Below are 72089 nucleotides of genomic sequence, written 5' to 3'. Positions count from 1 at the left end.
TTGAATCAATTCTGACTTTTTCAGACCACAAATGTAATTTTTATGACAAAGATACTGGAATTCTTTGCTATCTACATGTCCAGATCATATTTTAAAGATAAAGAACTGAGATAAATAGGGGTAAGTTACCTTCTCAGGGTAACACAGCTAATGTCTAAAACTAGGCTGGAATTCAGCAAGATGAATCTTCCTGGCTTCAGGCCCAGCACTCTGTCCTCTGTGCTGCATATCTTCCCTGTACAAATATTATCTCATTTGATCTTCATAGCAATTTTCAAAGGTTTATGTTATTATTATTATTCCCATTTTACAGATGAGGAAACTGAGGCAGACAGGTTAAATGACTTGCTCAGAGTTACATAGCCCGGAAGTGACTGAGATTAAATTTCATATCAGCTCTCAATCCACTATTCTCCCTTTGAAATAACAAGCATACTTCACTCTTTTTCAAGAAAATGTCTTCCAAGCCTAGGTAACTATATTTAGTCTGTCAAGTCATTCTTTCAGGTAACAATGGTATTCAGAAAAAAAAGTGCCTCATTCTACTAAGACCCTAACCAATAGTATAAGTGCTTTTTCATAAGATAGCCTTCATACATGTGCATGTAGCAAAAAATATCTTATGCATATTTCACATTTTATAACACAGAATATTTTTAAAAAATGTGCCCAAGAATAAAAACTTAATAAAACTAATAATTGTTATAACTTCACTAAGAACATTATGTTTTTAAAACTGCCTTTTCTCAATTCATGCATTAAGGTGAAGAATACCAGTATCACTGATAGAGTTGCATGCTAAAATTCAGGTTTATTCACCATTATTTTTATACCATCCCTATTTCAACCCACTTACTATAAGAAAAACTATGAGTGATGAAAAGCATTTAACACTGAAAATTTCAGCCTCAGTGGTGTTTCTGCACAAAGCATTCACACAATAGATCCATTTTATTGATTATTTGATATGGATGAACAAGCCAAACAATATGTATGGAAGAAACTAGGCATTGACCCACACTTAACACCATACACCAAGATAAGGTCAAAATGGGTTCATGACCTAGGCATAAAGAACGAAATTATAAATAAATTAGAAGAGCATAGGATAGTTTACCTCTCAGACCTGTGGAAGGAATTTATGACCAAAGAAGAACTATAGATCATTACTGATCACACAACAGAAAATTTTGATTATATCTAATAGAAAAGTTTTTGTACAAACAAAGCTAATGCAGACAAGATTAGAAGGGAAGCAATAAACTGGGAAAACATTTTTACAAAGGTTCTGATAAAGGCCTTGTTTCCAAAATATATAGAGAATTGACTCTAATCTATAAGAAATCAAGACATTTTCCAATTGATAAATGGTCAAAGCATATGAACAGACAATTCTCAGATGAAAAAATTGAAACTATTTCTAGCCATATGAAAAGATGCTCCAAGTCATTATTAATCAGAGAAATGCAAATTAAGACAATTCTGAGATACTACTACACACCTGTCAGATTGGCTAAGATGACAGGAAACAATAATGACAAATGTGGGAGGGAGTGTGGGAAAACAGGGACACTGATACATTGTTGGTGGAATTGTGAACACATCCAGCCATTCTGGAGAGCAATTTGGAACTATGCTCAAAAAGTTATCAAACTGTGCATGCCCTTTGATCCAGCAGTGTTTCTAGCTTATATTCCAAAGAGATCTTAAAGGAGGGAAGGGACCTGTATGTGCCAAAATGTTTGTGGCAGCCCTGTTTGTAGTGGCCAGAAACTGGAAACTGACTGGATGCCCATCAATTGGAGAATGGCTGAAGAAACTGTGCTATATGAATGTTATGGAATATTATTGTTCGGTAAGAAATGACCAGTGGGATGATTTCAGAAAGGCCTGGAGAGACTTACACAAACCGATAATGAGTGAAATGAGCAGGACCAGGAGATCATTATATACTTCAACAACAACACTGTATGATGATCAATTTTGATGGACCTGGCCATCTTCAGTAATGAGAGGAACCAAATCAGTTCCAATGGAGCAGTAATGAACTGAACCAGCTACACCCAGTGAAAGAACTCTAGGAGATGACTATGAACCACTACATAGAATTCCCAATCCCTCTATTTTTGTCCGCCTGCATTTTTGATTTCCTTCACAGGCTAATAGTACACTATTTCAAAGTTTGATTCTTTTTGTACAGCAAAATAACTGTTAGGACATATATGCTTTAACATACTTAACATGTATTGGTCAACCTGCCATTGGGGGAGGGGTTGGGGAGAAGGAGGGGAAAAATTGGAACAAACGGTTTGGCAATTGTCAATGCTATAAAATTACCCATGCATATAACTTGTAAATAAAAAGATATATATATGTATATATATTTATATATGTATATATAAAGCTCTAGAATTTGATAAATACACACACACACACAAAGAATGAATTACAACTGACTCTCTTTCTCTCCCCCCCCCCACAAAATGCCCAAGTCATTGCTTAATTGATAGATACCCTATACATTTCTAATTCTTTTCTACTACAAAAAGAGCTATAAAACCTTTTTGAATATCATTAAAGTTTGTTTTACTTAGGACAAAAAAAAAAGAATTTAGGGAACATTGTTTCCTCTAAAGCCTTCCCCAAACTCTCAAGAATTTGTACATTTGAACTCAGAAGACAAAGAACTGGAACACAAGAGCAGAGGTATTCATTAACAGAAGCTATATTGTCAGATCCAAAAGATTGCCATGGCTACTAGAGAAGAGAATTGAGTGAATTATGTGAAAAGACCTGACAAGAGCTTGGCAATGCTTAAACTAGAAACACTAATCTTTCCTGAATACTCCAACATCCCCATTAGAAAGTAATATTGATGCAAAGACAATAGTTGTTCCCATTCACCTCAGAAATTTTATGAGACCTAAAAGCCCTCCAAGAATGGATAAATATAGAAATGAAAGAACATCTCAAGTCTCATTCAACTTATTAATTATACTACTTGAACTATAAAATAATGTCAATTTTAAGGGCCTCTTAAGCAGATATTGCATCTTTACCTGATACCTGCTTTGTATAGGCTGGCTACAAGCTCTAGATCTCCTAGTCATTCCTAGGCATGAATTTCTTAAATTCTTCAGTTATAGATGACTCTTCTGGTATCTATCTTTTTGACAAATGTATTCTTCAGTCTTCTCCCTCTGGGCAGTTGGTATCTGATTGAGCAACTCTATATTTTAGAAGATAGCTGCCAATGCTGGAAATATTCATTTCTCAGGATTACTTGTTGATAATCAATACTCAATGAAGGAATTAGGGTTAGATTGAAAAAGACAGGAAGGAAATTGAAGAAGACAGTCTGGTATCATGGTGAACCAGGAATTGACTGAGTACAGGGTTTACTAGGACTGAGTCCTAGTAATAGGTAAACTTCTTAGGGGGTGGAGGGAAATGATGTACCTAATGCATAATATAAATTATTATTGAATATAGCTTTATTCTTACATGCAAAAATGAGTTGGCTATGCAGAAGGATAATAACAGAACATGTTAATATTTACTTTTCCCCTCCTTTAATGACTGTTTTATTTCTGACCACTTTCTCCTTTTATGTACCTTTTCCCTTATAATCTTTTCTCTGTTCAAGAGATCACAAATCCCATTCAGCCAAGAATGATAACTAGTAAAACAATATGACTTATTTGTATGTTTTGTCCACTTGATAGAATGTTAGTTTCTTGAGGGCAGGGATACAATTTAATTTCTTGGGGGTCAATATCCATAGCATTTATCAAGACCCAACATATAGTAAGTAGTAAATTATTAATAAATACTTGTTGAGTGAATGAATGATTGATTGGTGCCATTTCAGAGATTTCTGCTACGTTATGTATTATATTATGTGATCTCCAAAATACCTTCTAATGATCAAATTTTGTGATTCTATGAAATGGAATTTCAGAGAAGTTAAATAACCTGCCCATACCTAGGAAGTAATAAAAGTAATACTTTATCCTAGATCATAGAATTATACCATGAGAGGACTAAAGAAGTCCCTTAAAATGATCTAGAGTAGGGTTTCTTAAACATTTTTCAGGGATGATTCTGAGAAGATGACAGAATAGGTCAGAAAATTCCAAACTCTTTAGATTTCCCCTACAAACAAAACAAAATCGCACCTCAGGGTGAACAAAGACTGGTGAAAAAAATAAGACATGGGGCCGAACAGGGGTACACCTGGGACAATCCAAGACTATCAGAAAAAAGACCCCAGGACTGAGTCAGTGTTAATTGTAAACACCTTTAAATAAGCTTTGGGGAGCCATAATGCTAGCTGGTTTCAAGCGAGCCTCAGCCAGAACCACAGAAACTTTCAGTTCCTGGACAGGGAAATAGAGTCAGGAATCTGAGACCAGGAAGACTGATGGAACCTCTGTTGATTAGGTATGCCAGGCCCTGATGTGCTACAGAGTCATGTCCCTGGGCCGGAAGGAATCAGCATACTAGCAGTACAGAAGCACGGGTTGTAGGGACATTCTGTGGGCACTTGCAGGAAAGGAGACCTTTTGATTTGGAGTGCCATATCAGAGGGTAGAACTGAAGTAAAGTGAGAGGCACCACCCCCATTTTCCCAGGATTAGAGGGGCTTATATTAATAAATTCTCATTTGAAAAATAAATGAATAGGCAAAGATGAAAGAATGGAATCACAGAAGCTTATTATGGGAATAAGGAAAATGGGGATTTACCTTCTGAGGAGGTCATTGAAGTAAAAAAAACCTTTCCAACCCCAGAAAGTAACATTAAATGGCTACCTGCATAGAAAGAATTCATAGGAGAACTCAAAAAAAGACTTTCAAAATCAAATGAGAGAGATTGAGGAAAAACTAAAAACAACAACAAAAAGAATGACCCCAGAAAAACAAAAAGTCAAACAGCTAGCAAAGGAGATCCAAAGTTTTAACAAAGAAAATAAATCTTTGAAAATTAAAATTGGACAAGGGAAAGCCAATGAAGATATGAAACCAAGAAATAACAAAACAAAATATAAAGAATGAAAAATTAGAAGAGAATGTGAAACATAAGAAAAACAACATATCTGGAGACATTCCAAGTAAAGAAAACATCAGAATATTTGGAGTACTTGAAAGCTGTGACCCAAATAAGAACTTTAAGAAATAATCAAAGAAAATTGTCCTGAAGTGATAGTGATGAGGTTCTTGGTAACTGGCTGAGTGCAGTTGTTAGAGAGACTGGAGTGTTAATGGAATACTCAAAAACATCAGCAAAACTAGGAAAAAGCATCTAATATTATATGACATTTTTATACCTCTTATCTCATCACCTCAATAAAAATTGAAGGAAAATGTCTTCTATTTCTTCTTGGAATTGATTTTTAAAAAAAATTTTAGCATCTATTTTTTGATTACTTTACAGTTGCTGTTGTTTCTATTTACAAATTCAATTTTGTTTTCTTAATTCATTTTACTATTAGTCATGTCAGTCTTTCCAGACAACTCTGTATTCATTGTTTCTTACTATGTAATTCCATCACATTCATATCTCACTTTTTGTTTAGTATATGATGCCTACATTATCAATAGGAAGGTATTTAAGAGATTCTATTAATTAATGCACTAGAGGAGATTCAAGTTACATTAGAGGTTAGATTGTATGCTCTTTGAATTCCATAAAACTGAGGATATTCTGTAATTTTTCAAAGTGGAGACCTAGAAAATTGAAATTACTGATACTCATACAACTAAAGAGTGACCAAAGAAACATTTGAACCTAAGTCATAGGATAATAAAATGTGAGAGATGTAAGGAACCTTGAAAATAATCTCATTTCCCACTACATTTTGTTTAATCACTTTAAATTTTTTATTGCCAGTATGTTTTATATCACTTTAATTTCTTGTTGCATCTGTATCTCTTCTACTCATTGCGCTTTCTCTTGAAATAAAGGGACAATCCCAGATATTTCATTTTCCTCTTGACTCTGTTTCTTATCATCAGGATTTTGTCACAATGCCTTAACTTTACTCTCCTTCTGGACCTTTCCTCAGTACCAGTGGATACCTTGGCCTGTGACATAATTCTGCCCCTCCATCCTATTCCTATTGGTAAGTGCTTACTGGAATTTTAATTTTTGGAAAAGATCAAGCTTGGTTAGGTTTCATTTTTCTTAAAATTGTATTTCTGACTCTCAGAACTTTGCCATCATCCTCCCTCTCCCCAGCCCCCATATAAATATACCTCTTTGCTCTTTTGGTTCAATTTCTTGTTTTGTTTTCTCCTGTGAACACTGAATTTGTTTTTCTTTGATTACCTTATCTGATCAAAGTTTCTCAGTATTCCACTCTTCCTTTGCCTTGGGATACCAAATTCTGTTCTTTATCTACGTTGTGACAAATGTAGTATCCTGCAATCTTAAAATGATTAATTTAAAAATCTTTAATCATTTTTCTCCAATCTTTTAAATTTCCAAACCCTTAATATCTACTAACCTAACCTCCTATTAACAGCCTAAAGCTGGAGTTAGTTTTGCTTACTGGAACAGAGAGTTTGGCATTTTCAATTGTTATATCATCCCAGCATACTTAATTCTTTGACTATAGTTTTTTTAAGCAGTCTTTCTAGCTAGCTGCATTTTCCCCTTATACAGACAACAATAAACACAATGGAAAGCAAAGATTTTCCTGTATTTTACTAAGAAACAAAAATACAGATAAAACAGATATATTTGCTAGCTTCCTTATCTTTTACTGAAAGTCTAATCTCAAAGCTTTTAATTTATCATAATTAGAAGTCCACTTTTCATGTCAATTTTGGGATCCACTTGATTGTTATATATTTTAACATAAATTAAGAGTTCTATATTTTACTCACCCTCTCCAGTCCTGAATAGAAGTTCCAGGTGAATAAGAATTTCTTCAAAGGGATGTCAGTTTAACAATACGTTATTTTTTTATTATAGCTTTTTATTTACAAGATATATGCATAGGTAATTTTTCAGCATTGACAGTTGCAAATCCTTTTGTTCCAACTTTTTCCCTCCTTTCCCCACCCCTTCCCCAAGATGGCAGGTTGACCAATACACGTTAAATATGTTAAAGTATAAGTTAAATACAATATATGTATACAGTCCAAACAGTTATTTTACTGTACAAAAAGAGTTGGACTTTGAAATAGTGTACAATTAACCTGTGATGGAAATCAAAAATGCAGGCAGACAAAAATAGAGACAGACAAGCATAGGGAATTCTAAATAGTGGTTCATAGTCATCTCTAAGAGTTCTTTCTCTGGGTGTAGCTAGTTCAGTTCATTACTGCTCTATTGGAACTGATTTGGTTCATCTCATTATTGAAGAGGGCCATGTGCATCAACAATACATTATTCTTCTAGTCACATGTCAGTTTTGCCAAGGGAGAATCCTTTGGAATTTTACTATTTACTGGAACCTATTGCTTCCATCAGGACAGTAATCCTTCCCCAACTGTCAAAGTGGAGATAAAATATTCCTGCAGGGTGTGGAAAAATCTTTCCCAGCAGTGTGAGAATAAACCTTACTTTATCTTGAAAGAGGATTAAGATAGAACGTTTGATCTGGGGTGAAGAGGAGGGTAGTCATCAACAAAGAATTCCCTCAGTGAAAGATTAACCAGTATAGTGGAGGGAGTTTTTCTAAAAGGTTGTTTTACAGGGGGTTAGAGTCCTAACTAGACCTGGTTTAGTTTTCTGAAAACTGTGATGGGTAGAATCTGAAATGATTTAGAAAACAACTTTGAGCTTTTGCGTATATTGGTTTATTCAGTAATGCATGTTAATTGCATAACACAAGGGTATTACTCAGCTTGTCACTGAACCTGAAAATAGAGAGATAAGTTTTTTCACTTTAAAAGATAACAATAAGCAGAACTTACAATTAGATAATCTGATTTTTAATTGAAGAAAAGACAAGAACCTTTCTGATTTTGGATTTCAGGGAATTGATTTCAATTCCCTGAAATCAGAGAAAGAGGTATAAGATACTTATACCTCCTACTCCCTAACAAAGGTGTATAGAACCAACAATTGACTATCCAGTTCAGACAAGACATCTAGATTGCTTGAGATGAGAAAATTCCTAGCATCAATTTTTGGATCTGATGGTTAGCATAACCTATTTCCTTAGTTAAGGAACTCTGAGCAATAGGTAGAGGTGGTCCAGTTTGCCAGTCATGTAGAGGTAGGTTTAAATAATGCAGTAACATTTTCTCACAATTCCAATAATTGAATAACATTTTCTCATAAGATAGAAATTGAACTAGACTTACAATTGAATAGAAAAAAAAATCTGAGCTAGATCTAGAATTGATTTATAAATTATAGTCAGTGTGTTTCAATCAATACCCACAATTCCTCAATAAAAAGCACTTGAATCAGGTATTCTGATAACTAGTTCTCTATCCATCATGTCACAAGGTTAAAAAGAGAACAAGTTGCCTTCATATGACATTAGAGAAGACTCCTTGCCACTCTTCTCTACAGAATTGAGGTTATTGTCTAAGATGCAGGCACTAAAGTTCAAGAAAATATCTCATAATCATAGAGTGAATCCTGATTTTCTAGTGATGAGCATCTCCAAGGCTCTTTTCATGTCCTTGTTCCTTAAGCTGTAGATGAAAGGGTTCAACATGGGAGTGACTACAGTGTACATCACCGTTGCTGCTGTGTCTTGTTGGGCTGTGTGGGTGGATGTGGGGCTGAAGTACACTCCAATGATTGTCCCATAGAAGAGACAAATGACAGTGAGGTGGGATCCACAGGTGGAGAAAACTTTCTGCTTCCCACTCACAGAGGAGATCTTCATTACAGCCATGAAAATGTGAGCATAAGAGATGAGTATTCCAATGAAGGGTAGAAATGTTGTTAGTGCTCCCATTGTGTAGACCATCAAGTCATTGATGAAGGTGTCTGAGCAGGCTAACTTCAACAAGGAATTGAGATCACAGAAAAACTGAGGAATTTCCTTGTGGCCACAGAAGGAGAGTTGAGTCAACAATATGGTGTGTACCAGGGCATTACTGTAGGACCAAGACCAAGAAATTAGTACTAGAATGGCACAGACCTTTTGAGTCATGACTGTGCTGTAGTGTAGTGGGTTACAAATAGCCACATAGCGGTCGTAAGCCATGCTAGCAAGGAGAAGGCTATTGTTCCCCCCAAACCAAATGAAGAAAAATGCTTGTGTCAGGCACCCAGCATAAGGTATTGTTCTGTTTCTGCATATGTGATTATTCAGCACCTTGGGAATGGTAGTGGAGGTAAAGCAGATGTCCACTAGGGACAAATTACTGAGAAAGAAGTACATGGGGGTGTGGAGATGGGAATCAGAGCTAGTAGCCAGCATGATGAGCAAGTTCCCTAGCCCTGTGATCAGGTACATAAGGAGGAACAAGAAGAACAAGAGCCTCTGTTGTTCTGGCTGGTTTGAAAGATCCAGGAGGATGAACTCTGAGACTTCAGACTGATTTCCCTCTTCCATGCATCTGTTTGGAAGCAAATATAGAAAGAATGAACTAAGAATTCATTCATTCATTCATTCATTCATTAACTCACTCATTTATTTATTTATTTTATTGAACTGAGAATTTAAAACAATGCATTGAAGATTGATTTGAAAGTTTTTCATGAATAAAATTGGTAAAAACAGAATTAGAAGAGAAGAGTGGGAAACTGAAATGTCACTGAAATATTTGAAATCTAAAATAAATAAGAAATTTTTAGCAATAAACACATATACAGAGACATACACACACACACGCGCGCACACATATATAAAATACAAGGACTATACTTCAAGAGATATATTATAAGGTATAAACAAAAATTTCAGGAGTATTATAAATCATCAATAACACATGAAAACATATTCAAGTCAATAAAAAGAATAGAAATGCAAATGGAATGACCTCTGACACCTTGAAAATGGTCAGAGATGAGAGCAAAAACAGACATGGTCAATGCTGGAGAGACTATGGAAAAAAAGACTTGAGGAAGCATTGTTATTAGGTTTGTGAAGTGATCCAAATCTGTTTGTTTTTGATTAGAAATCCTTCAAGAAAAAGGCTAAACAGGGGTGAGGCTATGAAGAACTTTAAATGTCAAACAGAGGAATTTATATATGTTGCTGACTACAGTAGGAAGACATTGAATTACATTGGATAGGGGATAGGAGAATAGTCAGATTTATACTTCATAAAAATCACATTGGTGGGAATATAGCATACACCATCAGCCTTGGTTTTATGTATGGCATTAACTCGTTTTTCTTTATCTAAAGTCAATATTCAGTTTGGAGGGGTGAATTCTGAAGTGACTGTGGTACTAAGACAAATGGTATTTCTCACTCTCTCTCCATATTCATACATGTAGATATGTAGACATATTTTTACATATACATGTATTTTCAAAAACATGTTTGTTTTGAATATACATTTTATGAAGTTTTACATGGGCACACAAAATGCCAGTTAAAGCTCTGCTGCACTTTCAAAAGGTAAGTGAGCAGAGTGCATAATTTGATAGTTCCAAGATGGAAAATCTTCAGTTATAGGAAGAATGCTTTAGGTTCATATAGTTTGAGGAGGTAGAAATGAGGTATTTTTCTAAAAAAGACCCAAAATGATTAATTGGGAACCCATTCATTACCTCATATTTTTAAAAGATTTGCTCAGAAGATGGAAACAAAGGTAGGGAATGGAGACTGAGTATAAATATATGTCTTGGTTCATTTTTTAATCCTGAATGCTGGCATTTAGAATGAGTAACTACAACCAACAATGAAAGGATTTTTCAAAGTGTTTTTTGAAGAAGAAACCAAAAGAAGCCTGCTCTGGGTAAATAGATGAAAATGAAAGATAAAGAGAAGGAAGAGCTAATGAAATTTTATATGACTTTTTACTTTTCTGATAAATTGCATGACCATTAGACAAGGAATTGGTCCTGTAGGTTAGAATAAACATTACTAAAATAGAACTAAAAGTCAAGAAAATGAGGGGATGATAAGGGAGAATTTGGCTTCCTTTAGTTCATTCCCTTGTGATGTGATCTGGATGAACTATACACCAGGATTCCTAAATTCCTAGAGGATATAATTATTGAGGCACTAGTACTGATGTTTGCAAGATTATGGAGAATGGGAGATATACCTTGGGACTGGATAAAGAAAAATGTTCTGCTAGACAAATAAAAGTAGAAGGTAAATTTTGAACAATTACAGATTTTGATCTTAATTTTGACTCCTCACCAAATTCTTAAACATGACTGCCAAGATGGTTAAAAAACATTCTGGAAGAGCAGTAGTGATCATTTCAAAAATCAGTTTAACTTCATATACAGCTCAGATCAAACTAAGCATTCAAAAAGTCTCTCTTGCTAGTAGACACCAAGGAAAGTTGTTGCCTAGATGATTGTACAGTATCACAGTCTAGTTTTGATTGGGATGAGCTCCTAAATGCTGGAGATGTCAAAGTGGAAGTTACTCATCAAAATTTATCTTTTTAGGGTTCTCCTTTTCAGAGTTTCTTGAATCCTAATTCTGTCATTATCATGTATTCTTTGAAGTGTTATGTAGTGGACAAAATTGATAATGGTGTCATCAGTGACTATATATAAGCCATTGATGAAAATGTTGAGCAGACAATAAACAAGGACAGAGAACTTATCATCAGGTGTGTTGCAGAAAGAATTTCTTCTAAAGGATATATTAGACTGTGTGATCTCTTTGGGGTGCTCCCTCTCTGAGCAGTCATATTTATACTTCATAAAAATCACATTGGTGGGAATATAGCATACCCCATCAGCCTTGGTTTATGCATGGCATTAACTTGTTTTTCTTTATCTAAAGTCAATATTCAGTTTGGAGGGGAAAGGACCTAGATTTCTTAGAATTACTTTTATGGACACTGGAGGAGAGTTTCCTGCCCTAGAAATAAGTATCATTATTATCACAGCTGACTCCAATATAATATCTAAATGCTAGCTTTTTTTTTTTTTACTAATTTTAAAAATGTAGAAAGTCACACTAAGAGATCAAGTGATTTTCTCTCTAAAATATAACTTCTTAACATTTCTTGTAGTTGGACTTTTTTTTTTTTTAAGCAGTAAGGAGAATGGATATGCATCCTTCTGGGAATAAGGCATTCAAATAGATCAAATATTGGAAGGAAATGCTAAATTTTAATTAGAGGTTAGTGAAAATAAAGATGTAATTTTTTTCCTATTCAAGTTTAGAACTCCTTTCAAATCTATCCATGTATCCCTGGGTTAAAATTCCTGCTATAAATACCTCCCAAATTTGTTCTCCGTTTTCCATTTACACACAGAGCTCATATTCTGGTGAAGACTCTCATTATTTCTCCCCTAGACTATTGCAATAGCTTTCTTTCTAATCTTTCTGCCTCTATCTTTTCCCTCTCCAATTCATTCTCCAAAAAAGCTGCCAAATTATCATTCCTTAAAAATCCATGGATTCATATCACTTTCCTTGTGAAAATTAATGGCTTCCTATTTCTAGTAGGTTCCCTCATTCTTGGGGAAGTTATATGGGAGAAGACTCTAAGGACAGATTTGAATGAATGGTATTCTGATTCCAGGCATAGTGTTCTATCCACTGCACCACCAGTTATCTCTGTAAAAGTGCATAGACCATGGTACAATGTCTACAATAATTCTCTGATTTCCTTCCAAATATAGCTCAAGCCACTTTTCCCTTCAATTTCTCATAGATCAACAAGAATTCTAGTCTCTTCTGAGCACTGATCATTCATTTTGGATTTATTTTATATATACATTTATATATACTTGTTTTCTCTTTGTTCTGAATACAGATTCCTTGAGAATAGGGATCCTTTGCTAAGTGAAATGAGCAGAACCAGGAGATCATTATATACCTCAACAATGATACTGTTTGAGGATGTATTCTGATGGAAGTGGATCTCTTTGATAAAGAAAGCTAATTCAGTTTCAATTAATCAAATCTGGACAGAAGCAGCTACACCCAAAGAAAGAATACTGGGAAATGAATATAAACTGCTTGCATTTTTGTTTTTCTTCCCGGGTTATTTCTACCTTCTGAATCCAATTATCCCTGTGCAACAAGAGAACTGTTCGGTTCTGCACACATATATTGTATCTAGGATATACTGTAACCTATTTAACATGTAAAGGACTGCTTGCCATCTGGGGGAGGGGGTGGAGAGAGGAAGGGAAAAAACCAGAACAGAAGTGAGTGCAAGGGATAATGCTGTAAAAAATTACCCTGGCATGGGTTCTGTCAATAAAAAAGTTATTTTAAAAAAAGAGAATAGGGATCTTTTGATATCTGTCTTCATATCCCCATCACTCACCACACAAGGTGCTTCTAAATAAATGCAGATTGATTCTATATTTCCTTCCATTTTGATCATTCTATATCCTATGTCCTAAGGTTCCCTCTAGTATTTGGGTGGCTCAGTTGATAAAGGGCTAGGTCTGGAGGCAGGAATATCTGACTTTTAATCTGGCCTCAAACATTTCCTGGCTGGGTGATGCTAGGCAAGTCACTTCACCTGTATTTGTCTCAGTTACTTCAATTGTAAAAAAATGATGAAAATATCATCACCTTGCCCATCAATTGGAGAATGGTTGGGTAAATTGTGGTATATGAATGTTATGGAATATTATTGTTCTGTAAGAAATGACCAGCAGGATGAATACAGAGAGGACTGGTGAGACTTACATGAACTGATGCTAAGTGAAATGAGCAGAACCAGGACATCATATACTTCAACAACGATTCTGTATGAGGATGTATTCTGTTGGAAGTGGATTTCTTCGACAAAGAGAAGATCTAACTCAGTTTCAATTGATCAAGGATGGACAGAAGCAGTTACACCCAAAGAAAGAACACTGGGAAATGAATATAAACTGCTTGCATTTTTGTTTTTCTTCCCAGGTTATTTATACCTTCTGAATCCAATTCTCCCTGTGCAACAAGAGAACTGTTCGGTTCTGCACACATATATTGTATCTAGGATATACTGTAACCTATTTAACATGTATAAGACTGCTTGCCATCTGGGGGAGGGGGTGGAGGGAGGGATGGGAAAAACCGGAACAGAAATGAGTGCAAGGGAAATTGTTGTAAAAAATTACCCTGGCATGTTGTAAAAAATTATCTGTCAATAAAAAGTTATTTAGAAAAAAAGAAAAGAAAATGTCATCACTTACCTGGAAGGGTTGTTTTGAAGAGCAAAGAAAATACTATTTTCAAAGGGCTAACCCAGTACCTGGCACATAGCAGGTGTCTCTTTGCCTCATAGTATGCCTCTCTGGTGTTCTATGTTTTACATTCTCTTTAATCCTGAACATTTTATTTTATCTAGAAATCTTGATTTCTTTTCATTCTAATTTTTTCTAAGTCATTGCCAGTCTGACATTCTATGTTCCATGGGTCTTTCAGCTTTCCAATTCTTCTATGTTCTCAAGTTCCTTTCAGAATTAAGTTTCTATAATTTCCAGACCCAGTTACTATTTTGAGTGAGATTCTTCCCTTGAAATAAACAGAAAGTGACTTCTATAGAATTATTTGGTCTGGAGCTTTTGTTCTGTTCCTGAGAGATTCAGCTATCTTCCCTTACCTGGTCTCCTCACAGCTGAGAGTTTCAGTCAGGGAGCTAGCTCAAGCTGGGAATTCTTGCAGATGAGTTTTTAATGAGGTCGTGTGCAGGAGAACAGGATCTTGCTCTGTGTTTGAGGAAGAGTATATGTGGAGTGTCATAGATGCTTTTTCAGGAAGTCCCTAGACTCTAGGATCTAATTCCCAGAACTCCTTGTTAGAGACAAACCCGAAGTAATTGTCCATTCTCTAGTCCAGCCCCTTTGTGCTGGAGCTCGTTTGAGAGAAGAAGTTATTCCAACTTCAATTTATTTCCATAGCAATGATGTTTTAGAATTATTGAAATCTCATTGTATTTCAAGGTCTTTTCTAGGGAAGAAACTTTAGATTTCAGAGGATAGAACATAATCGCAAACAAATAATATTTGGTAGTTACCCTTCCATTTTAGTGCTTCCTTTTGTAATTCCTTTCATTTTCTGTGCAGTATTGATATCCATTCCTTTATCAGCTCTAAGCAAGTATTGTCAGTCAGTGTTGCCTGTTCTTTTTTGATCCCATAAGTCATGATTTTTGTTTCTATGTTAAATTTCCAGAAGGTGTCAATAGTTCCTTTTTCTGGGGACTAGATCTCTATCTTTAGGTCCATGGCCATCTTTCTGGGTTTACAATACTGCTCCTACTAATGAGTGACTCCTGAGTTCGAACACACAAGTTCTTTAGTGATCAATGAGGTCCAGGGGAAAATGATGTCCTCTCACATCTTATAAATGTCCTCTTTCCCCTGTTTTGTTTTAGTTCAAATGAAGTTTTAAGTTTGTTATCTGCTTTGTGATCTGTAATTTAAAAGTTTTACACCAAACATGAAGAGTGAGTTAATAGCCCATCTGCAGAATTCTGTTTTTGTCTTATAAACAGATGGATTTCTAGTTGTGGTTTTGCTTGCATTGTGCTGTTTTGTTTTTATTCATCCACATCATATAATCATCAAAGTAGACCTTTTGTGTGATTCTTGGGAAAAACCACAATGAGTACTGAAATATTCAATGTTCAATTTCTTTTTTTCACTCTCATAGTTTTTTTCTATAACAAATGGGTTGATATTGACACCGAAGGGACAAAAGCATAGATGGATAATCCAGCAAAATTTTCATATGAATCAGCTAAGTGGCATCAGATCATATCCATATTTATGGTATTCTTCACATTAAACCACTTCTAGAAAAATGAAAGTTTTGTTTAATAATGTCCTTGGTAAAGCAATAAAAATGATAAATTTTTATTAAGTTTTAATCCTTGATTACTCATTTAAAAATATTCTGTGTGCTAAAATGGGAAATATTCATAAAGTATTTTTTTGCTGGGAAAAATATAAATTATTTTATTCTGCAGTAATTTTTTAATATATAATCATATCAAAAACATTTCCATATTAGCAGTAATGTGAAAGAACAATCAGAACAAAAAGGAAAAAATGCAAGAAAGAAAAAGCAAACAAATAAAAAAACTTGAAAATTGTTTCATAAAATATTTTTGCTATATGTACAAATTTGAGAGCTCTTGGGAAAAAAATCACTTTTGATATTGGTTCAGCTATGAACAGGATGAGGCTCTTTCCCCATAGATGCCTTTGTTAATTGAAAGAATGATTTAACACACCAGGTATAGTTACCTAGACATGGGTATTTGGTAGACATAGTAGACATTCTCTTGAAAAGAATGAAGTATAGTTGTCACTTCAAGCTAGGGAGAGCAATGGATTGAGGGTGGGGCCTGGAGTCAGGAACATTTGATTTCAAGTCTGGTCTCAGTCACTTTCTGACTATGTGACCTTGAACAAACCATTTAATCTGTCCCTTTCAGTTTTCTCATCTGTAAATTGAGGTTACTAATAGCACATACTTCTTAAGGTTGTAGTGAAGATCAAGTGAAACTATATTTGCAAAGAAAACAGCTATGTGACACAGTGGATAGAATGCTACATCAGAAGTCAGGAAGATGAGATCCTGGGTAGGTCACTTAACTCTATTTTCCTTACTACCTTATCTGTAAAATATGATCAGGAACAATAAATGACAAAACATTTCAGTACTTTTGTCAAGAAGACTCCAAATGGTGTCAGAAATGTCAGACATGAATGAAACAACCAAACAACATTTGTAAGGAGTTTAGTAACATGTTTGGCAAGTATATAGGAGATATTATGTAAATGTTGGCTATTATTATTATTATTATTATTATAGTATTAGTTGACAAGATAAATTTAAAACTTTTATGTGAAAATTAGACTTTTCAAAACTTTTATCTGCTCTTGTGTCCTTGAGAGACTCCCTAATACTTAAATGATATTTCCAGTGAGATTGGTAGTGGTATTAGAAAGAAGATATTTTGATAATGTTTAATAAAATGTGTTAACATTTGGAAGATTTTGAACCAATATTTTCTAACTAACCAAATGCCTATAATTACAGAGTCTTCCATTCAAACTGGAAGATAGACCAATGAATAATTTAACAGAATATGGAAAACAGAATATATGGAAAATATTCAGATTTCACAGAAAACTAACTTTTTTTTTTCCCTGAGGCAATTGTGCCCAGGGTCACACAGCTAGAAAACGTTAAGTTCCGAGCCCAGATTTGAACTTAGGTCCTCCTGACTTCAGGGCTGGGGCTACTGCTCTATCCACTGTGTCACCTAGCTGCCCCTGAAAACTAACTTTTAAGAAACTATTACCTCTTGAGTTTTGATGTAGAAAAGAAGAATATTTATGATTATTTGATAATTCTATGAAAGCACTCAATTTTCCAACTACATATCTGTATGAAGTTGGATTTTTTTTCATAAATATTCAGTTTTGCTGTACTGTAACATATCATATAATAATAATACAATAATATAATAATAACAACCACATAATAAATAGAAGAAATGGGATAAGTGGAGCCATACTAAATAAAAAGAGAAAGAAATATAATAAAAACATTAGTTTGTAATTGTATGTTAAATATTTTAGAAATACATAAATACTACAATAAATAGTGGAGATATCCATTGGCTACTGTTGCTTAGTCTGCACTCTGGTTCCCATGGACTGGAGTGGGAAAGTTGACTTTTAGGAGCAAAATGGAAGCCTTGGTAGTATCTTCTGAGTGTAAGGGGATATAATTGTTTTGGTCTGTGTAGGTTATACATGTTTATATGAGTCTATTTAGATGTAGTTCACATGGAGGCAAGAACACACATCTCTAGCATTTTCCCCATCCACTGTTCCCAAAGGAGATTTAGATTCCTCTTAAGAAGGGAATTAAGAGGTTGAAGCCAGAATATGTTCACTTTTCATTCCAGAGACAAGGTAGATTTATGTCTATCACATTTCTTGTATATTGTTAATCTATAGGAAGTAACTTCCAGGTTCAAACTAAACTTTTAATTACTGTTCCTTAATGGGGAATCAGTGTCCCTACATGTCAATTAATTTCCAGAATCTTGATCCCTTTAATAGACCTGAAGAGAGGTTCATGTGTCTTTTTTTTTCTTTCAATGTTGTAAACCAAAAGAACCCAGATATCCTTTTCTCCTTAACTTGGGCCATAGTTTTGTTCAGTATAAATGCTACCCTTATAGCGGATAAGTTTAAAATCAGTCCAGCAGTCTGTACCATATATGGCTTTTGTCATTCTCATTTCCTGCCTGTCTCTTCTCATTACAAAAATGTGTTCTATTAAATGTCAATGTTTGCTGTAAGGGTGCATCTACAAAGTTTTATTGTATTTAGGCAAATGGAAGCAGTGTTGGTTATGAGGAAGTCATGAGACACAAAAAAGACATAAAATAAATAAATTGCTCTTTCTAACTCTATTCCTTCAGAGGATTCTCTGCCATGTCTGATAGTCTGTATCTACTCTGGTGTTAGAAGTAACCCAGAATTATAAACTTGCCTTCTTTTTGGTATGTTGATGATAAAAATCTCTAGGTTTTCATAATTTTTTTCTTTTTTCTGAAAGTATTAACTATACAGTCATGAACCTATTGTTTATTCCTTTTTGGAATAATATGTTTGTTAAATAGATTAATTTTGATTGCTAAATTTAATGCTCTACTGAGCTTCTCATAACTATAGCCATTCCAGAAAAACATGTATCTAACTCTGAATTTGGTAAACTGCCCTTTTTAACCTTTCTTTGAGATATGTAGAAAAGGCAAAAAAAGTGTTTGTCATCATTTCACTTGTGCATAAATTAGATTTAAATGAGGCAAAGTTATAGGAAATAAGAGTCAGAGTTATCAAAGTCCAGTGGTGATAAAAAGTCAAGACAACTGGTGATGGCCCAGATTGCAGTGGATTACCTTGATGTTTTTTATGTCTAATCAAGCTTTAAGTATTTCACAGTACCTACTTCAAAATTTTCATGGCTGTTGGAACAAATTCTTTTCATTTTTCCATTCAGTTGGAGTAATTTTTACCAGGCTGGGTACACACCCAACTATCGCACCAGTCAGTTTAAAACCACTCAATTAACTTAGCCCTGATTTAGACTGGAAGTGTTTGCTGAACATGCTACAGATTCTTGAAGTCACAGAGACATCTTAATGAATTACATGGAAACCAAAAGTGAAAAGTAGCCTTGAAAAGAGCTTGGCAGCATTCATACCAGAAGTACTAATCTTCCCTTAAAAATCTTTATACTCGTCTAGAAGGTAATGTTGATACAAAGACAATTTTTTTTCTTTCCACTTTAGGAGAACATTTCTCAGAAATCACTTGCTGATGATCTGTACTCAGTGAAGGAATTAGGTATAAGTAGAGGAAGATAAAAGAAAATGTGTTTGAAAAAGATAATTTTCAACATTTATCTTCACAAAACCTTATGTTGCAAAATTTTCTCCTTCTCCCTTCAGTTCTTCCCCAACAAGCAAGCAATCTATTATAAGTTAAACATGTGCAATTCTTTTATACGTATTTCTTTGTCATGCCACACAAGAAAAATCATATCAAAATGAAAAAACACAAGAAAGAATAAATAACAAGCAAACAACAACAAAAATATGAAAACAACTATGCTTTGATCCACATTCAGTCTCCATAGTTCTCTCTCTGGATATGGATAGCATTTTCCATCACATCTAATTGAAATTGTCTTGAATCAATTCTTTGTTGAAAAGTGTCAAGTCTATCTCAGTTGATCATTATATAATTTTGTTGTTACTGTGAATAACATCCTTTTGGTTCTACTTGCTTTGCCATCATATTCCCCCAACCTTAAGCAGATATACCCCATTACTCTTTTGGCTCCACATTCTTCATGTGAACACCGCCATTGTTCTTCTATGATTCTCTTATCTGATCCCCATCTGTTTTAATTCCACTTCACCCTCTACCTTGGGATACCAAATCTTGTTCTTCATCTACATTATGACAAAGTCCCAGGAGTTCTCCCTTGCAATCTTAAAATGATTAATCCCCAAACTTTTTATTGTCCAATCTCCCTAATCTCCAAACCTTCAAAATCTACTAAGATGTTTGTAGTAGCTCAGGTGTTTTCTCTTTTTAACCTGATATTCCATTGAAATCCTAAAATGTGACTTAGTCTTGCTTATGGGGACAGAGATGTTTAGCATCAGTGTTTCAAGTATGAAACTTCATTAATCTTTTACAGCATACTTTACTCTTTGGCTGCAATTTTTCATCAGTCTTTCTGATTGGCTGCATTTTCTCCTAATTTCAGTGTTTTATCTCTTATTCATACTTTTTAGTCCTGCATAGGAAGTTCTAGGCCAATAAGAATTTCCCTAAAGGGTTGTCAATTTAATAACACATTATTCTTCTAGCATCATGCCAAACTTTTTTCAAGGCAGAATCCTTTGGTTTTTTATGGTTACTGCAATCTGCACTCTATTGAGGGGAGTAATTCCTCCCAAACCTTCAGAGTTGGAATAAACTTTTCTCTGTAGTATGTAGGAAAATCTTAGCCAATAGTGTGGAAATAAATCCTACTTTAAATGGGAAGAATATTGAGATCAAGGTGAGTTTCACCTGGAGGCAGTCTTCATCAAAGAATTCCCTCAGTGAAAGATTAACCAAGGTAATTTAGGGAGTTTTTCTAAAAGACTGATAATCAGAGGGTCAGAGTCCTAACTCAACCAGACTTCACTTGCCAAAAGCTATGATGATTGGAATCTGAAATGTCTGATGTTTCACTTACTGATTAATTGGTTTTTTAAGTCATGCATACTAATAAGCTTTCCTCAGCTTTGTCACTGGACTTGAATATATTGAATCTTCAATATGAAAATTGGATATTATGCCTTAAATATAACAAGTATATTATAAAATAGAGCATAATAAAACAATCTGATTTCTAACTGAAGGAAAGATGAGAATCTTTCTCAATTGGGAGGGGGAAAATAAACAGGTACAATTTCCAGAAATCTGAGAAAGAGGTGTCTTACTCCTTCCAAATATTTATATTCAGTCAAAGGAATATAAGAAACAAAAAGTGATTGACCCAGCATGTGGCTAATTTTAAAATAAGACAAATGAGTTGTGTGAGATGTGTAGTAGTAAGAAAATTTCTTCCATTAATTTTGGATCTGGCTTGGTTTGTGCTCAGCATAACAAATGTCCTTGGGTAAGGGTCTCTGTAGTAGGTAGAGTTGGTCCCATTTCCCAGCCATATAGTATTAAGTTTAAACAATGTAATAAAAAATTTCCCACAAATGAATAAAATTTCTTACAAGACAGAAATTGGACTAGATCCACAATTGATTAGAATGGGATCTGAGCTAGATCCAAAATTCAGTCATAAGTGAAATCAGTATGGTTCACTCAATTCCCACAATTCCCTGGGTACAAAAGCACTAGCACTAGAATCAGAAATCCTGATAACTAGTCTAGTTCTCTACCCATGTCAGAAGGTCAAGACGGAAACAGATTGAGTTCATGTGACACTAAGGAAGACTCCTTGCCAACTTTCTCCCATAGCACTGGGGTTGTGCTCTGAGACAGGCACTAAAGCTCAGAAAGATAGCTCATAGTCATAGAATTAATCCTGGTTTCCTGGTAAGGAGCATCCTCAAAGCTCCTTTCATGTCCTTGTTCCTTAGGCTGTAGATGAAAGGGTTCAGCATGGGGGTGACCACAGTGTACATCACAGCTGCTGCTGTATCTTGTTGGGCTGTGTGGGTGGATGTGGGACTGAAGTACACTCCAATGATTGTCCCATAGAAGAGACAGACCACAGTGAGATGGGATCCACAAGTGGAGAAAACTTTCTGCTTCCCACTCACAGAGGAGATCTTCAATACAGCTAAGAAAATGTAACCATAGGAAACTAATATTCCAATGAAGGATAGAAATATTGTCAGTGCTCCCATCGTATTGACTATCAAATCATTAATGAAGGTGTCTGAGCAGGTCAACTTTAGAAGGGCACTGAGGTCACAGAAGAAATGAGGAATTTCATTGTGGCCACAGAAGGAGAGTCGTGTCAGTGAGATGGTCTGTGTCAGGGCATTAGTAAAGGACCAAAACCAAGATACTATTACCATTAGGGCACAGATCCTTGGTGTCATGACTGTGCTGTAGTGTAGTGGGTTACAAATAGCCACATAGCGGTCATAAGCCATGGTGGCCAGGAGGACGCTATCAATCTCTGTGAACCAAATGAAGAAGAATACTTGTGTGAGGCACCCAGCATAAGTGATTGTTTTGTTTTTGGATATGTGATTATTTAACATCTTGGGAATGGTGGTAGAGGTAAAACAGATGTCAACCAGAGACAAGTTGCCAAGGAAGAAGTACATAGGGGTGTGGAGGCGGGGATCAGAGCTAGTAGCCAGTATGATAAGCAGGTTCCCCAGACCTGTGATTAAGTACATAAGTAGGAACAGGAAGAAAAGGAATCTTTGTTGTTCTGGCTCATCTGAAAGGCCCAGGAGGATAAACTCTGAGACTCCAGACTGATTTCCCTCTTCCATATTTCTGGAAGCAAATATAGAAAAAACAAAACAAGAATTTACAACTTATTCAAGATTGATTTGAAAATTTTTACTGAATAAAAGCAGTAAAAACAGAATTAAAAGAAAAACAGGAGGGTGGGAAACTCTGAAGAGTTAATTCTTGTAGTCTGAGATCCAAAATAAAGAAAAAATTGAGAACAATAATACAAGCATCATCCTCCAATTGATGCATCATAAAATATAAAGAAAAAGTTTTTAGAAGTATTATAAGCCTCAGTGATTACATGAAAATATGCTCCAAATCAATAAAAGAAATAGAAATGCAAATGAACAAATGAACCCTGATAATTGGCAAAGATGAGAAAAACCAAGCATATTCAGTACTGAAGAGGTCATGGGAAAATAGGTATGAGGAAACATTGTAAGTAGGATTGTGAAGTGATCCAAACCTGTTTATTTTTATTTTTTTCATTTTGGCATCTTGCAAGAAAATAGGGTAAGAAAGGTAGAGGCTATGAAGAGCTTTAAATGCCAAACAGATGGGTTTACATATATTGCTAGGTACTATTAGAAGCCAGTGGGGCGATATCTTGGTCAGCTACATAATTCACAAAAATAACATTAGTAAGAATACAGCACCCATCAGCAGCTTTCATTTGTCTATGAAATTAACTAATCCTTTTTCTTTATCAAAAATCAATATTAATCTGGAGGGATGAGTTCAAAAGTTACTGTGGTATAAATACAAAATATATACATACATATGCATGTATGTGTACACACACACATATATATATTATATACATATAATATATATATATGCACACACAAACACTTTTCAAAAAATTGTTTTGAAGGCTCATTTTCTGAAGTTTGCCATGAGCACAGAAAATGCTAGTCAATTTCTGAAAAGTTCAATGAGCAGAATGCATGCTCTGAAACTTATCAGATGGAAAATTTTCAATTTTAGGAATGAAATTCTTAAGGTTCAAATAGTACTGATTAGGAAGGAATAAGGTATTTTTTGAAAGAAAGCAAAAATGGCTCATTGGGAACTTATAAACCACCTCAGATATTTAAAAGACCAACTCAGATGATGGAAACAGGAGTATGAAATGGAGATTGAATATAAATGTATGCCTGGGTTCCATAGGCATTTTGTCAGCAATGCTGGAGTTTAGAATGAGTTGATTATAGTGAAATCAACCAATAATAAAAACAACTTTTCTAGGTCTTGTTTGGAGAACAAATCAAAAAGATGGATGAATAGAATGATGAAAATGAAGACTAGAGAGAAGGAAGGACTAATGAAATTTTACATAACTTTTTCTTTTTCTGACAAATTGCATGTGAATAGATAATTTATGAACATTCTGGAAGAGGAACAGATAAAACTACTTTTAAAACTTTTGATCATATTAATAGTCAGATGGCTCACGTCACAGCTGCAAATTCAGTGCATTTAGGTATTAATAAAGCATTCAAAAAGTCTCTCTTGCTATCATTGTGGACACTAAGAAGAGTTGTTGGCTAGATTTGAACATCACAGTACAACATCACAGTCTAATTCTGGATGCAGTGAGTTCCCAAACACTGAAGATGTCAAAATGGAATTGTCTTAGTAAAGCTTATCTTTTTATATTTCATTTTTTGAATCCTTATCCTGTCATTAACATATATATGTATATGTGTGTATGTGTGTGTGTGTCTTTTTATCCCCTAAATTGATGTGCCATCTTTGACTGCATCTAAAGCATTGATAAAAATATTGAGGAGACAATAAATAAGGACAAAAAACTTTTTGTCAGGTATATTGTACAGAGGATTCTTCCTAAGGGGTGGATTAGAGTGTATGATCTCTTTGGGATTCTGCCACTCTGAACTTCTAACAGTGGTCTTTATATCAGAAGGGAAAGACCTGAATTTCTTAGAATTAATGATTACTTGGATGGACTTTGGAGGAGAGATTCCTGTCTTAGAAAGGGGCTAATTTATGACTTTTAATATCCCTCACATATATGAAAAACTTTAATAATATCATCATTATCATTATAATTGCTCTAATATAATATGTAAATGTTAGTAAGAGACATCGCATCCTGAGGTTCTGTGAGATGTTTATGTGTATTTTATTTCATTTGGTTCTTACAACAACTCTATGATTAGTACAACTGTATAACTATAGCTATTGTAATTCCCAATTAACTAATGAAAAATACTAAGAGAGTAAGTGATTTTTGTCTCTAAAATAAGGGTTTAAACAGTTCTTGTATCTTGGATTTTTATTTATTTATTTTTAACAATGAGCTGAATTCTATGGATCTTTTCCAGAATAGCTTTTAAGTAAATCAAATAACTGAAGAAAATGCTAAATATCAGATAGAGGTTAGTGAAAACAAAGAAAATTTTTTTTCCCATTCAAGTTTACATTTCCCTTCAAATATATTCATGGATCTCTTGATTAGAAACCATTGCTGATACTATTTCCTAAATTTCCTAAATTTCTTTTCTCCATTCACATACAGAGCTTCTATCCTGATTCAGATTCCTATCACTTCGCTCCTGGACTATTGTAATAGCTTTCTTATTAGTGGCTTTGCCTCTAATCTTTCTACTTCCCAATACATTCTTCAAAAAGAGGTTAAATTATTACTCCTAAAATGTCCATTTTACTATTCTTCTTAAAAATAATCAAATTGCCACTAGGATTATACAATCCTATATGGGTGAGGAGTCTAGGGCCAGATTTAAACACGTGGTCCAGCTTCTTGGGCCAATGCCTTGTCCACTGCACTGCTAATTGCCTGTGCAAAAGTAGCCATGGCTATAGGGTCATTAATTCCCTGAGATCTGAATTCACTTTTAGAAGTTCAATGTCCAGTGTCTTATTCATTATACTATTTCAACTATAATCAGTTGCAATGATGGCACTCTTTCATTGTTTCTCCCAAGGTCATAGATCTGAGACAATTATTGGATGAGCTGGAGATGTATCGGGGAAAGAGAACAAAGCAGGAATAATCCTAATGGAAAACTAGAATAGGATAATTTCCTTTTGTCTGTTCAGATATCTTCTCTTCTAAGAAGTAGAAAGTGGAAAGTGAAAAGAACATTAGCGTATCATTCTGCAAATTTGGGTTCTAGCACCATATCTTCTAGGTTGTGTGACCCAGATCCATTCATTTATACACCTGATATTTGAGATGCTTTAACAAGCTTGTCTCTAAGGTCCTTTCCAAGTTTGGTAATCTGCTATGTAAATTCCTTTCCACCTTTGATATTCCAGATCTAGAATATTTTTGTTCTAAACTTCTTTCAATCTCATTAGAGATCAGTATTCTCTGTACTTTATGCCCTTCTCTTTTTTTTTTTCTCTAATTGGTGGCTCTTTTGGGTCTCCCATTTTCTATACTCAAGTCTCTTAGTCCATGCTCTCAGATACTTCTTGTCTCTATTCTTTTGTCTAAAATCTCTCTCCCCCATCCCTGGATCTAAATCCTTTCAGCTTCTGATACCAACCTATAATATAATGTTTCACCTCATTTCTCCAATACAAGTAAATTTCTGATAGGCTAAATTCCATATTCTTGGTCTACATAGGGCCAAGCGAGAGCCAGTTCCTCTAGGTCCAGAATCCTTACAATTCTAAGTGGGGAAGGTATGAACTATTGAACTATTCATTATCATTTTCCTCCTATGCTAATCCTCCTTTCTTTTATGAGCACTAGAGAGAGATAAGTTGAACTTGGCATTGTAGTCCTTTTATTTTATTTTATTTTATTTATTTTTTTGCAGAGGCAATTGGGGTTAAATGACATGCCTAGAGTCATACAGCTAGGAAGCATTAAATATCTGAGATCAAATTTGAACTCAGGTCTTCCTGACTTCAAAGCTGGTGCTCTATCCACTGTGCCACCCAGCTGCCCCCATTTTAGTTCTTTTAGAAAGAAAGCATCACATTCCTTGATAAAGGAAATTAACAGCAAAGCACACAAATTTTTTCACATTGCAGTGTCATATTTATTGATCTCATTGCTCTTCCTGACATATCATTTTCCATCTCCTTTCTTTGGGGGCTGCTAATTCATGCAGAGCTGCTAGAGTGCTGGGTCTGGAGGAAGGAAGACTCATCTTCCTGTGTTCAAATCTGGCCTTAGACACTTAATATCTATGTGATCCTAAGAAAGTCACTGAACTTTGATTTCCTCAGGTTCCTTATCTGAAAAATGAGCTGCAGGAGGAAATGCCTTCCAGCATCTCTACCAAGAAAATCTAAAATAGGGTCATGAACAAATAGATGTGACTGAAAAACAACAAAATAACAAACATCCTTCTTTGTGTCTCTACATTGTCTGTACCTCCTACTTAGAATGCTCTACTTCCTCCCTTATTCCTCTTGGAATCCTTGATTTCCTTACAAACTCAGCTTAAGCCATGTTTTACCTGCAGCCTTCTTTAGTGTTCCCATCAACAAACATTCTAGTTTCTCCCAGATACTGGGTTTATATAATTATATATATATAATTCTGTCTTCTGAATCAGAATAGAAACTCCTTGAGGTTAGAGACTTTTTGATGTTTGTTTTTTTATTTCAATTACTCAGCACACAGAATTTGGCACCCCTTAATTTTGTAATAAATGTTGACTGATTCTAAGTTGTCTTTCATTTTGAACATTCTGTGTTCTATATCCTAAGTTCCCTTTTACTATCTGAGTGGCCCAGTGGATAGATGGCTAGGCCTGCAGATAAGAAGATTTGACATAAAATCTGGACACTTCCTGGCTGGGTGATACTGGGCAAGTCACTTTGCCTCTTCTCTTGTCTGTTTCAGTTACTCCAGTTGTAAAAAGAGGAAAATAAAAGCACTTACCTTTTATGTGGCTCAAAGAAGATACTGTTTGTAAAGTGCTAGTTCAGTGTCTGGCACGTTGTAGCTATTATACAAATTATTATTGCCTTATACCCTTCACCTTACTCTTCCATTTGAAAATTTATGCCCTAGCCTTTTCAAAATCTGACATTTTGTCTCTGGATCATAAGGTCTTTATAAATTTGAACATATTATGTTCTAAGGCCCTTTCTAGCCCTATGCTTCTCTGATGTTATAGGTTTTAAATTCTCTTTGATCTTGAATATGTTATATTCCTTAGAATAGAAATCTTAATGTATTTTCATTTTTTTGTTTCTAAGTCCTTTCCAGTTTGGCACTCTATGTTCTACAAGCCTTTTCAGTTCTATTAATTTATTTTCTCAATTCTCTTTTAGGATTAAATTTCTATAATTTTGTGAGACTCAGTCACAATTCTACTGTGTGTGAGATTTCTCCCTGGAAATAAAGAGAAAGTGCCTTCTACAGATTTTCCTACTTGGTTGTTTAGTCTGAAGTTTTTGTTCCATTCCTGAGAGATTCAGCTACCTTACCTTGCCTGGTCTCCTCACAGCTGAGAGTTTAAATCAAGGATTTAGCTCAAGTAGTAGATTTTGGAGGAGGTACTATTCATGAGAACAGGACCCACCTCTGTGTCCAAGGAAGGGTGTATGAGGAGTATTGTAGATGCTTTTCCAGGAAGTCCCTAGACTCTAGGCTCTAATTCTCAGAGCTCCTTGTTAGAGTGAAATCCCAAGTAATTGTCCATTTTCTAGGCCAGCCCCTTAGTGCTGGAGTTTGTTTGAGGGAAGTTGGCCCAAATTCAATTTGTTTTCCCAACACTGCTGTTAGAAATATTGATATTTCTCTGTGTTTCTAGGTCTTTCCTAGGGAAGAAACATTAAATTTCAGAGGACAGAAGATAATCACTGGATAAAGAATATTCAATGGTTAGGTATCCTTCCATCTTGGTGCTTCTCATTGTAACTCCTTTCATTTTCTGTGCAGTGTTGATTTTCTTTTGGTTCATTCCTTTAGCAACTCTAAGCAGGTGTGGCCAGTGCTCTATTGATCTCATCAATAATAATTCTTGTTCTTCTGATAATTTTCCAGAGGGTGGCATTAGTTTCTTTTCCCCAAGGGACTAGATCTCCATCTCTAGAGTCTTTGACAGTTTGTCTGGGTTTACCAGACTCCTACCAATAAATGTCTATTCTTTTGTATTCCAGTTCAAATGCATCAATTCTTCAGGGATGGAGTAGAGTTTAGGGCAAACAAGGTCCCATAGCATGTTACAAGTATTTTCTCTCCCCAGTTTTGTTTTGGTTTCCAGATACTTTAATGTTGGATATCTGTTTTGTTATTTGTAATTTAAAAGTTTCACTACAAACATGAAGACTGAGCTAATAGCCCATCTGCAGAAATCTGTTTTTGTCTTATAAAAAGTTGAATTTCCATTTATATTGCATAGTATTGTTTGCATGGTGTTGTTTTGCTTGTGTTCATCCACATGAGATGATCAAAAAATTCACCTATTATGTGTATTCAGTGTTAAATGTCTTCTTTTACTGTCATACTTTTTTCCTATAGCAAATGGGTTGAAACTGACAATGATACCACAAAAGTAAAGGCGCATAAACCTGCTTTGTGCTACCAAGATTCATCACAGAGTTACCACATCATATCAGTGTTCATGATATTCTTCGCCTTAATGAAGTTCTAGAAAAAAAAAGCTAGTGTTGTTTAATGGTGTTTTGGGTAAAGCAATACACATTATTGATTTTTAAAATCTTGATCCTTGGGTACACATTTTAAAAAATATTCTGCTAGACAAAATGAGAAGTATGCATGCACAAGGATGAGATATCACTTTTTAAATTATAGCTTTTTATTAACAAAACATATGCAAGGATAATTTTTCAACATTGGCCCTTGCAAAAATTTCTGTTCTAATTTCCCCCCTTCTTCCCTCTATCCCCTGCTTTAGATGACAGTCCCATACATGGTTAAACATGTTAAAGTTTATGTTAAATACAATATATGTATACATATGCGTACAGTTGGATGAGATATCACTTAAGAAAAATCACTTGTGCTTTTGATTGAGGTGTAAGCAGAATGAAGCACTTTTTCAGTGAATGACTCTTAACTGAAAGAATGGATTTCTCAATATAAAGACTTGACTGTAAGTAGAAACTTTAAGTTCTTCCTTATCAAATTTTCGCCACTGATTTCCCTTTTTACTTTCATCAGTGCCAATAGTCTTGTTCCTTAACACTTTATGAATCTAGAAGTGCTATTTTTCTTTCATGGATAGTTTTAAAATAGAATTTTCTTCATTCATTTTTTTTTTACACAGACTTAGTTTCCTGCCATACCCCTAAATAGCCTGTTGACTATTCTCTCTCCTTCTTCTTCCATGACTTTCTCGACACAAATTGATGCTTAAATTGATCTTCTTGAAGCACTGAGTTCCTAAAGTCTGACTATGTTTCACCCTTCTAATTTCTTTTTGCTCCTTCTTCCAATATGGAAGGGTAACCATCACACATTCTTTGCCCTGTGATTATCCTCTCTTTTCTAGCTTATGAAATCTAATGTTTCTTCCCTGAGGGATACACACACACACACACACACACACACACACACACACACACGAATATTATGGTTGTGTAAGAAACAATGAATACAGATGCCTGGAAAGACTTATCTGACTAATCTAAAGCAAAATGGATTGAGAAAACAATACTAAAATTGGTACAATGGTATAAATGGAAAGAATAAGAAAGTCAAAATAATCAATCCTTCCATATCAGTGCTTCCTTTTGTAGTTCCTTTCATTGTCTGAGCAGTATGGATTTTCTTTTGGTCCATTCCTTTAATAGTTCTAAGCAAATGTGGCCAATCAGTGTTGCTGGTCCCCTTTTGATTCTTTGAGTCATGAAGCTTGTATTCCTTATAATTTTTTCAAAGTATAGCAATAGTTCCTTTTCCTCAGGGGTCTAGATCTCCATCTGGGAGATGTCCCTGTCAGTCTGTCTGGGTTTACAATACCAAATTGTGCCAATGAATGTCACTTTTCTTATATTAACAATTCCTGTGGTTCCTAAGTTCAAATGTACTACTTTTTTTTTTTTTGTAATGAGTAGGGAAAACAATAACCATAGCATCTTGCAAGCATCTCTCTCCCCTCAGTCTATTTTGGTTTAGGGAACTGCTATGTGATCTGTAAGCAAATGCTTCACCATAAACATGAAGACTGAATTAATAGCTCAATTGCAAAATTCTACTTTTGTCTTATAAACAGATGAATTTCCTGCTATGCTGTTTTTCTTGCATGGTATTGTTTTGTTTGTATTCATCCACATGTAATTGTCATAAAGTTTTTCTATTATGTGAATTTTTGATAAAAACAGCACTACTATTGAAATATTCAATGTTAAATGCATTTTTTCCACTCTCAGATTTGTTAAATCCTGTAACAAATGGATTTATACTGGTACTGATGGTAGAAAAACAAAGATGGATAAACCTGCTAAGTGTTAGCAAGATTCAAGGCAGAGTCACCACACTGTATCAGTGTCACAGTATTTTTAATCAATATAATTCTAGAAAAAGACAGTTTAACAATGTCCTTGGTGAAACCATAAAAATATTAATTTTATTAAGTCTTGACCTTGAGTATGCATTTTTAAAATATTCTGTGTGATAAATGAGAAGTATGCATAGAGCACTTTTGCTACATGCACAAGTATGTCTTGGAAAAAAATCACTTGTAACATTGGTTGATGTATGATCAGAATGAGGTACTTTCTCCTTGGATGACTTTGTTACCTAGAAGAATTAACTTGACAGATCAAGTTTGGTGACCTTGGCTTGGGTATGTGGTAGACATTTTATTGAAATGAATTAAGTATATCTGTCACTAGAACTGGTCTTAGAGTCAGGAAGATTTGATTACAAATTTGACCTCAGTCACTTTCTGGGTATGTGACACTGAGGATGCCATTTAACCTGTCTGCTTCAGTTTCCTCATCTGTAAAATCATCAAATAATGTTCTTGCTATGTACAATGTTCCCTTGGTTCTACTCACTTTACTTAGCATCAGTTTATGTAAGTCTCTCCAGGCCTTTCTGAAATCATTCTACATATATATATATATACATACATACATATATATATACACACAGATATATATATACACAACACACATACATACATATATATATGTATGTATATATATACACACACATATATATATATTTTACAAAATAATAACATTCCATAACATTCGTATACCATAACTTATTCAGCCATTCTCCAATTGATGGGCATTGATTTAGTTTCTGGTTCCTTACCACCACAAAAAGGATTGTTACAAAAATTTTTGTACATTTGGATCCCTTTCCCTTTTTGGTGATCTCTTTAGGATACAGAACCAGTAGAGACACTGATGGATCAAAGGCTATGCATAGTTTGATAGTCTTTTGGGCACAGTTCCAAATTGTATTCTAGAATTGTTGGATCAGTTCACAACTCTTCCAACAATGTGTTAGTGTCCCAGGTTTCCCACAATGCCTCCAACATTTATTCCCATCTTTTCCTGTCATCTTGGGTAATCTGTGGTACCTCAGAATTGTCTTAATTTGCATTTCTTTGCTCTTTAGTGATTTAGAGCATTTTTATATGACTAGAAATGTTTTTAATTTCTTTATCTGAAAAGTGTTTGTTCATATCCTTTGACCATTTATGAATTGAAGAATGGCTTGTATTCTTATAAATTTGAGTCTATTATCTATATATTTTAGAAATGAGATCTTTACTAAGACAGTTTTCAACATTCATCCTTGAAAAATGTTGACTTGCATATTTTTCTTCCTCCCTCTCCCCCACCTCTCCACTAGACAGAAAGTAATCCAATATGTGTTAAACATGTGCAGTTCTTCTATATATGTGATATCAGAAATTCCAGTTTCTGATGGTGTTGTGATGTTATAAATTTGACATTTTGATAGTCTACTGAAATGAGGAAGATCTGGATAACTCCTTAAACAAATATTTTCTAGATGATCAAATTCATGTCATTACAGTATCTTGAATTTAAAGTGCAAAACACAATGAATAATGTAACAGAATATGCAAAGTTCATTAACATTTTCACATTTCATATAAAAATTAACTTTCAAGAAATTATAACTTCTTGAGTTTTAGTGATCAAAGAAGAATATCCACAATTACCTGAGAATTCTATGAAAACACTCAATTTCCCAACTATATACCCATATGAGGCTGAATTTTCTTCATATATAGTCAGTTTTGTTATAATACAACATATTCAAAGTCACCTATGTTAAAAAAACTATAGAGTTGATGAAAGAAATAAGGTTCATAAAGCCATACTAAAAACTTAATTAGTGTCACATAATAATAGATAGCAATTTAATAAAAGCATTGATTTATTTATGTATGTTAAATGTTTTAGAAATACATAAGTACTATAATAAATAGTAGAGGCATCCATTAGCTACTATTGCTCAGCCTATACTCTGGTTCCTTTATTCTGGGCTGGGAAAATTGAAGCTTATAAGCAAGAAGAAACCCTTGGTAGGCTCTACTCAGGTCATTTATAATGTACCATTCTACAGTAGTAGAACATAGAGGGAAAGGTATATGGAGTGAATGGTTTTAGGTCCATTTTGCTTCTATCCACACCTCTTCCTACATCAGAAAATATACAATAAACATGTCACTTTGTTTGTAAAAAGAACTGAAGTTTTTGGAAGTGGGCATTTGAAGGTTTGTGTCTTGTGAATGGACTGGGATCCAAGGTGTTGTTTTGTTTTTGCTTATGTAGGCTATATATCTCCACAAAGATCTATATCAACATAGGTCACATAGGGGCAAGAACAGGCATCTCCAATATGTTCCCAATCTATTGTTTTTCCAAGGAGACTTTGATTCCTCTTTGGAGGGGAAGCAGGGGTCGAAGCCAGAGTAGGTCATCAGAAAGTATAGAATTCTACCTATCAGATTGTTTTTGTAAAAAAAAAAAAGAGAAAAAATGAGTAAAATCAACCAAAATATAAAATTATCTGATATTATATGCCAGTTCTACACATCTTGACTTATCTCCTCAATAAAAAAGTGGGGGGAAATGTCTTCTTCTAGTTCTCCTTGGAGTTGATCTTATCTTTTTGTAATTTTTCAGCATCAATTTTGATTATTTTAAGGTTGTTGTTCTTTCCATTTACATTGTTGTACCTATTTTAATATAATTTTATTAATGCATTTTGCTATATGTTAGTCATTTTAATACTTTCACGAACCTCTGCATTCGTTGTTTCTAGAGTACAATAATATTCTATTATATTTATGTCTCATTATTTATTTATCTAGTACATGATACAAACAGTACCTGTTAGGAAGGCATTTAAGAGATTCTTATTAATGAGTACTATAGAGTAGATTTATGCTACAGTAGAGGTTAAATTCTGTGATCCTTGAAATCCCTTAAATTGAGAATATTCTGTTATCTTTCTAAGTGGGGAATTGAAATTGCTCATAATTATATAGGTAAAGAGTGACCAAGGAAACACTTAAATCCAGTTCATAAAATAATAAAATGTTAGAGATAAGTGATTTTGATGTAGATATTGCAATCTTGAAAAATTTCTATTTCTATTTCCTCACCACAGTTTAATACATCTCTTTTTTATTTTTATGCTTTATATCATCTTAATTTCTGGTTGTGTCTTTATCTTTTTTACTCATTGAGGTTTCCTTTGAAACAAATGGGAAAACCTCAAATATTTCATTATGCTGCTTTTGTTCCTCAGGACTTTGTCACAATGCCTCAATTGCCCTCTTCCCCTGGACTTTCCCTCAAAACCCATGGCCTTTTTGTCCTGGGAGATCACTTTGCTCCTGCCATCCTGCTCTTTTAAATAAGTATCTCCTGGAATTTTCATTTTTGGCACCGATCAAGATTGAGTAGACTTCAATATCATTTCCAGTTGTATTTCTGACTCTCAAAATCTTGCCATTTTTTCACAAGCAGATATACTTCATCACTCTTTTGGTTCTGTTTTATGCTTTATCTTCCCTTGTGAACATTGAAATTATCCTTTTCTGATTCTTTTATCTGATCACAATCTGTTAATATTCTCTTTCTCTCTCTGCCTTTTAGATACCAGAACCCTGTTCTACATTGTTTCAGTCTCTGGAATTCTGCAATCTTAAAACAATTAATTTTTAAACTTCTTAATGATTATTCTTCAATCTCCTTCAGTTCTAAGCCTTTTAAATTTATTGATATGTTTTTATCGTAGTTCATCTTTTTCTTCTCTATTTAACCCAATCTCCCACTGAAAACCTAATTTAGGACTTAGTTTTACTAGGATAAAGAGCTTGGCTTCACTATCTCAAGTATGAAACTTTGTTAGGCTTCCCCTTTAAACTTTACTTTTTGGCTGCAGTTTTTCAGCCGTCTTTCTCGCTGTCTGCACTTTCCTTTTAGAGATCTTTCAAGATTGCAATATCTACAAACAATAGTAACATGACACAAGACAAAGATTTCCCTGTATTTTACTAAGAAATAAAAACACAGACAAAACAACATAACAAACATATATGTGCTAGACCTAGCTGCCTTATCTCTTACTGAAAGTCTAATCCCAAAGCTTTTAATTTACCACAGTTAAAAGTCCCCTTTTCAAACCAATTTTGGGGTCCACTTAGCTTGTTATGTATTTTAACATAACTTTAAAATCATATCTTTTATTTACTTTTCCAGGCCAATAAGAATTTCCCTAAAGGGATGTCAACTTAACAACACTGTTTCTCTAATTTCATGTCAATTTTTCCGAAACTGAATCCTTTGACATTTTACTATTACTGGCATCTATTGCTTCCTTCAAGGCAGTAGTCCTTTCCCAGTGTTCAGAGTTTGGACAAACTTTTCTGCTGTGTATGGGAAAATCTTCTCTTGTAACATGAGAATAAATCAGACTTTAGCTCAGAAGAAGATTGAAATCGAGGAGAGTTTGATCTCTGGGGAACAGTCTTTAGAAAACTTTGTTATTGTTATTGTTGTTGTTTGTCCCTTGCCCTTCAAGAAGACCGTGACATCGGGAGGTGAGGCCATGACATGGAAGTGAATTAGATTTAAGTGAAGGAAATCTGTGCAAGGTTATCTCCCTTACTTTGCCCTCCATAGCTATCTGCACCAGTGGGAAGGTATAGATTAAGACAACTGGAGATGATCAAAGATCAAAAAATTCCCTCAGTAAAAGTAGTTTGGGGAGTTTTTCTAAAAGGGTTGTTGTCCAGTGAGACCTGGTTTAGCTTGCCAAAAACTGTGATGGGTAGAATCTGAAATGATTTAGAAAACCATCTCTGAGCTTCTGAATATAATGGTTTATTAAGTAATGCATATTAATTTCATGACAGAATGGGACTAAATCTTCCTCAGGTTGTCACTGGGCCTTAGAGTTTTATGCATTAAAAAATAGCAAGGCAAGATACAAGATAGGACTTACAATTAGATAATCTGATTTCTGATTGAAGAAAAGTTGAGGACCTTTCTGAATATGGAGGAGAAGAATAAACAAGTGCAATTCCCTGAAGTTAGAGGAAGAGATGTCTTACTGCCCAACATATGTATCTATATTGAATATATTGAATCAAAGGAACAAAGAACAAATAACTGATTGACTTAGTATAGTGCTAATTTTCATATAAGATATATAAGTTGAGTTAGATATAAAATAGTGAAAAAACTCCTTGTATCAGTTTTTGGATCTTACTTGATTTTGGATCTGACACATATCCTTAGATAAGAATCTCTGAGCAGTAGATCAAATTGGTCCAGTCTACTGAGCCTGCAGGATTAGGTTTAAATAATATAACAAAATTTCCCACAATTTCTCTAATTAAATAAAATTTTCTCATAAAACATAAATGAGAATAGGCCCACAATTGAAGAAAAAGGAATTGGAGCTAGATCCAGAATTGAGCCATAAATTGGAGTCAGTGTGGTTTGTTCAATTCCTGTAATTCCCTCAGTAAAAAAGGACTAGAAGCAGGAATCCTAACAGCTGGTCCATTTCTCTTTCTGTCACATCACAGGGTCAAGAGGGGAACAGATTGTTTTTATATACACTAGAGGAAAGACTCCTTGTCAACCTTCTCCCACAGCACTGGGGTTGTTATCTGAGACACAGGCACCAAAGCTCAGGAAGATATCTCACAGTCGTAGTGTGAATCCTGGTTTTCTAGTAATAAGCATCTTCAAAGCTCCTTTCATGTCCTTGTTCCTTAGGCTGTAGATGAAAGGATTCAGCATGGGGGTGACTACTGTGTACATCACAGTGGCTGCTGTATCCTGTTGGGCTGTGTGGGTGGATGTGGGACTGAAGTACACCCCAATGATTGTCCCATAGAAGAGACAGACCACAGTGAGATGGGATCCACAGGTGGAGAAAACTTTCTGCTTCCCACTTACAGAAGAGATTCTCAGTACAGCCATGAAAATGTGACCATAAGAAATGAGAATTCCAATGAAGGGTAGAATTGTTGTTATTGCTCCTCCTGTGAAGAACATCAAGTCATTAATGAAGGTGTCTGAGCAGGCCAACTTCAGCAGGGAACCGAGGTCACAGAAGAAATGAGGGATTTTACTATGGTCACAGAAGGAGAGTCGAGTCAACAAGACAGTATGTGTCAGGGAATTAGTATAGGCCCACAACCAAGACATTAGTACTAAAAAGGCACAAACCCTTGGAGTCATGATTGTGCTGTAGTGTAGAGGAGCACAAATAGCCACATAGCGGTCGTAAGCCATGGCAGCGAGGAGGACACTGTCAATTCCCCCAAACCAAATGAAGAAGAATACTTGCGTCAGGCATCCAGCATAAGGGATTGTTCTGTTTTTGGATATGTGATTATTCAGCATCTTGGGAATGGTGGTGGAGATGAAGCCTATGTCGACCAGGGACAAGTTACTGAGGAAGAAGTACATGGGGGTGTGGAGATGAGGGTCACAGCTAATAGCCATCATGATGAGCAGGTTGCCCAGTCCTGTGATCAGATACATTAGGAGGAACAGGAACAACAGGAGCCTCTGTTGCTCTGGCTGATCTGAAAGTCCCAGAAGAATGAACTCTGAAATTCCAGACTGATTTCCCCCTTCCATTCATCTATTTGAAGCAAACATAGAAAGAATGAAATAAGAAATTAAAATAATCCATTAATAGTTGATTTGAATGTTGTTTTGCTGAATAAAATCAGGAAAACTAGAACTACAAGTGAAACAGTAGAGTGGGAAATCAATGTGACTTCTCAAAGTCTGAGACCTAAAATAAACAATACATTGCTATTAATATATGTAAAACAAGGGCCATACTCCAATTGCTACAACAAAAGATATTTACGAAAAGTTTTCAGAAAGATTGTAAGCAATTAATGACAACATGAAAACTTGCTCCAGAAAAATAAAAGAAAGAGAAATTCTAATGAAATGAACTCTGACATCCAGAAAACTGGCAGAGATGAGCAAAATCAGGCATGATTGATGCTGGAGAGGCTTTGGGAAAATAAACATGTGGAAGCATTGTTAGTAGGGTTGGGTAGTTATTCAAACTATTTTGGAGTCATGCATATGGAATCATGCAAGAAAAAAGGCAAAGAAAGAGTGAGACTATGAAGAGCTTTATATTCCAAACAGAGGAGTTTATATATGTTTCTGGCTATAGTAGGAAGACATTGGAGTTCACTGATTAGAAGGATATCATGGTCAGATTTACCATTTTCAAAAATCACTTTATTGAGAATGGAGAACTTACCAACAGCTTTGGTTTGTTTATGACAATAATTAATTGTTTTTCTTTTTTCTAAGTCAATATTCAATCTGTATTGGTGAGCTCATAAGTGATTGCTATAAAGATAAACAGTAGCTATCTAACTAACCATTTCTCTCTCTCTCTCTTTCTTTCTTTTCTTATATGGACCACACACAAATATCCACACAAACCTCTAGGAGTGTATGTGTGTATATTTGTGTGTATGTTTGTGTGTCTATGATTTTTTTCAAAAAATTGTTTTGAAGACACATTTTACGAAGTTTACCATGGACACAGAAAGATAAAATGCTGCTTAAAGCTCTTCTGGGTTCTCAAGTCTCAATGAGAAGAGTGCATGCTTTGATAGTTACAAGTTGAAAAATCTTCAATTATAGAAATAAAATTCTTAAGATTCAAATAGTTCTCATGAGAAACAATATCATATTTGTTCGAAGAGACCAAAAATGATTCATTTGGAATTCATTAATTACCTCAGATTATTAAAAACTTCTGCTTAGATGATAGAAACAAGGATAAGGAATGGAGATTGAATACAAATGTATGCCTCAGTTCCATGTGCTTTTGTTCAGTGCTGCACCTTAGAATTAGTTGAGCATAGTGGTATCGATCAATAATGAAAAAGACTTCCAAGTATTTTTTGGAGAAGAAATTAAAAGATGGCATGTATAATAAGGTGGATAGAATGATGAAAATGAATGAGAAAAGGAAATATTAATGAAATCCTATATGACTTTTTCTTATGAATTGTCTGATCTTTAGACAAGCAGTTGGTTTTTGTAGGCCAGAACAAGCATTATTAAAATCGACCTAAAAGTCAAGAAAAGAGAGGGAATGTTAAGGTGTATCTAGCTACACTTAGTTAATTCCATAGGGAGCAGATCTAGATGAACAAAATTCCAGGATTCTGAAATTCCTAGAGGATATGATTATTGAACCACTGGTATTGATCTCTGAAAGACTGTAGAAAATGGGAGCAATATCACAGGATTGGTTAAAGAAAAATGTTGTTCAAATTAAAAAAAGTCTAATAAAGGAAGAGGATAGATTTTTAATACAGCTACAAGCTCAGGGCATCTAGGTATTAGTAAAGCATATAGAACAGTTCTCTTGCTATCATATTAGACACCAAAGAGAGTTGTTGGCTAGATGATTGCATTCAAAATTAAAATATGACATTTTACAGTGAATTCCTAAACATGCAAGGTGTCAAGATGAAATTGACTCACTGAAGTTTATCCTAGTAGATTTCTTCTTTTTAGAGTTTTTGAATGCTGATTCTGTCATCAACCTATATGCTATCATCTGAAGTATAATGACATCCCACAAATTGATATGTTTCATCTATTACTACATTGAAACCATTGGTAAAAATGTCACACAGGCAATAAACAAGATCATGCATGTTGTAGAGAGGATTCCTCCTAAGGGAATGATTAGAATACATGATCTCCTTATAATTCTCTTCTCTGAACTTCTAATAGTGACTCCCATCTCAATAGGTGAAAATCTGGATTTCTTAGAAAGGATGATTACTTGTATGGACATTGCAGGAGAGACTTCTGCCTTAGAGAGGGGCTAGTTTATAGGCCCTTTAATATACCTCACATATCTGAAAAGCTTCAATAATATCATTATCAGCATGGTGAACTCCAATATAATACTTAAATGTTAACAAAATACCTCACATCTTGAAGTTCTGTGAAATAATTAAGAGATATCCTGTTTCATTTGGTCCTCACAATAACAGGTGCACTCAAAGTACATCTATATTACTATAGGAATCCCAATTCCTATTTTTTAAATTAGGAAACTGACACTAAGAGATTAAATGATTTTATCTCTAAAATAAGGTTTCTTAACATTTCTTGTATCTTGGGTTTTATTATTTTTTAACAATAAGGCATATTATATGGATCCTTCTTTGAGTAAGATTTTTAAGTAGAATAGAAAATGGAAGGAAATACTAACTATAGTAAAAATAGTGAAAATAAAGATGTGATTTTTTTCCTTCACAAGTTTAGAGCTCTCTTCAAATCTATCCATGCATACCTATGTTAATATACATGCTATAAACACCACCCAAATTTGTCCTCTTTTATTTATTAATACATAGAGCTTCTATGCTGACTCAGACTCATAATTTTGTCCCTTGGGCTATTGCAATAGCTTTTTAATTAATCTCTCTGCCTCCAGTCTTTCTCCTCTCCTATTCATTCTTAACAAAGGTGCCAAATTATTATTCCTAAAAGGTCCATTTGTTCATATCCCTATGGCACCTAAAGATAATAAATGGCTTCCTATGTCCATTAGAATGATACAGTGCTCCATTCCAGAGAAATTATATGAGATAAGAACCTAAGGCCAGATGGAAACTTATGCTGTCCTCATTCTAGGACCATTGCTCTATCCACTACACCACCAGTTATCTCTGTAATAGTGCATTTGCCAAGGCTACCCAATCAATAATTCTCTGAGGATTTGAATTCAGTCTTTGCAGTTCAAAATCCAGTATATCCTATTCATTATACTATGTCAAACATAATCAAATCCTTTGAGTTGCAATGGTGGCACTTCAAAGATAGCAGATATGAGACAATTATTGGATTCCTGAAGATGTGTTGAGAAAAGGAACAAGATGAGGACAATCCTAATTGAAAATTAGAAAATACAATTTCCTTGTTCCTTATTAGAAATTGTCTTCTCTACAGCTTCAGATTTTGGAAATAGAGGCAATGTTATGTAGTGGAAAGAACATTGGGATATTATTGAAGAGATTTGGGTTTTAGTCCCAGATCTTCCAGGCTGTATGAATTTGTTTTTTCACTTGATATTTGAGCTGCTTTAATATGCTGGTCTTTAAGGTCCTTTCCAAGTTTGATATCTATTATATAAATTGCTTTCCAGTATTTGACAGTTCAGTTTTAGAATCTTTTTGCTCTAAAGTTCTTTCTATCTTACTAGACATCAATGTTCTCTGTACTTAGTGCTCTTTTCTCTGCTTTTTCTTTAATTGATGGCCTCTTTTGGGTTTTTTATTCTTTGTTCTCAAGTCTTCTTCAGTTCTTAACAATTCAAGCTCTCAGATGACATCTATCTCTGTTCTTTGGTCTAAAGTCCCTTCTAGGTCTAAATCCTTTGACCTTTGATAAAATTCCATCACAGAATCTTTCATTTCACTAGACCTGACTTGGCCAAGCTCCATATGTCCCAAACCCCTTCAGTTTCTGAATCGGGACGCCAAGAGTTCATTATTACTTTCCTTCTATTCTAACCTGCCTTCCTTTTATTAGGATAAAATTTGGCATTTTAGTCCTTTTAGAAAGAAAGTGTCACATTCCTTCATAAAGGAAATTAATAGCAAAGCCCACATGATTTTTTTTCACATTTCAATATCACTTCTAAGACCAGATCTGAACTTATATTATCCTGATTCCAAGCCCAGTGCTCTATTCATTGCACCACAGTTGCCTCTGTAAAAGTACATTTACTATGATTACTTAGTCAGTGATTCCCAGAGGATTTGAATTCAGTATTTACAGTGCAAAATTCAACATCAATATCCTTTTTTGGGGGAGAGGGTACAACTAGGTGGTGCAATGGATAGTGTGCCAAATCTGGAGGAAGAAAGACATTTTCCTGAGTTCAAATTTGGTTTTAGATACTTACTGTGCTACCCTGGGTAACTCACTTAACTGCCAAACACCTCCAAAGTCTCTGTCAAGAAAATCCAAAATGGGGTCCTGGAGAACTAGACATGTCTGAAAAATAATAAAGCAACAACAAATGTCCCTTCTTTGTTCCTCTGCATTGGTTGTGTCCTCTGCCTAGTATGCTCTACTCCTCCCTTTTCCTCTTGGAATCCTTGGTTTCCTTCAAAACTCAGCTCAAACCAATTTTTACCTGTAGTCTTTCATGATGCTCCCATTAGCAAGTATTTTAGCCTCTCCCAGATAATGGGTGTTCAATTTGGATTTATTCTATATATTTTTCTATATGTACATACTGTCTTCTGAGTCAGAATTGAAACTTCTTGAAGGTAGAGGTCTTTTGATGTTTGTCTTCTCATCTCCATCACTCAGCACACAGAACCTGGCACACCTTAGCTTCTTAATAAATGCTGATTGAGTCTAAGTTGTCTTCCATTTTGAACATTCTGTTTTCCATGTCTTAAGATTCCCTTTAGTGTTTGAATAGAGAAGTAGGCCTAGAGACAGGAAGATCTGACTCTAAATCTGGCTTCAAACACTTTCTGACTAGGTGGTACTGAGCAAGTCGCTTCACTTGTGTCTGTCTCAATTACTTCAGCTGCAAAAAGCGTAAAATAGCATCACTTACCTAAAAAAGTTGGTATGAGAATCAAAAAATATACTATTTGTAAAGGGCTAACACAGTTCCTGGCACATTATAGGTATTGTATAAATGATTACTGCCTTCCATCCCCCAGCTTACTTTAACATTCAAAAACTTATGTGTTCCTTTTTTTCAAAATCTGACATTCTGTCTCCTATATCTCAAGGTCCTTTTCAGTTTTGACATATGTTCCAAAGATCCTTCCTACCTGTATGCAACTCTTGTTTCTAAGTTTTAAATTCTCTTATCTTGAATTTTTATTTTCTTTGAAATAGAAATCTTGATGTCTTTTCATTTTCATATTTTCTAAGATCTATGCTCCATGGATCTTTTCAGCTCTGTTCTTTATTTTCAAGTCATTTTTAGGCTTCACTTTCTATGATTTCATAATACTCAGTCACAACACTGCTTTGAGTTAGATTTCTCCCTTGAAATAAACAGAAAGTGCCTTATATAGATTTTCCTACTTAGTTATTTCATCTGGAGCTTTTGTTCTCTTCCTGAGAGACTCAGCTACATTTCCTCACCTGGTCTTCTCACAGCTGAGAGTTTCAATCAGGGAGCTAGCTCACGCTATGGATTGCTGCAGATGAAAGAGGTCTTGAGGTTTTGGAGAAAGTCATGTGCATAAGAACTGGATTCAGCTCTGTGTCTGAGGAAGGGCATATAAGGAGTACTGTAGGTGCTTTTTCAGAAAGTCCCTAGACTCCAAACTCTAATTCCCAGAGCTCCTTGTTAGAGAGAAACATTGAAGTAATTGTCCATTCTCTAGGCCAGCCCCTTAGCACTGGAGCTTGTTTGAGGGAAGAAGTTGGCCCAAGTTCAATTTATTTTCCCAACACTGCTGTGTTAGAAAAATCAAGAGCTTTGTGTTTCTTGCTCTTTTCTAGGAAAGAAACATTAAATTTCACAAGGTGGATATAATGACACAGTAAAGGAATATTTGGTGGTTACCCTTACACAATGGTGCTTCCCTTTGTAAAGCCTTTCATTCCATTTTATACTCTCTTAGTTTTTACTCCAACCAGTGCATTGACATTGCCACTTCTGGTATAAAAGCAAAAATAGATAAACCTGCTAAGTCTTAGAAAGAATCACGACAGGGTCACTACATCATATCAGTGGTCATGATATTCTTTACCTTAATAACTTCTTGAAAAAAGATACTTTTGTTTATTAATGTACTTGGTGAAGCAATATGGGTCATTAATTTTATTGAATCTTGATCCTCGAATACATATTTTTTTAGATAAAATGGGAAGCATGACTAAAATACTTTCACTACATGTACAATTAAGAATGCTTTCTTGAGAAAAAGCACTTGGGTCATTGGTTGAGGTGTGAGCAGAATGAGGCATTTCCCCATGGACACCATTATTACCTGAAAGAATAATTTGTGTGGTTATCTAGACTTGAGTATGCGGTCGACATTTTCTTGAAATTAATAACGTATACTTTTATTTCAACGAAGTGAGGGAGAACACTGATTGGGAGTAAGCCTGGAGTCAGGAAAACCTGATTTCAAATCTGCAGTCATTTCCTCATTTTGTAAGCCTGGGCATATCATTTAACCTGTCTGACTCAATTTATTCATATGTAAAATGAGAATAATACAAGCACATACCTTTCAATGTTGTGAAGACCAAATGAGATAATATATGGCACAGTGGAAAGCACACTGGTCCTGACATCAGGAAGACTTATCTTCCTATGTTCAAGTCTAGCCTTAGACACTAGCCCTGTGACCCTGAATGGTTTACTTAATCCTAGTTGTCTGAAATTTGTCATCTGCAAAATATGATCTGCAGAAGGACATGACAAAGAATTCTCATATCTTTGTCAAGAAGACTCCAAATGAGGTCACAAAGAGTCAAATTTGATTGAAAAACTGAAAAACAACATTCATAAAGAATTTAGCAAGGTGACTGGAAAGCACATAGTAGGCACATAGTAGGGTCTAAATAGATATTAATATTTTATTTTGATAATATTAATCATTACATTATATATTATTAAATATTACTTATATCATTATTATTATATTGCTTGTCAATGATAAAATTAGAACCTCCAAGTGAAAATTAGACTTTGCAAATCTTGTATCAGCTATTTTGATGTTCACAGCTCTGTAATACTTAAAGACATTTCTGATAAGGTTAGTGGTGATATTATGAATGAGATATTTCGATAATACCTAATGTAATACGTCAACATTTGAATGATCTGCATAAATCCTTGAACCAATATATTATATGTGACCAAATGCATGTCATTACATAGTCTTGCATTCAGAGTGCACAATAGCCCAATGGATAATATAATAAATATGGAAAGTTTATTAATATGTTTTCAGATTTCATGTGAAAACCAACTTTTAAAAAACTATTACTTCTTGAGTTTTGGTGCATCAAAGAAAAATATCCATAATTATCTGAGCATTCTATAGAAAATATTCAATTTTCATATTACATACTTGTATGAGCCTGGATTTCCTTCATATAGAATTAATTTTGCTATAACGTAATATATCCTAAAATTCACCTATGTTAAATAACACCACAGAGTTCATGAAAGAAATGGGGTTACTAAAAACCTTCAGTAACATATAAAAAGAGATAGGAACATAATTAAATCATTAGACTATGTAATGTTAAATATTTTAGAACTGCTTAAGTATTACAATAAATAATGTAGTCATCAATTGACTGCTGTTACTCAGTTTACACTGTGGTTTCCAGGAACTGGGCTGGAAAACTTAACATATTAGCAACAATCTGGCAAACAGGGCCAGATTAAAAGGTAGGGGTAAGGATAGGCTGTAATGAATGGATGTTGCTTTATTCCTCTTACATGACATATTTTACTGTATTAGAAAACACTTTAAATATATCACTTTTATTTTGAAAAAGAAGTGAAGTTTGTTGAAGTGAGCATTTCCAGAGTTTAGGGATATAGTTTGCTATTTTGTTTTTGACCATGTGGATTATATATGTCCAAATGAATCTATCTAGATATAGCTCAAATGGAGGCAAGAACAGACACCTCCAACATTTTTCTCACCCATTGTTTTCCAAAGGAGACTTTGATTACTATTAGTAGGGAAAGCAGGAAATTGAAGCCAGAGGGGGTCTCTTCTTTTCAGACAGAGGGTAGAAGGTAGAATTTTATCTATCAGATTTCTTGAATATTGTTATTTGTAACGTTCTTCTCTAAGATGTGATGTTCTCTGGGAGCAGGTTTCCTGGGGGGCTTCTGGAAGCAGCCTTAGTTTCAGTTTAGAGTAATACTCACCTCAAATGCAGCCAGCTGTCAAAGTCCAGATCCTTTATTTTCTCCTTCAAAGTAGCCCAGTTAGCTTTCTTAAAACCTATCTCTCTCCTTGGTTCCTGTTGCTAGTCCTTTGCTTTGCCAGCTTCAGCCTCTCCTCCTCTGAATGTCTCCAGCCATCACAAAGGTTGAAGTTGGAATGAATCTGACTCCACTTCCGAGAGTGGGCTTGTGGGCTTCCCAAAGTGCATCCTGGTTGAGGCTTCTAGCATATATATGCTCTCTTAAAGGTGTGAACTCTAATAAGTACTAAGTACATCTAGAGAACTATTAAGCACCCTGCCAAACAACCACTGTCTCTATCAATTTCAGTGCCTTAGTATCTTGTAAGAATTCTAACAGTTATTCTGTGAGAACTTACTTTCAGATCCACCAAACTCTTGATTGCTATTCCTTAATGGGGATTGAGTGTCCATATAAGTCAACTTCTTCCTTGAATCTTTCTAGTTTTTGGGACTTGAAGAGGGGTTACTGTGTTTTCTTTTTTAATGCTAGAAGAACCTATATTTCTCTTCCATTTTGCCTTGGGGCTATACTTTTGTTCAAAGACAATGTTTAGGCTCGAAGGGTCTAAATCTGATCATTTCAGCAATCTGTGCTATATATGGTCTTCATCATTATTACATCCTGTCTGTCTCTTCTCTATACAATTACATAGTCTATTAAATACCAATATTTGTTGTCAGGGAGTATCCACAGTTTTATTGTATTTAGGTAAATGAAAGACAGTGTTGGTGATAAGAAAGTTATAAGCCACAAAGTACTCACTGTATAAATACAAAATAATTTTTAAAAATCTAGCTTTTCATTGTATTTATATTACTTGCCCTATTTAATGATATCAACTTTATTGGATATTCATATTCACTTAATAGCTGGATTTTCTAAGCTAGCTACAAATTCAGGTCTCCTGTTCATCTCCAGGCATGACTTTCTTAAGTTCTTCAACAATGAGATGATCCTTCCAGTGTTCTCTCTCTTTTTCTTAATAGTATTTTACTTCTACAATTACATGTAAAGATAGTTTTCAACATTCATTTGGATAATATTTTGAGTTCCAATTTTTTTCTTTCTCCTTTCCTTATCTGTCCTCTCCCAAAGACAGCAAGATATCTGATACAGGTTATGCATGTACAGTCATTTACATATTAGTCACTTTACATATTTACATATTTGCATATTAGTCATGTTGTGAAAAAAAAATCAGAACAAAAGGGAAAAATCATGAGAAAGGAAAAGCAAGCAAAAAAGAAAAATTGAAAATGGTATATTTCAATCTTCCTTTAATCTCCATAATTCTCTCTTAAGGGTCAGATGTCATTTTCCATCCCAAGTCTATTGGAATTATCATGTGTTATCACTGTTTTGCTGAGAAGAGCTAAGTCTACCATAGTTGATCATCACATAATCTTGTTGCTACTGTGTATAATGTTCTCCTGGTTCAGCTCATTTCACTCAGGATCAATTCATGTAAGTCTTTCCAGGCTTTTCTGAAATTGGTCTGCTCATCATTTGTTATAATACAATAACACTCCATTACATGCTTATACCAACATTTATTCAGCAATTCCACAACTGATGAGTTTTCACTCAATTTCTAATACCTTGCAACCATAAAGAGAGCTGCTGCAAACATATATGCATGTTAGGTCCTTCCTCCTCTTTTATTGTATCTTTGGTATACAGAGCTACTAGTGACACTGCTGGATCAAAGGGTATCAGTGGCTAGCTTTTTTTTTTTTTAAATTTATTTTATATACAAAACATAAGTTTGAGTAGTTTTTCAACATTGACCCTTGTAAAACCTCTTGTTCCAAATTTTCCCCACCTTTCCCCCATTCCCTCCCCTAAATGGCAGATAGTTCATACAAGTTAAATATGTTAAAAAATATGTTGAATCCAATATATGTATACATATTTATACAGTAATCTTGCTGCACGAGAAAACTAGGATCTAGAAAGAAAAAAAAAACCTGAGAAGGAAAACAAAAAATGCAAGCAAACAATAACAGAAAGAGTGAAAATGCTATGTTGTGGTCCACACACAGTCTCTTCAGTCCTCTTTCTGGGTGTAAATGCCTCTCTTAATTACGGAACAATTAGAACTGGTCTGAATCATCTCATTGTTGAAGACAGGCATGTCCATCAGAATTGATCATCATATAGTCTTCTTGTTGTCAGTGGCTATTTTTTTGACAAGTGTCCTCTACAATCAGTCTTCTCCTTCTGAGCAGGTGGCACCTGACTCAGCAATTCTATAATTTAAAAGATAAACTTGTTGATGATAGTGAAAGAATTAGGAATAGGTAGAAGAAAATAATGAGTGAATTGAAGTCCATCTCAGTTTAGTAAGATGGCTAGCCAGGCATTAATTGGCTGAGTCCACAAGGTTTGGCAAAATGTCAAGGGCAATCCTTTCCTTTTAGCTGTTCTGTACTGCCCTGGTGCAACCTGTCTCCTCAATAGAGATATTCCTTCATTTCATTTTGAGTTCATATCCAAAGGGAAAAAGTAATACAACCATCTCTACTCATAGAGTTTATCTCTTCCAAGGGAAGCAAGGGAAGATGCTCCCAGGGTGTGATACAAATTGGTTATGGAATGTTATTTTTTTCTTATAAAAAAGATTTGTTAGTAATGCAGAATGGTAAAGCAGACCTCACTAAGTTGTCATCATTACTTCAAGTCTTTGAGATGTTAATATTTTACTCTATCCCTCAAAAATCAGTTTTGTTTCTGAACCATCCCTCCTTTTATGCATCTTTCCTCTTGTTCTATCTTCCTTTTCCAACAAAGTACATATAATATACGACTAAGATTAATAATCACTCAAAATATATGGTTTATTTTTGCATATTTTGTCCTACCTTCTAGAACATAAGTTTTTTAGGGATACAATTTCATATTTGTAGTACTTATCAAGACCCAACATATAGTAAATAATAAATGATTAATAAATGCTTGTTAAGTTAATGAATGATTGATTATTACCATTTCAGAGATTTCTGCTGCATTCTTCATTATATTACTTGATCTCCGAAGTACCTTCCAATGATGATATTTTATGATTCATTAAATGTAGCCCTAGATAAGTGATAAAACTTGATCCTAGTTATAAATGATGAAAGGAGCACTAGACCATAGAATTATACAATGCTAAGACTGAAAGAGATCTTTAATATGATCTCAACTAGGGTTTATTAATCTTTTCCCCCTCGGAACTCTTTTTGCCTGAGAAATTTTTGCATGGTCATGAGTATATAGGTATATAAAATAGACATAAAAATCTAACATTTATTGCTAATAAATCAAAATTTTGTGACCCCCTTTACATTATGTAACCCTACATCTGCTGCATACATTTTAAGTTTTGATCTTTACCACATCTCTTTGTATTTATTTTAAAATTTTATCAATAATTTTTACATAATTTTAATTACTGAATGTATCTCTCTCTTTTTAAACTGAAGGCAGTCTTTTTATTGATAAGGGGATTCCAATAATACACATATGATCACACAAAACATACAGCACTTAAAGGTGAGGAGAAGAAATGATTCGCCACAAGGCTAGCATCTGCTGTCTTTGGGCTAGAGGTGGTAGACTAAGGGCACCCCATGAGCTGCAAGCTCCTGATGTAACTGATAGAAGAGCATGGCACATCTGTTCCTCTCCTGGGCCTTCCCCGATATGTGGTAGAGTCTTGCCTGGAAATAAAAAACATCTCTGATTTACCCTTTGCAGTCCACTTTTGCAAAGTAACTCTTGGCTTCATTGAGGTTCAGGATGGCTGACTCCAAAACTTCTACTTTCTTCTAGGGATCATAGGAAGCAGCAGAAGCAACCTGGCACTTGGCCATCAGAAACATAGCACGCCCTTTGTCCAGCACAGCTCCATCTGCCAAGATGGGTTCAATGGCCATATGGAGGATGTTCAAGACCTGCTCAGGAATTCCAAGGATAAGCTGGGAGAAAGCCAAGCTCAGCACAGTCTCTGAGGTCAGAGTATGGAGCCGGTTCTCCCTGGACAGAGCCAAGGCCTGCAGCAGGATGGGCAGGGCGAAGGTGTAGCAAGAAGACCTCCAGTACTGCTCCCCACAGCCAGCAGAATCACCATTTCTGTATTCTTCATCTTCTTACACTGAACCAGCAACTTCTGGAGAAGCTTGTGAGTCTCCAACATCTGGTTCTGGGCTTGTAAGGCAATTGCCTTTCTGTATGCTCCCTCTAGGCTGTTAAGGGCCATGATTCCAGGTATAAGAGAATCTACCACATCGTATTTACCATCATTCATAGCTCTTCCAAACTGTATTTTCTGCTCACAGAGCATCCACAACTGCACGTGCTGACTTTTGGGTGGGAACTTTTCTTTTAAGTGCTCCAGTACTTCAGAAGCAGCAGCCAAACAGCCCTGCTCATCATGGAGCTTGGCCAGGTGACACAGCATCACTGCAAATGATTTGGTGCTGCTCTGCTGAACTCCCAGGTTCAAGGCCTCCAGGCTTTCATGCTAAACAGGGCCTGCTGGAGAGTCATGGTGCTGCGCCCATAGAGCCTCCATATAGCCGCCTTCTGAACGAGACTGATGTCGACAAGCTCTGCCAGGCTGTGCTTCCGGTGCAGAAGGTCCGAGTCCTTCAGGGCGTCCATCACCTTGCTTGCTGTTTTCCCAGCAAAAGCTCTTTGCTGGATTCCAAGGGGTGCTAAATATGGTAGCCCAAAATGCACAGCTTTCTTCACTGAATGTTCCAACAGAACACAACTAACTGATCTCCTCTGTTCCAAGATATAAAGCCAGCTCAAGCAGTGCTGGAGACACACATGGTCCTTGGACTCTTGGGCAAACCTGATTGCTTCTTGCAGGGCGAGCTCTGCCTGTTAGTATCAGTATCAGCCTTTCAAGACAGCCAGATTGAGGGCAGCGTATCTCAAGCTCTGCCTGTAACCTTCGCCCCCATTCCTTTTGCTCTCTGCTCCCATGAGAATCAAGTGGTTAAAATAATGGAGAAGACTGTGTAGAAATGATTTTGGATCTGAAGACTGGTTAAGAGGCTTAAGTAATGTGCTTCGGCAAAATTAGGTTTAAATTTCAAAAGTTATTCAATTCTTGTCTGTAAAGAAGCCAGAGTGAGTGCTTTCGTCTCATCATTCTTTAATAAAGATACCTGTTGGGAAAGAAAATATCCATCTTGCTTCTGGGAAAGAGGCCACTGCAAGAGATCTCCTCCTCTCTTGAAGGCACGTCCAGATCTTGCCTTTCCATCACATCCACGAGCTGCCCCTCGGAGCTGGTCAAGTCCATGTCTGCCTCTTCCACAGCCGCTTTTCCCCCTGCATTTTGAAAGTACTCCTGCAGGCCATGTACAACTTGTACACCTGACTGAAAGAAAGCTTATTGTAAGCCAAGATCATGTGGCACAGAAATAAACCTATGACACTTATCTTGTGAACCTCGGTGTCAGTTACAGAAAAGGAATGGGAAAGGTCATCAAAGAACTGCTCCATGTTCTCCAGCTCCCCTTCAGCCATCAGCTTGATTCTGATTTGAACCGAATTTGCCAAATGTGGACAGAACTCATCATGTACCGAGTCAGCATCATATCAGGCCCCTGCAGTAGCAGTTGCAGCAAGAGCTAGTTGAGCCACCGCTACTCCAAAAGGCCAATAGCAAAGCCGCCCATGCAGCCTATCTCTCTCAGCAGCAATAACACGGCGATCTTGTACGGCCTCACCCAATCCTTGGTGCCGAACACTTTGGTGCGCACAACGCTAGTGGTCATCATGGGGTTGAAATAGAGGCTCTCGTGCACGCTCGCCATGGTGGCAGTCCCTGCCGCCGCCACCCCCCACAATGGCGACTCTCGAAGCCCCGGCTCCTCCAGTGGTCACGGTGGCCCGCGCAGCCCATAAGCCCCACAAAAAATCTCTTGCAAAAAAAGACAAGAAAAAGAAATAAGGGGAAAAAGATTTTTTGACTTAATTTGAAGGATTTTGTTGAGTTCTTCATAGACTTTTTCCACTACATTGTTTACTACAGATTTTAGTATGTACACTGCAATTATTTTTATAACTATTTCAATTGTTTATCATAAGTATTACTATATAAGGTAAACACATATTCCATGATGTTATATTTTTTGTTTCATTTAGATACACAAAAAAACCAATCACTTCCTTCCCTCTCCCTTCCATTCCAGTTTATTTGCCTGTTCAAAGTAAGCCATTCTTCCTTTTAGCAGAATCCTCCTTGTTTTTCATATGACAAAACTGTAAAAATTATCATTCAGTTCTTTTAGTGATATGTCTACTCGGTGATTGCTGAGCAAGGATCCCACATTTAAAGTGCCAATAACTAGTTCACAAGTATAAATCATGTAAAATCTAGGATTCTTAGACCCTTCTATCCTCAAAATGTAAAATTAGAAAAGGAAATTAATGTGTTATATAATAGAGCTGGTTTCCATGTGTAATATGTTTCCATCTGTAAAATATTCAATGTTGGGAAAAATTAGACAAAAATGTAACAGTTTGCTTATTCTATGAGACAATCAAATTGCAAAGGCAATTTTAATGTTTTTTAAGGAAAAATTACCAGATGGTATTGGGGCAAGGCTAGCTCATCCTTTAGAGATGAGAGATTCTGATAAGATAATATTCCTACCACATTACAGAACATTAAAAAAAGATATTGAGTTCATTGGATCAGTCTTCTGTGGAGAATGATAGGAAAATATATTCAAGGATACCCTAGGATAAGGAAGTATGGATAATGATGTACTATATTGAATGAAATATATTACTCATCATAAATTCCTTGAAATATAGAGCTATTGTAGTATGGTTTGAAGAAGCAGGGGTGAGTAAAGTCTGGAGGAATACTTTTGACTAGGGTGATGATAGTATAATTAGAAAGACTAAATGCAAAAGACAGTAAGAAGAATTACCAAGATGTGTTGACCAGGTGGTGCCATATGAATTTAATTTTTACTACTGTTGAGGCTGAAGCTGATAGATTAATTGAGCTCAGGAGTTCTGAACTTCATTCAGGCTAAAATAATCTGGAGTTGGCAACAAATCTGACAGTTAGGATCCACCAAACTGCTTAAATAGTGTTGAACCTGTGTGGATCGAAATGGAACAGGTCAATATTTCTATCCTGATTCGGTCCATGATTGGCTGTTACATTTTAAGCATAAGCAAAATATTGAGACTTGATCTCAAAAAAATTGTTGACTGATTAGATATGGGAGGTGAAGGAGAAATTAGATATGGGAGTTAAGGAGAAAAGTTAGAAGTTGCTTCAGAGTTTTAAGTAATTGAGAAAATATACAGTTATAAAAAGTCCCAGAATCAATCAGCAAACAGTTTTTTTAAAAAATAACTTTTTACTGGCAGAACCCCATACCAGGGTAATTTTTTACAACATTATCCCTTGCACTCACTTCTGATTTTTCCCTTCCCTTTCTCCACCCCCTCCCTCAGATGGCAAGCAGTCCTTTACATGTTAAATAGGTTACAATATATCCTAGATACAATATATGTATGCAGAACAGTTCCCTTGTTGCACAAGGAGAATTGGATTCAGAAGGTATAAATAACCCGGGAAGAAAAATAAAAATGCAAGCAGTTTACATTCATTTCCCAGTGTTCTTTCTTTAGGTATAGCTGCTTCTGTCTATCCTTGATCAATTGAAACTGAATTAGATCTCTTTATGGATGAGATCCACTTCCATCAGAATACATCCTCATACAGTATCGTTGTTGAGGTATATATAATGATCTCCTGATTCTGCTCATTTTACTCAGCATCAGTTCATTTAAGTCTCGCCAGTCCTCTCTGTATTCATCGTGCTGGTCATTTCTTACAGAACAATAATATTCCATAATGTTCATATATCACAATTTACCCAACCATTCTCCAATTGATGGGCATCCATTCATTTTCCAGCTTCTAGCCACTACAAACAGGGCCAGCAAACAGTTTTAAGCAAAACTTTACATGCACTAGGCACTGTGTGAAGTATCAAGGATCAAGAAAAAAAAAAACCTTTTTTTCTTCAGTGAGCTTTTGTATAGTCATCATTTCCTCCTCCAACCCAATTTGGCCAATTCTGCTTTTCAAAGAGTTCTTTTTTTAAAGTGAATTTTTGTGTTTCATTTACTATTTTGTTCCTTAAAGTACTATTTTCTTTAATTTTTTGTGCTTATTTTACCAAGTTATTAATTTTCTTCACAATTTCCTTGTACTACTCTCATTTCTTTTCTAATTTTTTCCTGCACTTTCTTTAACTCTTCCATGAATTCTTGTTGGGCTTTTTTTTTTTTTTTTTTGAAGCTTTGTTTGTAGCTGTCTTTACATTGCTTGCTTCTTCAGAGTTTGTGTCTTGCGGCTCTCAACTATGAGATGATTCAAACCAGTTCCAGTTGTTCAGTGATAAAGACAGCCATCTTCACCAGAGAGAAAACCCCGGGAACTGAGCATGGACCACAGGATAGCATTCTGATTCTTTCTGTTGTTGTTTGCTCACATTTTGTTTTCTTTCTCAGTTTTTTTTTCTCCTTCTTGATCTGATTTTTCTTGTGCAGCAAGATAACTGTATAAAATGTATATATATATTGAATTTAACATACATTTTGTGTATTTAACATGTATTGGACTACCTGCCATCTAGGGGAGGGAGGTGGGGGGAAAAGGGGATAATTTGGAATAGAAGGTTTTGCAAATGTCAGTGTTGAAAAATTATCCATGCATATGTTTTGTAAATTAAAAGCTTTAATAAAAAAATAAAACAAAACAAAAAAGAGTTTGTGTCTTGGTCTTCCCTGGAATTGTAGTAGCTTTTTATAGTCAATTTCATTTTTTGCTTTTGTTATTTTTTCCAACCTATTGCTTAAAATTGGACTTTTCATCTGGTGGTTAGGAGGCATTTTCCTAAACTTTGGTCTTTTTTTCCATGGGAAAAGGCCTTTTAACAAAACCAGTGAACACAGCAACTGACAGTATATTTTTAGTCCCTTATCTCTACAAATCAGAAAGGAACATGTATTTTTAAAAGCTTTTCCGGTTGCAAGATTGTTCATGATAATTATCCATTGTTTCTCCCTTCAATTTTTTTGTTCTTTTCATTTGCTTTATTGTAGTCAATGTTTATTTTGCTCTTCTCTTTGTATCTTTCTGATGAGTTCTTATAATTTTTCCTATGCTCTATTGCTTTTTAACTTTATAACTTTATAAAAGATAGCAAAATTTTGTGGCTCACAGTAAATTTCTAAATTCAAAGTTGACCATAAGTAGAAACTATAAGTTATTTATCTAAATTGTTCCACCAATTTATCTTTTTACTTTCACCAGTAGCAAATAGTTTTGTTCATGAACATTGTGTGAGACTAGAATTGCTATCTATTCCCCATCCATGGATATTTTAAAAAGTATTTTGTTTTTCTATGGTCTTGATTTTCCATCATATCTCAAACTATTATCAACTATTATTTATTCTCCCTCCTTCAAGTCTTTCTCTACTCTGGTTTATCCTCCACTCTGCTGTCAAATTGATCTTCCTGAAATATAGATTTGATTATGTCACATCCTTCTAATTTATTTTGCTTCCCTATTGCCTTCAGAATCAAATATAAAATTCTGTTTGGTATTCAAAGTCTTTCATTATTTGCTGTTACACATTATTTATTGATGCCTCTCTTGTACCCCTGTAATCCAATAGCAGCATCCTCCTTGCTTCTCCTCACAGAAGACATTTCAACTCCAGACTGAACATTTTTACTGTTTATTCCTCATTAAATTGTCTCCTTTCTCATCTCCACTTCCTGACTTCCTTCAATTTTTTGCTAAAATTTCACTCTCTGCAAAAAGTCTACCTGTTCTATCTTAATGCCAGTGCTTCCTTTCTGTTGATTATTTGAATTTTATCATTTATGTTCTTTGTTTGTCAATAATTGTTTGCATGTTGCCTCCTCCATTAGACTGTGAGCTCCTTGGAAGCAGGGAGTTCTTTTGTATTATTTTTGCCATTCTTTGTATTCCTAGTACTTAGCAGAGAGCCTGTTACAAAGCTACTTAACAAATGCTTGTTGACTTAACTTGACTGCCCACCACTCACAATCATCCCTTGGAATAAAATTTTTATTTTAAAGAAAAAGAGAAAAAATTTATTTGATATTGTATGCTGTGTTCTACATCCATTTACCTATCATGACTATAAAGAAGTGGGCTAAAATGTCTTCCTTTGTTTCTTTGAGTTGGTCTTGCTTTTTGTTATTTCTCAGCATCCATTTTTGAGTATTTTGAAGTTGTCATTGTTTCCATTTACATTGTTGTAGCAATTTTAATATTGTTTTCTTAACTCATTTTTACTATGTATTTATTCATGTAAGTCATTCCATTGTATTCATTGCTTCTTAAAATACTATAATGTTACTTTATATCCATTTCCCACTAATTTTTTATGTAGCACATAGTACATCCAACACAATAAGCAGGAAGGTATTTAAGAGATTCTATTATTTGTTGTTCTTTTCTCATTATCTCACATGAGCCAGATGCATTCTACCACTATTTCCCCTTCTATTGGTATGTCCCTTTGTCCCGACAAAGCCAACCCCTTTATGGGCACAAGAAATATCATTCCATCTTATCTTTATGAGTATATTTCACCCTCTACTATTCCTGCTTTTAAAGTTATCTTTAAGTTTTATATGTCTACTAGATTATTTCTTCATAGTAAGTGCTTAATAAATGCTTGTTTCCTTTTGCTTGGAAAATTTTTTAAAAAAGTTTAAAGAAAGCAACCAATGCACTGATGATATAAAATAGTATCTACCATATTCCACATCCAAAGCCTCCCATGTATGTAAAATAGAGAGGTACATTTCCCCAATTCTTTCTTATAATTATACAGAATTAAGATTATCCACTCTCATTTACATGATTACAATAATTGTGTCTATACCATTTTCCTGCTTCTACTTTGTTCTGCATTATTTATTAAAAGCCTTCCAGTGTTTGGCTAAACTCTTTAATACAGCTTTTCTCAAAGCAGCAGTATAATATAGAAAACAAATATGTAAGTCTTGCAGTCAGGAAGGCCAGAGGTCAAGTCCATCTCTCACAATGGAGACTATCCAAAACACCAGGCAAATAAGCCTGTAAGTTGCAGAATTCCATTTTGTCTAGCTCTAAAAAAGTATTCCCTATGTAGTTGTCCCTTCATTCCCCAGATGAGAAAACTGAGGCACAGGACATGAGGTGATTGCTTTGCTAAAAAATGGTTAGAACTAGAAGGAGAAGCAAAGTACCTATGACATTCTTATCTCAGTACATCAACACTAGTATAGGAAAGAGTTCCAATTGACTTCACTAATCAAATTTGGATAGTTTATTAAAAATTTATTAACATTGATGAATTGTTTGAGACGCAGGTACCAAACCTAACAGAATGTTTACAATCCTAGGGAGAGATCTGATTTTCTGGTAAAAAGCATTCTCAGGGCTCTTTTCATATCATTGTTCCTTATACTGTAGATGAAAGGGTTCAGCATGGGGGTGACTACAGTATACATCACAGTTGATGCTGTGTCCTTTTGGGCAGTATGGGTGGATGTGGGGTTGAAGTAAACTTCAATGATTGTTCCATAGAAGAGACAGACCACAGCAAGGTGGGAGCCACAAGTGTTGAAAGCTTTCTTTCTCCCATGAGTGGAGGGGATCTTCAGGACTGCAATAAAAATACGTGTATAGGAGATGAGGATGCCAATAAAGGGCATGACAGTTGTCAGTCCTCCTACTGTGTAGACCATCAAGTCATTGAACGAAGTATCTGAGCAGGCCAACCTTGTGATTGTACTGAGATCACAGAAGAAATGAGAGATTTCATTGTGGCCACAGAATGAAAGTCGGGTCAGGGAGGCTGTGTGAATCAGGGCATCAATACAGGCCCAACACCAGCACACTGCTACTAGAGAAACACAGACTTTTTGGGTCATGATCATGGTATAGTGTAATGGGGCACAGATGGCTACATAACGGTCATAGGCCATGGAAGCAAGGATAATACTATCTAATCCTGCAAACCAGATGAAGAAGAACATTTGTGTCAGACACCCAACATAAGAAATTGCTTTATTTCCAGATATGTAGTTAACCAACATCTTGGGGACAGTGCTGGATGTGAAGCAGATGTCAACGAGGGACAAATTGCTGAGGAAGAAGTACATGGGGGTGTGAAGGTGGGAGTCAGTTCTAATGGCCAGAATGATGAGCAGGTTCCATAGCATTGTGATCAGGTACATAACCAGGAATAGGAAAAATAGAAGTCTTTCCTGTTCAGGCTTGTTTGAAAGGCCCAGGAGGATGAACTCAGAGATGCTTGTTTGATTTCCTTCTTCCATGAGTCTCTTGGTAAAGGAGATGAAATAAGAAAGACCAATGTAAAGTTGGTTTGGATATTTTCATATGAATAAAATCAATAAAGATAGAATTAGAAGAGAAATGAGATAATGGGAAAACATTTGATTGCATTAAAAATATCACTGTTAATAGCCTGAGAATGAAAATATTTAAGTAATTTAGAAGAGATTTATAACACAAAGAGCATTCTCCAATAAACAAGCATCAAAAGATGAAAACAAATATTTTAGGAACAAGAATTTAGCTATAAATGACTCAGGAAATTATTTTTCTAATCATGGTAACAATACTCTGCAGTTTTACTTGTTACTCTCCTAATTTGGAAATATGACAAAAGATACAAATGATAATTGTTGGAAAAAATTTTTGGGAAAATAGCCAATCTGTTGATAGAGTGCAAAGTAGTCTGAATGTACTGATTTAAATTTTGAGGAAAAATGGAGAAGAAAAATTTTATTTATTAAAACCTTGTATTATGCCAAGCACTTTGCTATACATTTAAAAAATATATTATACCATTTGAGCCTACCTTGAAAAGTCATGCTTTATTTATTTATCTATTTTGGGCAAGGCATTGGAGTTAAGTGACTTGCCCAGGGTCACTTATAAGTAAGTGTCAAGTGTGTGAGCCTGGATTTGAACTCAGGACTGGTGCTCTTTCCATTGCATCATATAGTTTCCCTTGTACTTTATTTAAAAGGAGAAACTAGATAAAGGAGTGATGGATCTTCAGTCCTATATATTTAGACACTATTTTTATGGGAAGAAATCTAAGAACCAAATAATGAAAGTATGGTTGTGGGCAGGTAGGGGGTACAGTGGATAGAATACTAGCCCTGAAGTCAGGAGGACCTGAGTTTAAATCTAATCTCAGACATTTAAACACTTTTTAGCTGTGTGACCCGGGGGAAACTACTTAAGGTCAATTGCCTCAGGGGGGAAAAAGGTGGATTCAATGATCATTTTCATGCAAATGATGGTCAAACTTATTTAATTATCTCTAACTTTTCCCTTGATCTTAATGGGTTTATATCTCTAATTGCCTATTGCATGTCTCAAATATAGCCAAAATGGAATTTGCTGTCTTTTGTCTAAAAACTTTCTTTACAACTTCCCTATTACTGTTCTTATTACTGAGAATACTTCTTCCTAGGTTCATAACCTTTACTTTCTGTCATCCCACCTCATATCCAATATGCTATCAAGTTCTGTTGATTTTATCTTTACACTATCTCTCTTATATACCTCTTTCTCTACTTTCACACTTCCAGCACTTTGGTGAAGCCATTAATCACCTCATGCATTGATTATTGAAAATATTTGCTTGTTGATTTCCCTGCCTTACTTTTCTTCTTACCTTAGTCCATCTTGCATTCAGCTGTCAAACTGATCTCTCTAAATTATCATATCTACCCCTTATTCAACACTCTCAAGTGGTTTTCTATTATCTCTGGAATAAAATAGAAATCATCTATTTGGTATTCAAAGTAAGTCTTTCATAGTCTGTCTCTCTCCCACCTTTCCAGTCTTCATAAACTTTCACCATATATCCTGTGGTCCTGGACACCAGCCATCTTGCTCTTTCTCACATGAGACATTCCCTTTCCAAACTTCATACACTTCCACTGACTGTCTTCCATTGCATTCTCTCTTTATTTTTGTCTTCTGGCTTCCTTAGGTCCTTCAAGTCTTAGCTAATATCCTATCTTCTACATGAATCTATTCCCTCCCATCCCTTAATTTATTGCCTTTCCTCTTTTGATTACCTACAATTTATCCTTTATTCAAATATGGTTTGTGTATAGTTCTTTTCATATTATTTTCTGATTAGACTATGTTCCTGGAGAGCAGAAACTTAAACAAATCTTTCTTAGAATCCCTAGCACTTAGCAAGATGAACAGTAAATATTAATAAATGCTTATTGATTGTCTAATACCATTTTCTGAGGATCAGTGGGAATAGAAAGAGAAACAATATTCTTGTAATTGAACACTATAGACTTCCTACCAAAAGGAAATAAGTACATTAAGGATTTGGGAAACTGATCACAAGCTTTGTAGAGAGATAGAATGAGATAATAATTATCCAAACATGCTAGTGCTCTTTCTGTGCCCAAAGGGCAATAGCTGATACATATATATATATTTTTTTTACCATGCTATAATAGTAATTTCATTTCAAAAATGAGTGGAGAGAATCAACATGGACAAAATGGTTTTGAGGTAGAAATTCTGGGAACCTTGAGAGGATGTAACCATTTCAATTTAACATTTTTGAAAAAGGACAGCCAAGGTAAGCAGATGCATACTCTAGATCTTGGACAAGCAAATTTCCAATGTTTTAGAAAGAGGATGGTTTGTATCCCATAGCTTCAAATGCTATAGAATAAGGCAGAATGAGAAACTCTCAAGAATTAAATACTTAAAACACAAAGAGTTGTGATGAGAAAGAGAAGAAATAATTCTCTAAAGAAACCAAAAAAGGTACAAAAAATGTACTGTAGAAATATCTTTTCAGAAACTGAAAGCAAAGTCAAGTAATGGAAGATAAATACAAATGTATGCAAAAGTCCCATGAAAATGAATTGATGTTCAGTCATTTGCAGTTGTGTCTGATACTTGGTAACCCCATTTGTGGTTTTTTTTTGGTCAAAGATACTGGAATGGTTTGGCATTTCCTTCCCTAGCTCATTTTATTGATGAGGGGCAGAGGCAAGAAGTGTAAAGTGAACTGTCCAGACACACAGTTAGTACATAATCCTAGATTTGACCTCAGGTCTTCCTTATGCTAGAACTAGAATTCCATCTATTGTGCCACCTCAGTTCCCCCACTTTGAAAAAGTACTTTTAAAGTCTTTTTGGAGAAAGAGGCATATTATACAAAGGATAGACAGGCCATTAAGGGTAAATAGAATAATAAAAATGCCTGGTTGATTGTAACAACATCCTCCATTCTTGAATCAAGTTCCACCAGGTCCCACTGTGGCTGATCAAACCAGTATTAGCATTATGAAATCTTTCTTTTGTTTTTTTCTTCTTTTGCTAAATAGTGTGAATGGTTTTCATATAAGGAATAAGTTCAGAAAACTAGAACATGAATGTTTAATATGGATTGAAACTCAAGGAAATGAGGGAATAGGAAAAGACATCCCAACTGTCCTTTCTGAATTTTCCAGTGAATTGTCCTGGCTGTACTCCATCACATAGTCTTCAGTGTCCCAGAAAATGTGACTGTTGAGCTACTAGAAGCAATTTTGGAGAGATTGTGGAGAAAGGGAAAGATGTCACAAGACTGGATAAAGAAAAATAATGCTGAAATTGCACTCAGATCTATTTGACTCCAGGTCTAGTGCTCTATATACTGGACTACCTAACTGCCCAATATCAGGCTACCAGTTGATTAATATCCTCTTTGTTTTTTTTCAAAGAGAAATTGTTGTCCGCACACACCTTTGTTTGTACAGTTACTTTTGCAACAAAGGAGTAGAATTTTATATTTATTACAAGTAAATTTCTATTTTACTAGGAAATTTCTTTACTACAAATATTATAAATTACTAGTAAAATTTTCTCATTATATCCCATCTTTTCAAATGTTTTTGGAAACCTGATTGTTATCACTGTAGAAGCTCTTATTTCTCTGAAACTTCCTGTCATGCTTATACTTACAAGAATACTATTTCTGGGGTCAGCCAGGTGAATATTCTCAGATTGAAGATGTGGTAAGTCTCCTGTGGGAAATAAAAATGCAATCAGTATCACTTCAGGTACTTAGAGGTATCTAGAAAGAAAAAAAAGATAGGGATAGGTCATCTAAGAAGATTAGGAAGTCAAATTGAAGATTTTCTTATTTAATTGTAGATGCAATAGGGGGCAAAGTATTTTGTCATTTGGGCATGGGAAAGGTGGAAATGTTCATATCCATGGTAAAAGAAAATGAATTTAACAGCTGATTGGAGGTGAATTGGAATGAGGAGGGATTTGTGAGCAGGAGGACCCACTTGTAGACTATGTTTAGCTTTTTGCAACTCTGAAGTTTCATGGCCCATGTTTCTTTTGAGCTTTTTACATGATAAGATCTTTTTATAAAAGTTTTATAAACTTTTTATATGATAAGATCTCCTCTAGCCAATTTATATACCAAGTCCTTTCTATTTTTCAATTCTAAGTTCCATTGAGTCCTTCCTCCTCTTCCTCCTCTTTTTCTGTTTCCTTCCTCCTCTTTCTCCTCTGTTTCCTCTTTTTTCTCCCTTTCTTCTCTTTCTTCCTTCTTCTCCTCCTGTAATGCCAGAGAAACTGAGGCAAAACAGAGATTGGGTTTTTAATATTTTAATAGTGGACAATTTGGGCTAGCCAAAACTAGCTTGAGACTTTTGTTTCAAAGCATCCAGCAGCAAGCAATTAATTCCAGAGACTTTTATAGGGCTCCATCTATCAGGAAAACAAAGGCAAGGTGGAGAAGTCATAATTTCAGGAAGTATCATAACTTTAGTTTTGATAGGTTGGGGATCAAGAAGGTCAGGAGCAGGAGATAGAGACTGTAGTATGAGAGATAATGAGCAATACCCAGGCATATGAGCTAAGCCATCTGGAGTTTTATGACTCACTGGAATATGAGAATGACCAGAGTTTAATGGGGTAAGTAAAGGGTATATGTGGCCATAATCATTTTATTCAGGGTATAGCATAATGATTCAGGGAAACTGAGGCATTACATTTCTCCTTCCCTTTTTCCAATTCCCTCCATTTAAAATCTAAGTTGAATCAATAGTTTTCAGCATGCTATGACAGCAGTGACTTGAACTAAGGCTTTATAATCACAAATCTTTGATTGCTATCCCCTCCCTCCAGTACCTTCAGCCTAATACTTTAGTAGTTCAAAAGAAGTTCTTTGCAAATCCATTTGTGTTCTAACATAGCTTTATGTAGAGAATCAGTGAACCATCATAACTTCCAATGAAGCATATGGCTAATTCTTGAAGGGCCTAATCAATCTTTAATTTTGATTAGAAAACCCAATTGGAGGCCAACCTAAGTGGAAAAGTGTTAGAATATTAACAACACAAGGCTAACTAAATTTTTAACCCACCATTAGAATTAACCAAATTTTAGACTTGCAAGGCCTCATGTTGAAATAGATCAGAATTCTGCTTACTCTGTACATTTGCTCTGAACTTAGAAACTTGAAGATAAAACAAAATTGAATAGTATTCAATAAGTATGAGACTTTTTAATAAGAGAAATTATTTTTATGATTTCCTTAAGAAGGGATTCTTAAACAATGAATATTAACATTAATATTTTTATTTGTATATATGTATATTTAATCAAAAAGTAGGTTTTGAAACTAATTATTTTGGAACAAAAGTTTGCCAACTTTTTGTTGATCGGTTGTAAGTTTGTGTTCTTTTGCTATACAGATATTTAGCAAACATTTCATGTATATACATATATATGTGAGAAAGTTGTTCTTTTTCTTATGACTAAATATTAAGGAATGAGAAAAATAATTTAAATATATTGAAATAATAACTTGAAACTTCTGAACCTAAGTAAGCATGTGTTTTTTTTTTAATTTAAGATTTTGGAATTTTGGAAACTTTATCATCAGTTGCATATTTGATGTATATCTATCTACGCTGCAGAGTACACAATAATGCAAATTGTGTTTGGTTCATTTTAGCAAATGCTACTTAATCCCAATCATTTCTCTTGTATTTTTTCATCATTTAGCACAACCCTGGGGAATAAACTGTAGTAGATTTGACAATATTTCATAAGGCTAACTTTTATGAACTTTCCATAGAATGAAAATAGTGTAAAAAAAATGGAAGAAGACTGCCCTCCTAAGTTTGTTGATTGTAAGATGTCCTTTAGCAAAATTACTGTTTCATGATTAGGAAATGAGTGTCATATTACCAAAACATGCATAACTAATGATCTTGATCTTTTGGACATTTTTATTGAATATTTAGTAATTTAAAAATCTATCTGGAAAGAATTGATAAGAGAATTAAGTATTCACTTTAATGTCCTCTTAGTTAAAACTTCTAATCATTTATTTTGACCCTTCCCTTATACAAAAAGAATTTGCATCTTTCCAATATGTTCCCTAAAAGAATTTTGGAAAACATCTCTATAAGAAGTTATTTTTATTTTTGGTATGTTAGTAATTTACATAATTTTGTTACATGTAGTGTGCCCATAATTAAGAAATTATCATTCATTTTCTATCATCATCCTATTTCATACCAAACATGGAAATCCAGTCAAAATGTTAAATTTCCTTTGAAAAATATGGACATTTTGTCCCACGGCCCCAGAAAACTATTCTGTAATCATTACATATTTTTATTTTTAATTTTGAAACAATTCTTTTTTCTTTTTACATAACATAGCATTTCATCTGAAGTTCAAAATACTTAAGTAATGCTTAAAGTTAAGTTGTCTATATGCTGAATATTTCATTTTTTTCAAAATCATAAACCCATGAAGGTTAACAAAAAGGTGCTTAGGTTTATGTTTCCTTCATGGAAACTGAAACTTTGTAAGTCTTTGATTAAATATTTTTAACCTCAGAAACTTAATTTCCATATAATTATTTAGAAAAGAAATGTCATAGAGTATGTTTTATTGTGATTTGAAATAAAAATATTCTTGAGAAAAATTCATTTTCAATTTTTAATTTTTTATTTGATTTTAGTAGATAAAAACAATGTGTTTCTATTTGGATGGATTATGGAAAGACATTAGATGGGGAAAGTATTTTGTTCTATCAATAATGATAAAAAAAAAAGGGGGAAAAAAGACAAAAGTAAAAGACATTCCATCATTCACTTTGGCAATCTACATACTTAAGTCCATTTTGACATGAAGTTTCTAAGATTCTGTGATTCAGGCACTGCACCATATTTTGTGAGTTATCTCCCTTGAAATAAATGAAACGTGACTTATGTAGATTTACCTACTTGGATATATATAGGACATACCTAGATACCTAGGTATAGATACCTACTTGGATATACAAGGATATCCTTGGATCAGGATCTTCTATTCTCTTCTTTAAAAAATCCAACTCCAGTGTCTTCCCAGATTTCCATCACAAAGATTGATCAGAGAACTAGCCAAATCAATGAGCTCTTCCAGAAGAAAGAGGGCTTGAGATGTGGACTGAGGAGGCATGCCTTATAACAAAAATCTGATCTGCCTACTGAAAAAGATGAAGGGGTATCAATATAAATGCCTTTATAGAGTCCTTACACCTAAAGCTCCAATTCCCTCAAGTCCTTGTTAGAAATTAGCCCTAAGTAATTGTCCTCTTTCCACTACATTCACTTTGGGCTTGGCTTCCTGTGGGGAAGACTTTGAATGAAGTTTTCTAATTTATTTCCACAATGCTGCTATAAGACCAATGTCAAGAACTCCCTGTGTTTTTAGCTCTTTTGTAGGGAAGACTTTGATCTTGGAGCATTAAGCTGAAACGGATTCTAGCATATAGCCCACAGGATATCAGGGATGAGAGGAAACTTAAAACACACATTATATGTAAACTTGTGTCAGAGGTTCCTTTGGCACTCAACACTACACTAATACAAATTGGAGCTGGAAGGATCTTCAGAGACCTATTTAGTCTGAATCCCCTATTTCAGAATTGAAGGAACTAAATTTGGGGGCTGTTATATGATTTGTCCAAGTCAAATAGGAAAGAATTAGATAAAACCATCATCTCTTAGTGCAAAATCAGTGAGTTTCCCCCTAAAATACAACATTTCCCCAATTCACAGTCACAGGCCAGTTACATTTTATCCTCACTTTTGTGATTTATTCCTTTTAACCAGTGAAATTGGGAATTTCAGTATCTAACAGCAGCCCACACCCAATCCAGTGAAGCACCTTACTAATGATCTTCTAATTTTGTGACTTCATTTCACAATGGACAAAACAGCAGGCTTGCCTAGCCAGAGTCATATAGGTTGGAATATGAACTAAATTTCAGCCTCTGGTCCTTTGCCTATTTCTAAAGCCAAAGCTCTTTGGATGGGTCATCCTAAATAACAAAGGATAGTCAGTCAATAAATCAATCTGGCGAACAGTGTGCTAAGTGCTGAGAATACAAAGAGAGGCAAAAGACAGTTTCTGTCCTTAAGGAACTCACAATGTAATGGCAGAGAGTATTGGTTCTAGAGATTGGAAGAGTTGAGTTCAAATCTGCCCTCAAAATACTGATTATCTGTGTGACCATAGGAAAGTCACTTAACTGTAAAATGGGGATAATACTAGTATTGATCTCAGGGGGTATTTGGGGGATCAAATTGGATAATAGCACAGCTGTGTATATTCCCTGGGGGAATGTTGTAAAGGGCTTGGTGAACCTTTCATCTGGGCCAATAGAAGACATCTATTTCCTGTTGCACCTACCAGTCTGATCTCCCCTCATTTGCAATGAGGAGAGCCTCTAGTGTGATAAGTAGCAATCTTTCCTCTTGCTGTGTCTGTCTTCTAAGGAAAGTAGTTGAGGAAAGTTGGTAGGAAAATCTTCCCTTTCACATATGTCCTTTATATTAATGCTGAAATGATAATCTTTTAACCCCAAATCTTGTCATATGTTTCCATTTTCCATAATCTTCAGTGACTTCTTTAAGATAAAACACATGTAAATGTACCCATTCATTTTGGCGAAAAATCTGTGCTTATGCCCTGGGTACTATGACTCAGCAATACCATCAACAGGTTTATTTCCAAAGATCATTAGTGGAAAAAAAGAATAAAACCTATATGTTTTAAAACATTTAGAGCAGTTCTATTAGCAGTGGCAAAGAAATGGAAAATGTAGGAATGGTTCCCCAATCAATTGGGAATGTTTAAATAAGTTTTTATATGTGATTATGATGGAATATTAATGTAAGTAACAATGAGCTCACTGATCTTAGAAAAAACATGGATATACTTGCATGAAATTTTAGATAGTGAAATGAGCAAAATTAAGAAAACATTGCATATAGTAACACCAATATTATTTTAAGCAAATCTTTGAGTGGCTGTCAGATTGATTATTATAAATACCCCAATCTACTACAAAGTACATATGAAGGAGGATGCCATCTGCATCCAGATAAAGAATTGATCAATAAAAGTATGTATAGAATGACTTTACATATTTGTGTCTGATGGTAGCCATCCCTAGGGCAGGGTGGAGGAGAAAAGAAAAAAAGGAATTTATACAATAATTTTTTTCATATATTTAAAAGAAATAAAAATATTTAAATCAACAAACTTGAAGGTTCATGTGTAATTATCTTCGTTCCCTAATATTTTACCATGTTATGGAAATGCTTTTCTTATTCCAGAAATTAAATAAACATTTAAAAAAATTCTTTAGCTAGATGCACAACAATTTTGATTTTCTCTGATTCTGTCTCTCATCCTCTTCATTTTTGTGACTTTGAAAATGCAGTCACACTATTTGAAGTTTTTGTTCTTTAGTTTGATCAGAAAATAAAAATTCTTCTTGGGATTATGAATGGAATTAACACAATTAAATTCTGACTCATATAATGTAAGCAATGGTACATAGAGAGAGTACTGTGAGGGAACATTGAAAGATTCCATCCTGTAAGTGACAAAAAGCAAAGATTAGACCTTCTACCTTTTGCATAATGATTTAGCTAGTCAACCCGGACAAAAAGAATTAAAGCCCGTCTTCCCGAAATTAAGTGAGCTATTGTAGAACAATTATTAAAACTAACTCGTCTATGTTACAAAATAGTGAAATGATTTTACAATAGGGGTGAAAAGCCTATCAAACTTAATGATAGCTGGTTGTGTGAAAAAAGAATTTTAGTTCAACTTTAAATTTAACTCAAGTACTAACAAACATAACTTAAATTTAAATGCTACTCAAAAGAGGAACAACTCTTTTGACACCTAAACAAACTTACTTAGAGGATAATGATTCATACACAAAACATCGTAGGCCTAAAAGCAGCCACCAATTAAGAAAGCGATAAAGCTCAAGCCAATTGATAAATGTTTAACTGCAGGTTTCTAGGGTAAAATGTGTACACCATTCACTTTTAAATTTAATCAGTTGTGTCAATATTTTCTCCATCACTTTCTTAAATCCAGATTATCCATGAAACAGTAAACCAAGTTCGGATTTGTAGGAAAAGAGAGGATCAAACACATATGGCTCCATATGACTATTTTATCTCTTTATCACCTGACTCCAAATTACATCTCTAACCTTATCTGTACTTTGTTGTAGGGAAGAGAGGAGTTTTTGTTTGAGAGAGAAGGGGTGGTATCTGGATAAGGACCAGAGCATAGATCAGGAAGCAGTCATCACAGTTCTCTCTAGATCATACCACCTTTGGGTACTTTGAAGTACCCCAAATTTATAGGTCTCCTAAACTATCTGTGAAAACAGCAGGATGAAAAAGTTTAACTCTTAGGACAGTGAGATTTACCTAAAAAAGGTAAACAGATTCCAATGCATAAAATTCCAAAATCTGACAATAGAATGGAAAAACGAGCAAATAATCTAAAAAAGTGCTAAACCATAAAAACTAATGTGGTGATATATCTGATTTGCTCTACTTTAATTCCTAAAAGCTTTCCTATTTTTATCAGTTTAAACTCTTTATTATCAACTTTTCTTAGAGTAGCAGTGTAGCATAGAAAACAGATGGGTAAGTCTTGAAATCAAAAAGACCAGGGTTCAAGTTTACCTCTCACAATGAAGAGTATTCAGTGCTCTAGATACAAAAGTTTGTAAGTTGTAGAATCTCATATTGTGTAGCTCTATACATTGCTCCCTTTGTAGTTGCCCCTTCATTCCTAATATGAGGAAACTGAGGCACAGGAGATTAGGTGATTACTCAACCTGAGAAGTTAGTAGTACCAGAAGGAGCAGCAAAGTTCCTATGATCTTTTTATCTCAGTATGTCACCATTAGTATAGATAAAAGTTGAGCAATTGACTTCACTAATCAAATTTGGACAGTTTTATTGAAAATTTATTAATTCATTGACGAATTGTTTGAGACACAGGTACCCAGGCCCAGCAGGATGTCTATAATCATAAGGAGAGATCTGATTTTCTGGTGAAAAGCTTCCTTAGGGCTCTTTTCATGTCGTTGTTCAGGGGTGACAAGAGTATACATCACAGCTGCTGTTGTGTCCTTTTGGGCAGTATGGATGGATGTGGAATTGAAATACACTGCAATGATTGTTTCATAGAAGAGACAGACCATAGCAAGGTGGGACCCACAAGTGTTGAAAGCTTTCTTTTTCTTATGAGTAGATGGGATCTTTAGGACAGTAATGAAAATGCACATGTAGGAGATGAGGATGCAGATAAAGGGAGTAACAGCTGTCAGGTTTCCTATTGTGTAGACCAACAAGTCATTGAGCAAGGTGTCTGAGCAAGCCAACTTTATGATCATGCTGAGTTCACAGAAGAATTTCACTGTGGCCACAGAATGAAAGTCAGGTCAGGGAAGCTGTGTGAATTAGGGCATCAGTATAGGCCCAACACCAGCACACTGCTACTAAATGGGAACAGACTTTTTGGGTCATGATCATGGTATAGTGTAATGGGGCATAGATGGCCACATAGCGGTCATAGGCCATGGAAACAAGGATAATACTATCTAATCCTGCAAGCCAGCTGAAGAAGAACACTTGTGTCAGATATCCAATGTAAGAAATTGCTTTAGTTCCAGATATATAGCTAACCAACATCTTGGGAACAGTAATGTATGTGAAGCAGATGTCAATGAGGGACAAATTGCTGAGGAAGAAGTACATGGGGGTGTGAAGGTGGGAGTCAGTTCTAATGGCCAGAATGATGAGCAGGTTCCATAACACTGTGATCAGGTACATAATCAGAAGCAAGAAAAAAAGATGTCTCTCCTGTTCGGGCTGATTTGAAAGGTCCATGAGGATGAACTCAGAAATGCTTGTTTGATTTTCTCCTTCCATGAGTCTGTTGGGAAATTAGAATGGCCCATTTAAGGTTAGTTTAAACATTAATAAAACAAATTTAGAATTGGAAGGGAAATGGAAGAGTAGGGAAACATTTGATTACACTAAAGAAAATAGCACTGCTAATAGTGGGAGATCCACAATATTTAGGGAATTGAGAAGAGATTTAAAATAGAAAATGCATTCTCCAACAAACAAGAATGAAAGGATGAATACAAATATTCTTCTAAACAAGCATTGTTTAACTATAAATGAGTTTGGGAAAATATGGTCACAATCGTGGGTAATAATATTCTGCAGCTTTCCCTTGTACTCTGAAAATTTGTGAATTTGACAAAAGATACAAATGGTAACTGTTGGGAAAATATTGGGAAGATAGACATTACTTGTTGATAAAATGCAAAAGAATTCAAATGCAGTGATTTAGACTTTGGAGGGAAAGGGAGAAGAGAACTGCCACTTTATTAAGAATCTACTATTGTGCCAGGCACTGTGCTACACACCTCAAAAATACTATATCATTTGATTTTGCTTTCAAAAGCTATGTTTTATTTATTTATTTTGGGTGAGGAAATTAGGGTTAAGTCAATTGCCCAGGGATACACAATAAATATTAAGTGTCTGTTGCTGGATTTGAGCTCAGGTATTCCTCTCTGCAAGACTGGTGCTCTATCCAATGTACCATATAGCTTCCCTTGTATTTTATTTAAAAGGACAAACTTAATAAAGGAGTGATAGATGGTTAGCACTATATATTTAGACAATATTTTATGGGAAGAAATCTAAGAATCTGATAAATGAAATATGGTGGATTTAATTATAATCTCTCTGCAAATAATTGTCACACCTTTTTATCTACTTCTACCTTCTACCCTGATCTCACTGAGCTTATATCTCCAATTGCTTACTGGAAATCTCAAATATGTCCAAAACTGAATTTGTTATCTTTTTGCTAAAAACTTTCTTTTTTTCCTAACTTCTTAATTACTGATGAGTACACCACTTTCCCAAGTCCATAACCTCTCCTTTTTGTCATCCCACCCCCATATCTAATATATCGCCAAGTCCCGTCTTCATCTGCAAATTCCACATAATTCTGCTGACTGTTCTCCTTTCCATTCTCTCCCTCTTTATTTTTACCTAATGGCTTCCTTAGTTCCTTAAAGTCTTAGTTTACATTCATTTTTCTACATGAATCTGTTCCTCATCCCTTCCCTAATTTATTTCCTTTCTTCTTTTGATTATCTGCAATTTATTCTTTATTCATACCTGGTCTTTATATAGTTCTTTTTGGTTTGTCTTTTGATTAGACTGTGTGTTTCCAGAGAGCAAAAACTGTTATAAAAACCTTTCTTTGTATGCCTAGTACTTAGCAAGATGAATAATAAATTTTAATAAATGCTTATTGACTGACTAATATCATTTTCTTAGGATCAATGAAAATAGAAAGAGACAATATTCTTGTAATTGTATACTATAGATTATTATCAAGAGAAGAGAAATACATCAAGGTTTTGGGAAACTTATCACAAATTTTGTGAAGACATATGAAAAGCCAATAATCATCCAAAAACACTGGTGCTCTTTTTCTGTCCAAAGCACGATAGGTGATATGTTTCCTTACTATACTAATAATTTAGTTTTTAAAGTGGGTGGAGGAAATCATAAATCAAGGG

At 34.9% G+C, this 72089-nt stretch overlaps 4 protein-coding genes and 2 pseudogenes across 4 annotated transcripts; all 6 read right to left on the bottom strand.

Moving 5' to 3' along the window:
- Positions 1–8586: 8586 nt before the first annotated feature.
- On the bottom strand, positions 8587–9528 carry LOC127543390 (olfactory receptor 1361-like). Its single transcript, XM_051969458.1, has one exon. The coding sequence runs from the start codon at positions 9526–9528 to the stop codon at positions 8587–8589; it is 942 nt and encodes a 313-aa protein (XP_051825418.1).
- A 12151-nt stretch (positions 9529–21679) lies between these two features.
- LOC127543388 (olfactory receptor 1361-like) lies at positions 21680–22621 on the bottom strand. Its single transcript, XM_051969444.1, has one exon. It carries the CDS (start codon positions 22619–22621, stop codon positions 21680–21682), a length of 942 nt encoding a protein of 313 aa, XP_051825404.1.
- Positions 22622–36716: 14095 nt separating this feature from the next.
- On the bottom strand, positions 36717–37664 carry LOC127543383 (olfactory receptor 1361-like). Its single transcript, XM_051969428.1, has one exon. The coding sequence runs from the start codon at positions 37662–37664 to the stop codon at positions 36717–36719; it is 948 nt and encodes a 315-aa protein (XP_051825388.1).
- Positions 37665–49598: 11934 nt separating this feature from the next.
- On the bottom strand, positions 49599–52017 carry LOC127543376 (anaphase-promoting complex subunit 5-like; annotated as a pseudogene).
- A 5445-nt stretch (positions 52018–57462) lies between these two features.
- Positions 57463–58410, bottom strand: LOC127548329 (olfactory receptor 1361-like). The gene has a single exon (XM_051975710.1). It carries the CDS (start codon positions 58408–58410, stop codon positions 57463–57465), a length of 948 nt encoding a protein of 315 aa, XP_051831670.1.
- An 11095-nt stretch (positions 58411–69505) lies between these two features.
- LOC127543371 (olfactory receptor 1F1-like) lies at positions 69506–70410 on the bottom strand (annotated as a pseudogene).
- Positions 70411–72089: the final 1679 nt, after the last annotated feature.

The sequence above is a fragment of the Antechinus flavipes genome, chromosome 1 (genome assembly GCF_016432865.1).
Source record: "Antechinus flavipes isolate AdamAnt ecotype Samford, QLD, Australia chromosome 1, AdamAnt_v2, whole genome shotgun sequence".
Classification (NCBI taxonomy): domain Eukaryota; kingdom Metazoa; phylum Chordata; class Mammalia; order Dasyuromorphia; family Dasyuridae; genus Antechinus; species Antechinus flavipes.
This window is presented reverse-complemented; position numbering and strand designations above follow the sequence as displayed.

Excerpts from the sequence above, each read along its gene's own strand:
- LOC127543390 (XM_051969458.1), bottom strand. The coding sequence starts at position 9,528 with ATGGAAGAGGGAAATCAGTCTGAAGTCTCAGAGTTCATCCTCCTGGAT.
- LOC127543388 (XM_051969444.1), bottom strand. The coding sequence starts at position 22,621 with ATGGAAGAGGGAAATCAGTCTGGAGTCTCAGAGTTTATCCTCCTGGGC.
- LOC127543383 (XM_051969428.1), bottom strand. The coding sequence starts at position 37,664 with ATGGAAGGGGGAAATCAGTCTGGAATTTCAGAGTTCATTCTTCTGGGA.
- LOC127548329 (XM_051975710.1), bottom strand. The coding sequence starts at position 58,410 with ATGGAAGAAGGAAATCAAACAAGCATCTCTGAGTTCATCCTCCTGGGC.